This window comes from Photinus pyralis, unplaced genomic scaffold (assembly GCF_008802855.1).
Source record: "Photinus pyralis isolate 1611_PpyrPB1 unplaced genomic scaffold, Ppyr1.3 Ppyr1.4_LG1, whole genome shotgun sequence".
NCBI lineage: Eukaryota > Metazoa > Arthropoda > Insecta > Coleoptera > Lampyridae > Photinus > Photinus pyralis.
Window position 1 is genome coordinate 68,916,499 of NW_022170249.1, and position 72,089 is coordinate 68,988,587.

The following is a 72,089-nucleotide window of genomic DNA, read 5'->3' on the forward strand; positions in this document are numbered from 1 at the left end:
CACAATTGAAACCTCGTTACTTTTAAATGTCTTGATACGGCGCCTATAAGACAGTTATTACTATGTTCGATTCGTGTAGCTTACAGTTTACGTAACATAAAAGTGAAAATTAATAGTCAAACTCTATTATTTAAATACTTAATTAAAGATTAGAATGTGTATTTGTTCAGTATTTAATTTTATCTGGCCTGAATGGATGGTGTCGTGAATTATAAATGAAGACATTTACGTTTCTCGTAGTTAAATCGTAGGAGGAGAACATTAAAATTTGTTTTAACTTGGGTAGTTAGTTTCAATAATTATAAGACCAACGGAAATACTTGAACATTTATAACTGTATAACTTCATTTATGTAAAAAATTAAAAACTTGTTAGAAATAATCGGCAGTCTATCATATCACACACGTTAATTGTAACTATTATCTGATCGTTAACGTTATGTTAGCACTGCAAAGTATACAAAATATGTCATTAAACCGCATTCACATTGCACGTTAACCTAACATGAATAATAGGTTCGTAAAGCTTAGCGCAAATTGTACACCACAGCCGTGATTGTATGTAATGCTTATCTAATTGTTGGTAGAATGCGGTATCCCGCCTACAGAACCATACTTCAGAGTTGCACCTCAAAATATCAAGCAAAGTATATGTCCGTTTTTCACGTTTCATCATAACAAACAATGTTCCTAAACTTTGAAATTAAAACTGTATTAGGATTTTTCCAATTTTTATTTTAGAAGAAAACTGAGAGAAATGGTTAGTTTACACTAGGGATGTAGTGAGTACCCGGTGACTGCGCCCGGTATGCAGCCTATCCGGACAATTTTTCGAAATGTGTACTCGGATGATGCTTTCTCATAGTTTTGATCAATACAAATAAATTTCCTAATAGCTTTTCTATTTCAGACAAGCCGTCTACTTAACGTTTATAAAAAATAATAAAAGAATTTTACAATTTTAGAGAATATTGATCATTACATTATCACAGAACCAAATTAATCTTGCATACTTTTTTTTAATTATATATTGATAATAAAACAAATGTAACTCTTTAAAATAAAAGGAATACTTTTGCTTTTGTCGTTGAAATGACAGGTTCTTATTTTGCGAAAGATGATTATATGAAGTGGAAAATTCCAGAGCCATTAAGCTAAAGTTGTCTAAATTATTTATCTAGCGTATTTACGTGAATGATACATGGTTGTATCTTTTCAAAGTTAAAGTTATTTTCATAGGATCCCCTATTTCGATAACCCGTGTTTTAGGTTATACCATATGTTTTAAGTTAAGTACCTATCTTTCTTTTACCTATACCGCCATCCGAAGCCCATTTATTAATGGGGTAAGTTTTAATTAGTTAGATTTTGGCATTGTAGTTTTTGAATCTATCTTTCATGTAACGACCATTAACCACTTCTATCGATGAAGTACCGTTCTCTGGAACTCATCTAACACTTGGTATTTAAGATCGGACGTTCTGCAATGCAACGTGTGAGCTGTCGGAGCAGCGGGCAAGGAAACTGTAATTGCTAGTGTCGTAAATTTTTGCTACCATCGTGAGGAATTGCAATTGATCACATGAAATATAGAAATCATCTTTTCTTTTGGAAAATGCGCTAAAAACATAATAGTCTAGAATAGCCATCGCTGTAGATATCTTGCCGCCCACTACAATTATTTTACCTACGTTATTGTTAATAAACGTATTTTCATTAATTCATTGCAATGCGATATGTTGAATGGTAATAATGAAAAGTGACGATGGTGATTGGAAAAAGTACGTAGGAAATGTAATTTCGGCAGTGACGGCAAGAGAAAAAGAAGCTGAAATAGTGCAACGATGTAAATGATTACAGATAAAGCAGAAACGAACTTCTACGTTCTTGAGCGAGTTGATTTTCGCCTTGAAATAAGTCAAATCAGCAGATTATTTAAATAACCAAATTCCCCAGGCCCCTTCTAACAACCATAACTAAATTTGAAGAAATTTGTAAGGTCGATTATAGAAAAATGTGAAATGTAAATGATAGAGACGGAAGTTTTGCAAAGGGAGAATGAGGTTATCAAATACGAAGATAATTCAAACGAAGTACTAGGAGAAAGTAACGAAGCACCTAATAATCCGCAGAAGTGTATGTGAATGTTATGTTAAATAATGAAAATTGCCCTTGTAACTCACATTATAGTTGCAAGTCGTTTTTGTATCATGATAACACTCGTTACACGCTCATCAAATAATATCCTGATATTTACAACAAATTTGAAAACAAGTGAAGAGTAACTAATAAAATGAGCAGATTAGAAATAAATTGCAAGCCGGCGGTTTTCCATTCAATTTAACTTCATTGGATGTTTATCTGATTAAGTTTGCTACACAAATCTCAGTTATAATTTACTCATGTAGTAAATTATCCCAAGTGTAGGAATTGTTTTATCCCTGAGAGAGCTCGGCACTGCACTGCAGGGAATTATTTCATTTCACCGTTACTATCTCATACGCTAGCAGAAATGAGGTAGGTACATACTCTAAAACCATCTACACAATATGCATTTGATTTGGATGTAATTACACCGAGGGTGTTTTGTACACTATTAAGCCGCCGTATTTCGTTTTAAATTAGAATCTTGTCACTTAGTGCAAGGTGCACGTTTGTTCTCCACTTACACGTGAATTGTAATCAAATATTTCTTGCAATAACGTAATTCAATTTTGAACTAAGAAGCGTTCTCGTATGTAATTCCAAGCGAAATGCTAATAGTCTTGCAAGTGGTACATACAACACTACTACGAATCGATATCTAATTTTTTGCTGGTACATACATAATTTTAATGTACAGAGTGAGTCAACGATTGCGCGGAGTATCTTAATGCCTTGAAGATAAGATTTTTCGATGGAGTGCTTTTGTATTATGATATGGTTCAATATTCTCCACATTTTAAAAATAGTTGGAATTATACAGGGTGTGCCCACAAAGTAGGGCGCCAAAATGGTACATTTTTTAAAATAGAACCCCCTGTATTTGAATGCATTTTTGAATTCTACATGTAATTGTACGTCTTTTTTATTATATGATTAATATCCGAAAAACTAGTAGTTTTAAAGGTAATTCGATTTGTAAGAAAAATTGGGCAAGCGTGAGCATATTGTCAAAATTATTACTTAAATTTTGATTCCAGGTTTTATATCTTTTATCCTGGTTCATTAAAGTCTTATTATGTAAATTCGAGAAATTTAGTTGCTATGTATTGTACTTATTACTATTTCCATAATTTCTTCTGGAATGGATCCCTGATTGAATTAGTGTTTGTTGTTTTTTAGTACTTTTAAAGTTCAAATTCACATGTCGCTAGTTGGCGACTTTAACAATTAATTATTAATATAGTTTTTTGTTAATTTGTTATATAACTCTTAATAACTAATACTGCTATATACGGAATTGATTTTAGATGTAGTTTACTAAAGTAAGTGTAATCCAATTTATGTCAGTGTAGAAAGCGGAGGAGTAATTACTCATTCGTCATTGCCGAGGTCTTTACACCTTTTTAATTAAGTCCCATGTGCTTTACTTGTCAAAAAATCTGTTATCTATCGATACAGAACACGCGAGTAACATGATACATGTAGTCGAATGACTGTAAATATTTTAAAAGGTGCCTGCAAATGAGACAGAAATTTCATTAGTTAAGTTCATTTATATGCCACTTTTGGTCATTATATTGTTAATCGAAGCACGCACAATTCAAGAGTTTAGGCTAATCGCTAAAGCACACTCGTTTAAAGCATACAAAGGCCGTGAATTACAAAATACTTGACTCAGTGTAGTACATATGCACTGTCCACAGGAGCATAGAAGTAGAAGGCTAGCTTTGGCGAAATATTTCATAATTGTAATTTATTACTTAATTCATTTAGGGACCAATAAACTTTTAAGTTGACACCATGAGTTTTTTTGTTTAAATCGAAAACACGCAGGGTCGCTATGAATGTTATATGTATGTGCTTCTGATTTGAAATTCTGATACAGGTAATACAATACGGTTTGAATAACATTCTCTATTTACGAAAGCCCGTCTACTTCCGAACGACGAACTGTGTGTAGTGTTAGTGTCCATTTACATTTTGGAAATCGCCCTAGATAGTTTAGTGAAATGCATTTTTTATATAAATAGAACATACGCTAGATCCAAATACAGTGCGTTGGGCATACAAATTCAATTGTGATGTCCATTGCTACCTGTAAATGAACAATGAGGCCTAGTAAACAAACAACGGACACAAACATTTTCCCCAATAATAAATTAAAAATCGTTACGGAGAGTAATTTCTTGTTCTTCTGGTTCGGCCGCTAAGAATCAGCATGTGTTATTCTTTCGCAATTGAGAATGTTCTTTGGCGATGTTAGAAACTTGGATGTAAGTCAAATACCTTCTTTTTTTTAAAAAAAGACTTCTCGTATGTTGATTAATTTGATACACTATACAGGGTGGTGACTTGCCTAACGCATCATAGGGATTTCAATGTAAAATTCATTACATGCGATTATTGGCTCCCCAAATTATTTTAGAGCAAAAATGTATTAAGGTTTTTTGTAGAAAAAAATTTTTTACGTCAATCAACCGTATTAGTTTTCAATTTTTTGCATAATAAAGATGGAAAATTGGAAAAATAAAACCCCCATCTTTTTCAATAATCTGTGATGCCATGGAATTTTATAATACAAAAACCACGCCAATATCCGTCATGCCATGGAATGTCTGCTATGAAACAAATCAAATTCTATCACAAACTATTATATTTAGAACAGCGAATTCAACATAAAGAAATACCAAATTACTAAAAACGGTTTCCTAATATAACAATTTGCAATAAATGTTCGAATAAGTCACCATTAACTGCAAGACAGTAACCAAGTCGATCATAAAATCCATTTCGATCTGCTGCTAGTTGATAACTGGATATCTTTTTGTTTTAGAAAATTCCATGGCATCGCAGATTATTGAAAAAGATGCGGGTTTTATTTTTCCAATTTTCCGTCTTTATATGAAAAAAATTGAAAAATAATACGGTTGAATGGCGTAAAAAAATTTTTTCCACAAAAAACTAATACATTTTTGCTCTAAAATAATTTGGGGAGCCAATAATCGCATGTTATGAATTTTACATTGAAATCCCTATGATGCGTTACGCAAGTCACCACCCTGTATAGACAAGCGGTTTTATGGATTTGATTAAATTCCGTCTTTCCTGTCAAAAGGTTGTAGTAGTGTGTTTGCATAGCTAACTGTCAGTTAATATCAAACTCACATCAGAAATAAATGGTACGGCAGATATATCGGTTAATTTACTGTTAAATTTGGCTTTATACTTATCCAAGTAGTCGGAATGAAATCTACAAATTCGGCAGTCTAGTAATGCCCTTTTTCCCTTGGGATTTTCGAGTTATACGTTCGCGTTGATATTTCCGTAAACTGCATGATATTGTCGGTTTTAATGCTGGATTTCGTACACCTTTAGAAAATTAATAACGATTAATTAACGGACCTAACACGTAATAAGATTGATTCTCTCTTCTTGTCTGGCAAGAAAGCTTTTGGCGGCGGCTGTAAACAACAATTAAGTATTCCTACGGGAACGGTTGCAAACGGCGGACTAACTGTAGCGTTATTTATGGTAGCGGGAGCTGAAAATCAACTCTCGATATTAAATCAATTACCTTCAGCTTCTATCTTCAACTCCTACATACCTTCGGAGCGGCAAGCTTCGTAACGAAGCGCCCAACCTGAAACGCTTCTTGATATCGGGTGTGTTCATCTACAGAGTGATCATTAAAACTGGTAATTTCCAGAAGGAAACCGGGTGCTTCATTACACACTCCCCTTTCTTTCATGAACTTAAGACAACGTTAACGGCTACCGCATAACAATAAATCTTTTATTCCCCGGTAACCCGATTTATTTTCTTGAGATTTTAACGTACCACATTAAATATTACTGGAACTCTCTATGGTTGCCGTAACGGAAAATGTGTTGTTCCCGTGTAGCTCGAGAGACTCTACGACACTGTCACTCACTGGACATTGGTACATCCACCCCACAACGGGAGCAGAATAGCCGTATGTAAAAGATCATATAAAGTGAACCACTGCCATGGTTCCTAAGATCCTGATACCTGAGACGCTTATATCAATTAAAGGACCATGTAAGTGGAAAGGTGTTCTTGTGCTCTTAAGGAAACGCTCGCATTTCGGTATGCACTCATCTGGGGCGAAATCCGAGCAAGGGTTACATGGGTCAAAGCGATTTCCAGAATTCGGGTCGGAGAGAGGGACCGCAGGCGGACGGGTGGTATCCGGGACAAACATACGTACTCGGCTAGGTGGAAGGCCATGAGAAAACCACCACCGAATCTTTCCACACCTTTAAAAAGAAAATGGCGCCCGCATACGGATTGTGGGGAGGACAAAAACCGCCTAAGGATCACTTTCTGCGAGTAAAAGCGTGGAATGTGAGGAGTTAAGGTAGGGTAGATTAGAAAACTTACAAAGGGAGACGGTTATGCTAGACTTACATATTGCAAGGTTAAGGAAAATTAAATGGAAAGAACAGGTGATTTTTAGTCAGGAGTAGTACATTGAGACACAGGGAACGGTCACACAGGAGTAGGGTTTGTGTTAAACAAGAAGTTGGGTCGTAGAATTAAAAGCTGCACGATAGTAGTAATAGAAAACAAATCCTGCGACTTCTGTGCACGTTGGGTATAATTTTATTTTCACTCTAAAGACCACAGTTGCAATATAATTTAACTCCTTAGGGTGGTCGCTTAATATGAAGACAATGTGAACATATAACACATTTTACAGCGGATTATAAAATCAAGTGATGGAAAGTTTTAAAATGATTGATTTGAAACATGCATTTGTGTTCAAGAAAATACAGGGGAAACAAATTTTAATTTGATTCACAACAGGTAGAATGTCACGGTGTACATATGATCCTAGGAAGTTCAAAGATAATCCTCGAATGTAATAGGATGTGTGGCTTCGAAAAACGTATAGCCTCAAGAGTATTGTTTTGGCACAAATCCAAATACTGTACGTAAAAGAATTTCAAGTTGACAAACACTGCCTTAATTAAGATCAAGTGGATTCCTTTTCCAACAAATTCTTTTAATTCGGGAGAATTGTATCTGACTACCCTTGTGAACATAACGTTCTTATTTAATTAAAGGACATTAATTACTGAAGGACGAATTTGTTATTTTAAGAAAACACCTATTGGCATTTTTAGCGTATTTTACAGTAAGTCGAATATGAAGACGTAAAAGACGGTAAAGGTCTCTTTAATAATTTATGAACGAGGACCGTAGGTATAAGTTTTGTGGGATCTAAAATTTATAGTCAGTTATAGATATTGCAGTCTATACGAGCAGCAGCTTTCCTAAGCTGTTAACAAGGCACATGTCAAATTTGTCTCTTCGGGGATGGAGAGCGTAATTTTCAACATCAAAGACATGCGGTTTTAGCATATAAATGAAAAATTTGTAGTTAGTCTACGTTTTCATTTTTGTGGTAACTTTATGCATTACAGTGTCATGCAAATATTATTTCAATTACTATTCTTCGTTAGACTAAACTTAAGGCAGAGGATCAAAATTATCATGTTGACATTAACCTATGTTTCTAATTCTATTAACTAACAAGTGTATTAAGAAACCAGTTGTTATCACACGGGTCCAGGATTAGAAAACGATCTCATCTCATCGACAGAATGAGTGCGTACATATTGCATAACTTTACAAATCAAATAAAACTGGCGGTGCAGCTGATAAGTTGGTGTCCATCAAAAGTAGAAAACAATACGAAATATGCGCATGCATACAAAACATTTATAAACTGGGGTATCCATTGTAACAGTTTTAAACGCGTTGATTGCATATTAAAAGACTCATATACTACTGGACGAGATCAAATTCCCATAATTAGAGATTGCGCTAGTGTATTTGCAGAGTCATTATTTTATATATTTAATACGTCGCTTAACAAGAACACTTTGCCTGGCATATGGAAAATCGCCAATATCTGAAAAGTGGACATGCCAGTGACGTCACCAATTATAGGGCCATTAGTATCTTAAATAATTTTGGTAAAATTATCTTGTTGCAAGAATTTATCCTTCTGTAAAGTAAGCTTGTATAATCACTCAAACTATTGCATCTATTTAATAAAGTGGTATGATCTGCATATAAGTAAAAAAAAAATATAACAAATTTTATGTCGTGCAACTGTTGATGCATCCCTTGGTGAGACGGTGCCGATGCTGGGTTGTGGCTGTCAAATTGAATGGCGTCAAAATAAACGAATTTTTCTCGTGTTTTATTTTCGGAACATGGTGTTGAACGGGCGACTAATTAGCTGTAATTTTAGTTATTCAATACAGGCACGGATTCTTATAAAGGCTACCGGATGCAGGTATAAGAATTACAGGAAGCTTTCTATTCAACTTAAATGTCAGGTCTTTACTGGACCCTGACACAAGTGCATATACCCCAGACCCTAGTTTACTTAAACTCGCAGAAAACCCAACCCAAGATAGAATGAAAGCTATACAAAGTTAATTAACGAATCCTTTTCAGCACCCTCTGTCGGTTTGGGAGAATACTATTTAAAATATTGACCATTTTAAGAAAAGGAATAAAATATTTTCACTAATGACAACGCGGATACCTACGAGTCCATTATGTTGTATCCTATTCATAGACCAAATAATGAACATTACCATTTAAATAGTTAAAATTATGGGTATAATTAAAATGCAGAAATTTATTTTTTTCGTTTTTTATTTTTCAAAAATACATTACAAAATTAGAATGTTCACATTCTATAAAATTAAACTTAACATTAGAATCTAAGTGTACTTTCAACAACGTTCAAACGGTTTTTAGCATGTGGATGAATTTGTAAAATACAACGTATAATGTTATATTATACATACACTCTACATTTTTTAAACATCTACATTGCAGCTTGTGGCACATTTTGGTCATTGAATCTGACTGCTGGTGTCTGCCCTCTGCACTTTGTAAACGTGACATGTACAGACTTGTCTTGGTTTATTTTTATACGCCATTTAGATGTCCATTTTTGTATTTGGTTTAGGTTTAGTTGAAGCATCATTGCAGCAGTGTTCGGATCCTTATGTTTTGCCAGTATCGCTTTATCGTCGGCGAATGTTGCTGTGCATGTTTGCTGATCGGTAGGTAACTCAGACGTGAAGAGGAGATACAATGTTGGTCCAAGGACGCTACCTTGGGGTACTCCTGCTTTTATCGGATACAATGCTGTGACATCCTGTCCATATTTCACTCTAAAGTATCTTTCTTTCAGGTACGATTCTAAGATGATATACAGCGTGTAGGTATGGGAGTTCTTTCTTGAGCTTGTATATGAGTTCCTCACGCCATACTCGATCAAACGCCTGGCTCACGTCCAGGAATACCGCCGATTCTCCATTATGCCTTTAAGTTCGAGACTTATATCAGTGTATTTGCGGTGTGTTTGTGCATGTGTTTTAATCAAGTTGTTAGTGTTGGGAATACTATTATACATAGAATTTTATGTTTTTATCTATAAGTCTGGTCTATTATTGTGGATAATTTTGTCTATGAGTAGTGTCATCTCCCAATATAATTTATGTATGTTGTTTTCAAGTATTATCTGTGGAGTGTATTTGTAGTATGGTGTCTTATCTGTTATGAGATTATGTTTAAGAGCTAATTTTTTATGTATGATTTTAGCTACCTGATCGTGCCGATGTTTCTATTCTGTTTGTTCAAGTCGTGTGCATGCCGATATTTATGTTTGAATGTTTCTGATGTTTGTGACAATAATCATATATTAGTGTTTTGTATGTAAGTGTGCATTTTTTATAGTTGCGTGTGTTAATGACCTGGTCTTGTATTGCTAACATAAAGTATATTAGTTTCGTGTAGCTTAAGAAGTGTGTAAAATTTGCCTGCATATGTTACTGTTTTGTGTAGGATTGAAGTGTATAATTTGTTATAAAAGTATTGTTGTAAATTGTGTATTTGTGTTTGGTACAATAGTTTTATTTCTGTTTCTACCTCCTTGCGTACAAGGAATGTAAAGTCGTGTAGTAGAGGAGTGAGGGAGATGTATATGGTGTTTCGTTAATAGTGTACGGGTGTTTTGCTATATTTGTCCAACGTATAATACCAAAAGAGTACTGGTGTCGCATAAGTGTTAATAGCTTTGATTGTATTTCTACCGTGTAATGCGTATTCTTTGTAGGTATTGTGTGATAAGTGTTTGTTTTATAGTTGTATGTTTAAAGTAGTTAGAGCGCCTAGGTAAAAGTAACAAGAAGTTGGTGAAAATTATTCTCTGAGAGACGCACTTTCCAATGGTCAAAAGAAAAAAGTGTTCCTATGTGTCGTTTCTGAGATATTTGACAGTAAAAACAGGGTATTTTAACATGGGCTCTTATGGACAGACTCAGTTTTTCTGAGCTAGCGAAGATTTTTGTATCAAGACTTAAATGAGATGGGTCTCATTAGAAGCGAAATTTTGTGACTAATCTAAATATGCACGGAAAAGTACATGTTCATGATGAAATAAGGAAGATATTTACCGCCGGAGCGGCGTCTGCTCTGACGCGGCGGCACGCTATGCAGCACGCGTTTAAATCTGATGACTTTTCCACTAGGTCTAGTATATAACTGAGCTAGGACAATCTTTTCTTCACAAAAGGCATGGTGTCTTTCAGAAAGAACACGAAAACCAGCGATATTTATAAAGGCCTGCACACGTCTTGTTGACACACTGATCGGATCGAGATCAAGAAGCGGCTGGCGATCTCTGGCGCCGACATCGAAAAACCAAATCCACTACACCGACTTCACGTAAAACGCCAAATTATTTAGTTTCCCGGCTTTTACATACGTCTCGCATACGTTTTGATTCAAAATAAATATATTCGTTTAGGATTTACCGCTTACACTGTGAATTTAGTCGCGGTGGGTCGTCAACATTTAGTGTGCAAAGGTTTGAAACAGGGTCGAAAAGTAGGGAGTCTAGTCAAGTTGACTACTGTATATACCTTTTTAAAAATCATGTATGACGTTTGCATTGTGCTGAGGTACAAAATACCACTCATACCGTATTTCTAATTATGTTTCCTTCATAAGAAAATTTTTTGAGGACGTTTACCGTAAGTAATAGGTAGGGCGAGTACATCACTTGACTTCAGCCGAACGCGCTCTAACTACTTTAATGTGTGTGTTTTGCTGAAAACCAAGATACTTACTCATTCTCGTCCATGGAATTTATAAAATTACCCTGTTCGAGCTCATAATATAAAAGTTATCTTTTACCAGCTGTGATGTGCTGTGTTTTACATTTGTCGAACCCAAAGTCCATTTTGTATGTTACGTGAAAATGTTTCCGTGATGTGTAGAAGTGTAGAAGTTTTATGCTTACGGAAGAGTATAATTTAAGATCATCCATGTAAAAGAGGTGTGTAATGTTGTGATGTATTTCGTAGTTATGTTTAATATTGTACCCAAAGTTAGTGGTGTTATAATAATATCTGGTTGGTAAGAGGGAGAGGGATTAATTATTGGAAGTTTTACAGGGACAAGGAAAAGCACACATCCGGCGGGAGGTTGAGAAGGGCGACATCTAACGGAGGAATTTTACAACACATACTACAGGATGTTTACAAATAAAATCTTGACGTTACCACAATTTTCTTACACCTGATTGGTTACCTGAGCAATGTCGTTGATATATATCGGGAAAAGTACTGGGCCAAGTATCGAACCCTGAGGCACGACTGTACTAATTTGCTTAAAGTTTGTTGCACAGTGTGGTGGCCCGGACGGTTTCCATAGCCTCGGGTAGCTTCAGTTGAAATAATTCGGGGAGTTGTAATTAATCGAAATAAACGGAAATACAGAATAAAACAATGTCATCTAAATCACACAAACTTTCTACACAGCCCTCGTAGTCGTGACGGACGGTCGGGGCTTCCCTCTAGCGGTAAAATTCAACACCCGGCCGATGCACGTGGCAGGTTCAAGCTGCAAGTGAAAGATTAATAAAGTAGTTCAAAACCACAGAGATACAGAGAGTACAATTTTTTCAGCCACTTCTGGAATTGTAGAACGTTAGTTGAGTCTGGCAGTAGCCTTATCACAGGTGAATCGGCAAGAGGTTATGAAGGATACTTTGGGTCCAACCAGAGACACTCCGATTTTAGATGTAGATGTAATTGATTGTTTTAGTAACCCGTCCGCTCGGGAGTTTACCGAGGAACGATTCCTGTGGTTCGTGTTATGCATATTTCCATGAAAGAATTTAAGAGTGCATACAGAGAAGGGGAAGCAATTGATCCGGTATTATTTTTAAGAAGTAAAAATGGCAGATTACTAGTTTGCTAATGTTATACTGTGGTTAACTAGGCATAAGACAAGATTTCATGAATTTAGCTCAATCAAAGCGATAATTATTACTGCACTTTGTCAAATAAATTATGACTGATTTTGTGTATCGTTCACTAACTTACAACTGATTTTTAACAAAACTTGTGTAATACGAATGCGTCATTATACCACAAATTTAGGATTAAAGCAAAATACTCTTAGTAAATCGCACTCCAAAGTAAGCTCTCGTTAACATTCAAACTAAATTATCCTCCATATAACAATGCCGCGTGTCCCACAATAAAGTTTTGATTAGGTATTGTTTTTAGGCCGCACTCGTAGCGAACTTGTAAAAGGTTGTAAAAGGGACAAGTCTTGCACGGCAAGCGAACTTTAATCGATACAGTTGATGATTCTAAAGCCTTTTAGGGATATAAAAAGTTTTAGTATGAAAGCGAAAAGATAAACGATCCCCGATACCGAAACAAATGAGCTATAAATTTAGTGTGATAGAACCTATAAATTCTTTCAATTTTCACTACATTTGTATACGAGCAATTGGCACTACAAGAATCTGATACCAGACCCTTGAGGTGTAGAATTTTCGTTGCAATACATTACTCACTCTACTTTTAGTTCGGATTGCACTTTATGCTCGACGCAAGTGAATTTTTCGAAATTCAATTACGCTTTGTGTTTTTCGACGGACGACCCACAATTCGTGAAACTTTTTGTATTAATTAGGTAGGTACTTTAATTTCACTGACAAGGAAACTTAAGTAGATGAAACCAAGTGGAAAATTTGCTGTAATGGTGCCTGTTTCCTTAAATAAACTGTTAAAATTTATAATATTGAGATTATTTCTGGAGAATAATTTTGCATTTATAATTGAGTGCACACTTAATAAAGTTCCTGTTTTATGAATTTTCTTTATTATAAATGAATTATTAATTAAACTTCCACTGTATTTGAATTCGCGGTATTTGCATTTTACATGGTTGTATAAAGAAAAAATTTAATATACAGTTTTTGCAGTTTTGGTTTTATTAAATGTTATTAATGCGTCTAAACTGTATATTTCTCGACTACATTTAAATAAAATGAAATGAGTAGGTACTTTTATACAAGATCGAGATACACATTTTACATATATTCTCGGTTCGACGAAGACCGATTAAGCTTGTGGTTCAAGTTTGATGTATGATTATAGTCTAGTGCGGAGGTTATAGGTTTCAACCTTGCATTTTGTGATAACTATATGAAACTTTCAGAGGATGTTCTAGACACCCTAAGGTTCAATTTCAGCTATGCCGCCACCCCCGCAACCCCGGACGGCACTTGCTATAGCGGGTTTCTTAAGCGCAAGGTAGCATTTCAATACCCGCCCATAAAATGGGTCAAAAATGTATGTCCAGGGTTTGTTTTGTACTTTCTTACATCTAGGAAGGTTGAAGGGAATTGTCAAACCCAGGGAGAATTTATGTAGGGTATTACACGTGGTTTACCTATTTTTAAGGCGCTTTTAACAAGTGCGGGTGGTAAAATCGTGACGGAGACTTCTTTTGGCTGCTCTATTGAGCATTTATACAGTTAACTATGCTCTAAAGTATTTATTGAGACATTACAATGCTGAAAGGAAAGTTAACGATAAGTATGGCACTAAAGTTATTGAGCCCTATCTTGAGAACACTCGCCTCCGCAGTCGCACAATTCGATGCAGGGCATGTCGGACTTGGCACAGCTGCATCTTTGTGTGCAACCTTTCTTACATACACATTTTAGTAAGATTACAAGAGCTTCTTTAACTGGAGCTGTCAAAGTCCAGAAAGTCTCCCAATCTTGATCTTCAGTCCAATTTCTCCAACCCCAATCACATGGATCCGAAAGTTGTGGTTGCGCCACGAGACTTTGTCCCCATACATGTCCTGCGAAAGTATGTAAATTAAGTTTGTTTGTTGAATATGGATTCAATTGTAAATTCAATCCATTCGCCTACTTACCGCCTTGGTACGCAGCACGGAGATAGTGCTGTTTCAAGGCGTCTGATGTGGGTGGAATAGAGTCGGATTTTCTTGGTAAATAATGCCCTTCAGCATTCATCCACGCCCACGGCAGCACTGTTTCTATTGTAAAGAGCTACCACATACTTTTCAATCGATGGTAAGGTCTCTTCAATTTGTCCACGTTTCAGAGCAAAATATCCTTCGGAGGCCTGAGAGCCCGCTTGCCATGCTTCGTATGCCGATTTCTTCCCCTTACCCGAAAACGAGGAGATCGTATCGCACCCAGAGAACGCTTGAAACATTGGTAACGTCTCTGCAGATGCTCGACGTGAAAGAAATGTTAAAACCATTGACTCTTAGCAAAAAGTTAAACAACTTACGCTTGTTTTCGGAATCCCTAAGGAAACTTTGCTACTGGAAAACATCACAAGTTCATAGCAGCTCAACTTCAACGATGAGTAAGTATGGTTACTGAAATTTAGTTTCGCCACTAGCAACTGATTAGATCAAGTCCTTGTCAATGTTTTTAACATTTCTTTCAGGTCGAACATCTGCATAGACGCTAACAATGTTTCATGCCTTCTCTGGGTGCGATACGGTCTCCTCGATTTCGGGTAAGGGGAAGAAATCGGTATACGAAGCATGGCAAGCGTGCTCTCAGGCGTTCGAAGGATTTCTTGCTCTGAAACGTGGCCAAATTGAAGATGCCTTACCATCGATTGAAAAGTATGTGGTCACTCTTTAGAATAGAAAAAGTGCTGCCATGGGCGTGGAGAATGTCGAAGGGCATTATTTATCAAGAAAATCCGACTCATTTCCACCCACATCAGACGCCTTGAAACAGGCGGTAAGTAGGCGAATGTATGAATTTACAATGGAATCCATATTCAACAAACTTAATCTACATACTTTCGCAGGACATGTATGGGGACAATGCCTCGTGGCGCAACAGCAACTTTCGGATCCATGTGATTGGGGTTGGAGAAACTCGAGTGAAGATCAAGATTGGGAGACTTTCTGGACTTTGACACCTCCAGTTCAAGAAGCTCTTGTAATCTTAGTAAAATGTGTATGTAAGAAAGGTTGCACACAAAGATGCAGCTGTACCAAGTCCCACATGCCCTGCATCGAATTATGCCACTGCGGAGGCGAGTGTTCTCAAGATAGGGTTCAATTATTTTAGTGCCATACTTTTAACTTACCTTTCAGCATTGTAATGTCTAAATAAATACTTTAGAGTAGTTAACTGTATAATACTCAATAGAGCAGCCAAAAGAAGTCTCCGTCACGATTTTACTGCCCGCACTGTTAACAGCGCCTTAAAAATAGGTAAACCACGTACAATACCCTACATAAATTCTTTCTGGGTATTTGACAATTCCCTTCAACCTTCCCAGATGTAAGAAAGTACAAAACAAACCCTGGACATACATTTTTGACCCATTTTATGGGCGGGTATTGAAATGCTAACTTGCGCTTAAGAAACCCGCTATAGCAAGTACCGTCCGGGGTTGCGGGGGTGGCGGCATATCTGAAATTGAACCGTAGGGTGTCTAGAACATCCTCTGAAAGTTTCATAAAGTTATCACAAAATGCAAGGTCGAACCCTGTTTTGGCTCTTAACCCCTGCAACTAGTCCAGTCAAATTACGGTTTGGGCTGGATGTTGTCACTTCACTCAACGACACCAAGCGTATCCTATGTAAAAAAAATCCGCTGAATCCGAAAATCATAGTCCCCCTGGCTGGAAACGCCCGGAACACATTGTTATAAACACAAAACGAAGAAAAAATGGGAAAATATCGTGTTTTTTCACATTTGACTTCGAATATCTCGTTAACTATTGCTCGGAGGGAAAAAATGAATAGAAATGAACTTGTTTAGAATAAAATTTTCTATAAGATACAGTTGAACCGGAACGCTCATTTTCAACTGTTATTGTTATTTATGGAAAAATGTAAAAAAGTAATCTCGAAAATTAACACTTTGTTATTACTAAATAAAATTCATTCGATCTTTTTGAAAATCCGTATTTAGTAACTTCTTTTGATAACAAAACAATATGACAAACCAGATCACCGTAGGTTTCATACTCATTGATTAATTAAATAAACAAGTAGAAAAAGGGATGCTTTGTCTTTCAAATTGGGGGACTACAAGAGCGTTCCCAATTTTTTTATACATAGTGGAACCGTGTAAAACAATCTTTTCCAATAATTGTCCCGATCATTTTTGCAAATCAACGGACTGTGGAATTTTTTTAGTTAACTAACAAATCGAATAGCTTCCGAGATTTAACAAGAAAAGTAACTCTACAATCGGCCCTTGGCACTCGGATTAATAAAAATCATTCATTTTGGTGAAATAGAAGCATGAAAAAAGTTCACGCTGTAAAGAATCGATCGGTGCGACCCGATTTGCAAAATCATTTTTGGTTGTTTCGAAAACTGGCTTCAAAGTCAAAAGCTGATTTCTCGTGAACTATTAATCGGATTTGGATGTATTTTTTTTAATGTACGGCTTTGCGAGCGCTTTACATTCGCCTATTATAGAGTTATACTTTTTGTGTTATATTTCGGGAGTTAGTTAACTAAGAAAATTCTTCGGATTTTGAAAAAAAAATTGCACAGTCCGTCGATTTGCAGGAATCATCGGGACAATTATTGGAAAAGATTGTTTTAGGGTTATAATATGTATAAAAAAAATTGAGAACACTCTTGTACTCCCTCAGTTTGAAAGACAAAGCATCTCTTTTTCTACTTGTTTATTTCATTAATCAATGAGTATGAAACCTACGGTGACCTGGATTGTCATATTGTTTTGTTATCAAAAGTAGTTACTACATACGGATTTTCAAAAAGATCGAATGAATTTTACTTAGTGATAACAAATTGTTAATTTTAGAGATTACTGTTTTTACATTTTTCTCTAAAAAACAATAACAGTTGAAAATGCGCGTTCCGGACTGTATCTTATAGAAAATTTTATTCTAAACAAGTTCATTTCTATTCATTTTTTCCCTCAAAGCAATAGTTAACGAGATATTGGCAGTCAAATGTGAGAAAACACGACATTTTCCCTTTTTTATTCGTTTTTTGTTTATAACAATATGTTCCAGGCGTTTCCGGCCGGGGAGACTATGATTTTCCGATTCAATGGATTTTGTTTACATAGAATACGCTTGGTTTCATTCACTGAAATGACAACATCCAGTTTATACTACTTTTAGAGCTAATTTGACTGAACTAAATGCTAATAATTTAAAAAAAAAAATAGTTAACGATACATAGTTGTTTAGTGGATTTTGTCCTAATCATCCTGATCAACACAACAATCATTCGAAGTTCAGTTCAAAATTTCAGTTTCAAGCTAATTCTGATATTATGAGTTCAAGTCATCGTCATCATCATCATCATCATTATTGTTACTGGCCGCTTCTTCTGCAAAGAGAGATAAACAAATTAAAAATTATATAATTAAAAATATAACAAATTCAACAGTGGCAGTCTTGTTACAATACCTGGTTCCTGAAGTGATTCACTAACAAAACCTGAACCTGGACCTGGACACCATCGAACCAATAGGAATGGAACTGGTTTTCTTCAAACGTCCATCCATTGTTATTTTTCCAATTATGTTTAAAATTAGTTTTTTCTCCAACCACCTGAATAAGACGCTATTTTGTTATACTTTTTGGTCCAAAAAATGGGCGATTTGGGGAGTCGTCAGTATCACCATGGTAACTGTCCAAAAAGTAGGTACTTTTCGGACTAGTCCGCAAAAGTAATTTGACCAATCAAAAAATTACAAATAGTTGTCATTGACCTGTCATTCAGAACATGACTCGAGATGTCACTTTAACAAAAACCGTAAACATGTCTATTTTTATATTAATCAGCACTTGCACATCAACTTTCAACAAAATCGAAATAAATGTCAACTTTCTATAGGAAGCGCTGTCAAGACTTGTTTAGACGTGCAAGATTTTATTGCAGGAATGACTTGCCTTAAAGTTTTCGACTTGCTGGGCTGAGCTCTTCTATCACCGTTTACATTATGAGAGTTATTGGGAAGTGCTCTCCGACACAAATTTGTGATAGTTTTACTATCCCGTGTAAATTACGTTTTAGTGCGTGAAAGAAATAACTACCTACAAAATGTTGTTTTACATTAAAACATTTACAGATTTACAAATGGAATTGAAAATTACAGCTTCGGTAACATATGTTCGCAGTTAATATGTAGGAGTAGCAGTTCAAATTAAACTTTTTGAATCAAAGTGAACATTCCTTCAAACATAGGAAAAACTAAGACTTCACAGTACATACGAAAAGTAACTTCGCAATTCAATTCATGTACGATTAACTAATATGGGCAACTTCGCATAGTGCTTATATCCGCATGCTTTGGTTGTGAAGAAAATATGTTTCTAAGTAAACAGTTTCGCACCTTTAAGTAAGAGTAAGGAGATGTTCAGCATCCTAGACCTAATTCTATGCACTCCAATGCTTCCTGTACTTGTACCAGTAAATTTCGAAATTAATCGACCACTTAAAGAGAATCTTAGGTTAATAAACTGTACCCGTTTATGCTACTTACTTGATTGTACATCTTGTCGTATTTGATTAAGCAAAAATAAGATGTTTCGTGTTCATATTGAATTGTTCTAAGATATTTACTTCATGTTTACTTTCATAAGGAGGCTACTTAACCTAAAAAAATATTAATAGAGTGGCACCCAAAAGATGAAGCAGTGGTCGACAAACGACAACTACAAGAGCGTGCGCAAACACACTGGGTAAGTAAAAAAGTGGTTGGAGAAAAAATTTTATGTTTCATTCGTACGAAAAATGCGTTTCCGTGACTCGGAATGTTGGTGGACGACGCTGACGCGTCGTCCACCACCACCCTTCCTCGTCCCGGAAACGTGCATTTTTCGTACTTATGAAACAAATAACTATAATGGATGATGAAACTAATAAAGCATATACCACACAAGTTGATAACTTTGTATCCAATCATCAGAGTACACGCCAGACTTGAAATGTTCTTCTCTCTGCATCAGTAAGGTCGTGACCGCTTCATGCTGACTGAGTTCCCAGATAATCGCTACAAACTACTACGCCAAGATCGTCGTCACTTAATGCAGCATTTGTGTACCCAAGATATTCTGCGTTCATAATTGTTTCAAGTATAGGTTATGTACTGCGATTGTGGTTATGTTAAATGACCAACAACTCAAAAGTGTTTTCGCGCTCTGTTCAAATGACCGTGAATTTGTATTGACCAAATCATAACCAAGCTTGACCAGAATTGTTCGACTAGGTCAACTGTTGGGACTGATGCTTCTCCTTCCTTCAAGATTACAAAACTGATTTCCTTAATATATTAAAGCAGTTTTATGGAGAATCGTCCTTCGTCCTTGAAGTTTTCTAACAATTTATCTTCAATAACAGTTAAATGTTTTGGAGCTAGTAACTTTTTATCTTGATGGATCACAAATTTTATTTCTTTATTTAAATGCTTTATTCATCTTAGTCTCCAAATGGTGCAGTGCAAAATTCTCGCTCATTTCTTCGGAGTGTTCTACCTCCTCTTTGAATAACACTATATAATATCTATGGAGATACGTAAGAAAGAAACACCGACCCCTATTTATCACATTTTCTTGAATAAAATCACACACTTCGTTAAAACAGCTTGATGGTGGTGACGAAGATCATGCCAGGATGTTTGAGTTGTTTTTTATTTGAGGATATTTTCTAAAAAATACTCTAAATGACAGTTGTTATAATCATATATTTTTGAATCTGTAGCATTTTTAGCTTCTCTAAAAAGTCACTTTTATTGGATACATGTAAAGGCAGTCTGTTTAATTTATCTCTTTCACTTTTCTGTTCACAATATATGCAAGCCTGTTCCTTTTCATCCGTCCTTACATTGATTTCAAACGAAATACTTTGAGAGCGGTAATCTACGACACATTCTAACGGTACACTACGTTCTTCAGAATTGGATGGAGCCTGTTTGATTAACTCTGATACAGCAGCTGGTTCAGATATTACATCGGGTTCACGTACAATTATACGTCCAGAACTTGAAGTAGATGCTGTAGATGAATCATCAGAAATAGAAATATGGACCTGATGTAGATGTTGTAGATATATTCTTGGCAATTTTTTGTGATTTTTTTTCATAGTTTTTTGTGTAGTTCCTGGATTAGATATTATTTTTTTCAAAGTTGTGAATGATAGCCACTATCAAACAAATCAGTTGGTAAAACTACGGCATTAAATTTTAGGTTTTAAATTGTTGGAATTAAGTCGATATTATGATATGTGGAATAATGCTTATTGATTGTAATGAAACTCTACTTAAATAGCATTTTCCCACCACCCGCAGCCACGCACAACCTACATCGTTTTGGAATTTTCAGACTTCAATATCATGATCGACATATCGATTTTATGATCATTTAATCATAATATCGACTTAAATCGTTATTTTTTGTTATTTGCGACATTTTCAATTAACTACATGTGAAATTAGATCACTCACTAGTAGGCGGGGGACACTTTGTGACCCGAAGGTCCAATCTTCAAATGAGTATAACTCTTGTTTGATTTTATTTATTGTCGATTATTTCAAAAGAAATATTGACATCGTCATTTAAATCACAAACATTATGTATACATATAAATAAGGTTTGTATTAGAATTTAGATTTTAAAAAAGGTACAAATATCACATATAAAAATCAAATATCACAGTGGAGAGCACGCCGTAACAAATTCCTGAAATGAATAAAGGCTGTATTTGACTTAGAAACTCTTTTACATCATTTCTGAACTTTATAGTTTGCTGATTGTTAACTAAAGTGGCTGGTAGTAAATTATATAGAAACTCCCTGCGTAGTTAGGAGATTTTTTGTAGAACTCGTGCGTTGGCCTTTCAATGTGAACATTTATATTTGTACTTGTGTTTTGTGTATGAACCATGGGGTTCTTCAGAAGTGATTGTTTGATATTATGGGTGTGCACTAGTAGCTGTAAAATGTAGATGCTTGTCGCACTGTAAGGTTGTTTTAAACACTGTTTTAAAGGATTGACCGTAAGGAATATTGTACATTAGTCTTAAAATTCTTTTTTGTATGATAAGAACCCTGTTAACTTGAGATGATTGACCCCACACTATTATGTTATATTTGATGACCGAGTGCACATTCGCGTAATACACGACTTTAAGTTGTTGCTCATTATATGTGTTTTTTAGGTTTAGTAGCACAAAAACGCCTTGTTAAGTTTAATACATATTAGGTTAATGTGATCCACAAATGACATATGATTGTCGATAATTACACCTAGGATCTTGGAACTGATGTGGAAGTGCTTAGGTTTACCTTGTTGAACTTCAAAATAAAGTTATTGTTTTGCCGATGCTTCGTATGATGTTCAATAATAACAGTTTTATCGTTTTGAAGTTATTTAAAAAAAAACTGTTCTCATCAAGTATGTACACAACGAATTTCGTGACTCTCTCCATTTTCGTTGTACGACCAAGAATTGCAATGGAATTTTTTTGGAATTTTCAAAAACTAATTTCATATTCGTGATTTTCACGTTCAAAAACCCCCAAATACCAAATTTCGTCGAAATCAGAATTTTTTTCGCACCGCCATTAGGGGCGCCCTTTCGGAAAGAGCATACCCGAAAACCTATTCAAAGACGTGCCCCCAGTCTTTCTAACTCTTATCGTCACAGAAAAAAAAAAGAAGAAATGCAAATTTCACCACTCCCAAACGAAACACGTTGGACCCTCGGTTTATTTGGAAAAACTACTTGTTTTATCCCCTCTACTACCCAATTTTTTTTACATACTAATATGTAACACCCTGTATAGGGGGACATTAGTACGTGGGTGGAACATTAGTGGTGTATTAACAACGCACATACTTAAGATTCGTTGTCGAAGCATCTTGAAGGACTCAAGGCTACAACCTAAAAATATTTTCAACGAAATTACAATTGTTATACAGGGTGATTTATATCAAAGTTGCACTTTGTTAATAGAACCCCCTGTATATTATTGCATATTTCGGTTCCTTGGTGTATTTAAAATTAATAAAATTCAACTTTCCTTGGTGTATTTAAAATTAATAAAATTCAACTTTGTTACAAAATTAAACTTGACATCGCTATTTAATTCGTGATTGATTACCTGAGTTACGGCTTTACAATACTTTACAAACAACTCCCAAAAAAAAATTATGAAAAAATGGCGCTGATAATGAAAGTAGAAGTATCCCATAAAATAATTATTACCATCTTACCTTTAATGAATAAATGGCCAGCATAGGAAGAGAGCTCTGCCCAGGCGCTTCCGGCAATTATTCTAAAACAGAAAAAGACAGAAGGAACCCGAGATAATCCACTCGGTCATTGAAATGATGGGTGCTTGAGGAGTCAAAATACCGACCATTGCATTAATGAACGTGTTACAATCGATGAAGGTACATTTTTGAAATCAGAAAAAAAATTCTCTATGAAATGACACAAAAAGTAAAAATTACGAGCAAGGTCGGTAGAACACAATCAAACATATTGCATAATTAGGTGCTAATTAAGTGCCCTATCCCCGAATTAAATGCTCCTTTTTTTTTAAATTATTACATGTTCTGCCAGGTTCATATTAAGTACTCGGCAGAGCACTACCTTCAAAAACCCAAGAAAATGAAAAGTCAACTAACTATAATTAGGTGCTAATTAAGTGCCCTATCCCCGAATTAAATGCTCCTTTTTTTTTAAATTATTACATGTTCTGCCAGGTTCATATGAACTCAGCAGAGCACTACCTTAAAAACCCAAGAAAATGAAAAGTGAACTAACTATAATTAGATGCTAATTAAGTGTCCTATTCCCGAATTAAATACTCCTTTTTTTTAAATTATGAACCTGGCAGAAAGGAGCATTTAATTCGGGGATAGGGCACTTAATTATAGTTAGATCACTTTTCATTTTCTTGGTTTTTTGAGGTTAAGAATACTTAAATCCTGTGGGTTGCGGCTGGGACAAAATTGTTAATTTTGGTAACACGCTGCCTGGTTTTAGGTAAGGGGCTGTTAGGTTTGTAGGGAGATTTTTTTGTTTATGCAATGTTATTTTAGTTTTCTTGTTCACGGCCGGCAATGAAATCAGTTTTGGGTTTTTTGGCATTGTAGTTTTACTCACCCACCCTAAGCTCTGGTACACACTTAATTAAACATGTTTTTGATTATTGTAGTTTTAATCATTACGTACATTTTAATATGTGCTCGTTACACGCATCTGTCCTCATGAGAACGATTGTCGGTTCCAGAGAGTAGTTATTGGTGCAATGCTAGCCGTTTTGGGATTGGTATTTGGCGGTGAAGTTAAATGTTCGAGATTGTAATATCTTGGGATCGGTAATTTCAATAAACATGATCATAAGCATAAATTACATCTTTATTTGGACGTGCTCAACCTTGAGAACAGCGAAATCATTCGATGAAGTACAAATAGTGAGGGAAATGGAAAACCCCCAATCGAACGTAATATTACAAAGATAAAACACGATATTATATACTTTTGGCTTTTTTAATAATTGCTTAAATTAATATTGTACGAATAGAAATATAAATGGCCAAATAAGCTTTCGAGAACAGCATAAATGCATTTGAAACGCAAATTTCCATTTATTACAGGTTGGTAGTTTAATTTTATTATCACAGTTTTCTTATTTCAAAATCCGTCTACTCTATTATTACAGAGTTACGTCTCTGCTATCCGTATCAAAACTATCATAACTATTTGAATCAGTTTTATTGGTGAGTTTACTGCTCCTCATAGACATATATCGTCCACTTGAATCTTGAAACTCGTTATCATCAAAATCGTTGCAACCTTTAGGTGTTCTACTGCGAATTACCACAACAATGATGACGGCTAATAATATAAGTACTCCGACGACTCCCGCTAACATCCCTAATAAAGTTGTTATGGACGGCAGTAATAATAGATTGGCTGAAAATGTTGGTGTATTAATAATTGTAAAATACTCATAGAGGTAAAACCTCACCAGCTTGGTCATTATTAAGAGTAAAAGTGGGAAGACGCGTCACGAGGCTTTTCCCATCTTTATTCAATACGTATAAGTCAATATCAAATCCGATGCCCGATTCCAATTCCCCAACCACAAATGTGGGATGCTTAGACGTGACATTGCGAACTAATTTACCTGTCTGTGCGTCGTACACCTCCATAATAAATTCTCCACGTATTCCTCTATTGAATTCATCAATACATTCTACGTGCAGGGAACTTTCGGTTTGTTTTGTTACTTTACAATTCGACGGTGCTTCCGGCAAATCTGAAACTTGGAATCGATAAAGGGCCATAAAAATAGGATTGAAAGTGATTTACCGATTGGTAAAAGATGAAAAATACAAGCATCCTCGGTTTCTCCTATACTGTTCTTTCCGTTGCAGATTAAAGTTGGAAAATCATCATCAGATGAAGGAGTATAATATATAGTACTGACGGTACCTTCTGAAGTAATGAAATTTTCTGGAAGATTTACTATATTGCCGTCGTTGTATTTAAATTTCCACGTAAATTCCACGTCTGGCGGATTAGCTTCCAGCTCGCATCGAATTTCTACGCGGTTTTGCACGGAGGTTCGGTAAATTGTAGTTTGACCCGGTCGACATACTGCAGCATCTGCATTTTAAAACCCTAGATTAGTGTTAGTTTAAAACTACATTTCGTTCAGGCACTGGCCCTTCGATAATTCCAGTAATGCCGCCTGACACGTTCACCGCCTACAATTTTGAATGGCGTCTCTCTTCCTTTCGGAACGTTGCTAGGATTAAAATGTTTCATTCCTTTTGATGCCGTCACAAAAGCAACATTTGAATTATTTCCTTCGGTATAGTAAAGAGTTGCTTTCAAGTGCCCTATATATTCACCTTTGCTGGCAATAGAAAAGTATTTCTACACAGCAATATCTGTAGCAATACATGATTGACAACGCGCATTTTACCCGTAGGTTTTTGACAGGGTGAGATGGAGACGAGAGATTTTGTCTTACAGGAGCTATTATTACATGCATTTTTTACCAGAATTTCAGATCGATACCACAAGGTAGACGAACAAGGCGGACAAGGTGTACATAATAGTTATTTATATAACAAGAGCGCGAAGTTCAATTTCGCGCATTGAGACTGAAGGTATTTTGACGAGGCGAAGCCGAGTTAAAATATCAGTCAAATGCCCGAAATAACTTCGCGCTAACGTTATATACAATATTTTTTTTCTACAACTGTCAAAAAAACCTGTCATTTTCTGACGGATTTCGAAACGCGAAGTACTAGATTTTTAAACGGTTAATTAATAAGTAAGGTTGCTCTTGACAACGTGCGCGAAATCGTCAACAGTGAAAAAAAGTATTTCGCGCACGTGACAAAGTTGAACTTAAACAGCAAATTTAATTAACAATCGGTTCAGTTGTAGAAAAAATATTGTATATAACGCTAGCGCGAAGTTATTTCGCGCATTTGACTGATATTTTAACTCGACTTCGCCTCGTCAAAATACCTTCAGTCTCAATGCGCGAAATTGAACTTCGCGCTCTTGTTATATAAATAACTATTCTACAACTGAACCGATTGTTAATTAAATTTGCTGTTTAAGTTCAACTTTGTCACGTGCGCGAAATGCTTTTTTTCACTGTTGACGATTTCGCGCACGTTGTCAAGGGCAACCTTACTTATTAATTAACCGTTTAAAAATCTAATACTTCGCGTTTCGAAATTCGTCAGAAAATGATAGGTTTTTTGACAGTTGTAGAAAAAAGCTATTTTTTTCATTAAGAAAAATAACTTTTCACAACTTTCTAACTTGACCACTAGGTCGCTATGAATTTATTTAGGCCGTCCTTTGATCAACACGACTAACAAGACGTTACCCTTTTTTCAGGACTTTATTCTGACCACGTCGATTGAATCTCTTTGAATGCATTAAACTCCTTTTAGCTCGACTGCCAAAACGCGAATCTATCTGAACCGTCTTCTGAACTCGGTTACTCAAACACATGTCGGCTTATTTGTTATGGAGCTTTATTTAATTTGGTGAGTTGCAAAAGTAACAGAACACGACTAATTTTCAGTGTGTAATTCGAAACCATAGTCAGACAGCGAGGCGCCAAATACGATTTTGAACAAGTGACCCATTGATAAATAAATGTGGGAGGATGACGAACCCTCACTGTTATTATTCTACAATCGACAGGCGTTCTACCCGGTCTCACACTCCATTTTATTTGAAGAGGTGGAATTATACGGGATTCGTGGAGTATGTTTGTCATTACTAAAATGTTTTGTTGCGGATAGAGAGCAAGTGGTTTTATGCAATGATACCCCAAGTAGTCCCAAACAAGTGGTAAGTGGAGTTCCCCAAGGTTCTATCCTACGTCCGGTTTTGTTCCTATTATTATTGAGGATTCGCTTTCAATGTCATCGGACGTCAATGGCACTATCTTTGCGGGGTAAAATTTCATTTTAAGGCCAGCGAATGACAATAATCTCAGTTTGTGTGTTCATTTGCAAGGTCATCTATAAGGTCGGTTTTGGACTAGTCACTTGCCACCTATGTCACCTCCAGGAGTGGGGTGAGCGACCTTTTGTCGATAGCCTTGAACTACTTTTCAAAAGCGCCTAAGCAACTCTTAAACTTCACCTTGACTTGATTCGTAAGGTCACCGCCAGGAGATAGCAACTTTTGAGTTTTACCACTCCCAAAAATTACCAAAACTTGTAATTGATTACCTGAAAATTCTTTGAAAATCAAATATGATACCAAACACCTGACTTGATTCGTGAAGAACCGAATGGTGCGTGGACTTACTTTCCGCTTGACATTTGAACATAGGGAGAGGTGTTATTAGGGACAAACTATCTATCGAACAAGGCTTTGACTCTTTTTCCGAGGTTTTCACGAGGCAACCGAAAAGAGTGACCGACCGAATCGACATCTGAGTTTCACTTTCCCATTCATTGCCAGGTGCCGATCGACCGTTGAACTTCATCTTAGTTTACTTTTTAAGGTCATTTCCCTGAAAAGCCACGTAGCAGGTGATCTTTGAACTAGTCTAAAACAGAGACCATATAGATGACCTTGAAAATCAAATGTGACGCCGCAAAGAATGGAGGTCATGGAACATTGCTAACCTTGAAAGTGAAATATGGCACATCTGATGTCACAAAAAAAATTGATCTCCGATTTTCCTTGAAAATGAAATGACACCACATAAAAGGGATCATTGACCTCTAATGACCTTGAAAGTAGAATATTACACCGCAATAATCAGACCAATGACCTTGTAAATAAAATAAGTTGACAAAAATAAGGCCATTGACCTTCCATGACCTTGTGAGTGAAACGTGGCTCCGCAATCGTTAACCTTTGGTAATCTTGAAAGTGAAACATGACAATAAAAATTGGGTCGTTGATCTCCGATGACCTTGAAAGTCAATGTCTTTCCACCTTCACCTACTTTCCATGTTCACTGCAATACGCCATTTTTACTACCTCTACAAGAACCCGACAGTAACGACGACACGAGCGAACCAACCAAAATTCATACACCGATCCAAATCTTATAATAAAATCAAAGTAACCGTCACAGTATCACTTTTATTTAATTAAAACTAGAAAGCCAGCAGGCCTGGTGTAATAATGTCCGAAGGAAGAACAAATGCAATGCATTTGGCCGTTTCCCAACAAAATTTAGGCGTAAATCAAAACTTGGGGAAAATTTGCCCCAATTTAGACACACTGCATCTGTTCTATTAACCGAGATCCCCATGTTGGCGCTCCAAAAACGGGCACCCTGTGTAATATTTGTAAAACAAATTCCCAAACGGAACGTTGCGCATTCCCATGGTTCTGAACATGTTAAAAAAATTAGAATTTTAATGGTACACTTTTTTGGATTTTTACCTTTTTTAATATTAGTAAAAGCTCATTATTCATTAAGTTAAATTAAAATTCTGTGTAATCGTTTGAAAAATAGACAGAACAACAGAATAGAATGTGATAAAAAGAAGATTCACGAGATACTAAAATTGGTATACGGGATAGTAAAATTCGAACACGTCAAATAAACATACATTTTATAAAATGCGATACTTTTTTTTATTGTCATGGCATAAAACAACAAAATGTATCTATTAAATATTATTGATACGTATAAATTTAGATGACTTCAATTCGAACGTATTCTTACGTGACCAACTACGTAGGTGACGTAACTCTTTTATTAAATATTACCTTTATTTAAAAAAAATGTATTGCATACATTTTTCAACTCGTGTTGTTGCCACTTTAAGGGACTTCAGCTGAACAGCAACTTTAAACCTCGAAACTTTCGTATTTAAACGATTTTCCCTACTTATATTGACTCGATTTGGTAACTACTCATAAATCCATATAACGAAATAAACCAATACGACGGACTCCCCGCTGACACGCAAATTTGCACGTATAAAAAATTTCCTAGAATTATCTCCAAACAATTACCTACCTTTATCTTTTCTAAAATAAACGAAAATCAAATCAAATTAAAACTGTCACAAACGCATTAACGAACACATTTTGTGTTAAATCGGAAAGCATCCGAACGAAATTGATTAGCAAGAATTTTGATGACAAACCCGAATTCATTTCAACTGCCTTGATCCAAACAACGTCCCAAACGGACATTTTTTACACAGCAATATTTTTGACGAAGATTTGAAAAGCATTAAAAAATACCAAGCGCGGAACTCTAATCCATTGATTGTCGCCGAGTATTTGTGTGAAGATGGACTTCTATTCTAACTCAAAAACCATAATAGTCAAACTGGTATCATAAATATTGTAACGGGTCGCGTTATTTGTATTTTTTATGTACAGGGTGGTTCAAATACGTGGCACACCATACGGATCTCCGCAACGGTGAGAGATACGGTGTAGGTTAAATGGGGGCAAAGTTTTCCAATTTTGGGACTAAAAAATCGCATTTAAAGTTTTTGAAAAATCTTTGAAAAAAGCTGAGATATCACTGAAAAACTGAAAATTTTTGTTTTCACTTTCCCTAGTTTAAACGGTTGGAAATGGACGGTTCCCGTTGACACCTTCTATGGGTACTTTTTTCGGAGAAACGGAATCTGTTATCAGAACTTCCATAGTACGCTAGATGTAGAAGCTACTGGCTAAAGTTCTACATTCCTTTCTCAACAAAACATCCACGGGTAGCTAGATCTTGCTTAATCAAGATGGCTGTGATGGCGATGCATTCAAATGAATTTGTTTTTGTCCACTGTCTCATTCCGTAAAAATCCAATGTAGGGATTAGCAGTCCTCTAATCACTTTCCGAAGGGAAGCTTTTATATCTAAAGCACACGATCACCTGCTGAAGGCATTTCCTGTTGTCGGAGAAATTAGAAGGCAGACCCTCAACCAATTGAAAGCCTTTCCCGCGCAACAAGGTACTGTAGTCTATTATTTGATGTCCGGCATTCATGAAGTTTATTTACGAGTGCTGTCTGATAGGCAGCAATAACATTCATTCTAAGTGAGACTCACTTGTTTGTAAAGATTGTGTAAGAACGAAATAACTTTCTCTAAATTTTGGTGTTTTAGTTTCCGCATTTTTTGTTTTACGTAGTAGTTGTGCCATTTAAATTAGTTCAGTTGCTTATGAGCGTTTTTCGGTCTTGAATTGTGTCATACATAATTCTATCGAAGTATTTTGGAGGCTCCTGCAACTAAAAAATATACCACCCACAAATATCCACTAGAATCCGCGTCCAACAAATTGGTGCTTCATTGCTGCATGCTAAAGTATCCAGTAAAGAAAGAGTGACTTACACGCACGTATTCAATATTATGTTGACTCTGTAAGATCAAGTACCATTGCAATACAACAGCAATTCCTCTAGTCTCTGACAAGCAGGAATTGTCGAAGAAATATACTTGTTTAAACCAGGTAACAAAGTTCGCGTATCGTAGACAGAACCGTACATCTCCAACATTTCGTTGAAAACACTCTTACTACTACTTTTTAGAGCCTCTTTGAAGAATTGCTTCATTCTTATGAATTATATGGCATTAAATTCGGCAACAAGGTTTTATTTAAGCAAAACGCTCGTATCCAACCGAAATACCCCATTTTCATAAAATTTTTATCAATCTATATAAAATATTTAGAAGAGGTAGTAAAAGAAAAGTCTACCATATCGTAAACAATTGAATACCCGTGAAGGACAGCTTGGTTTCCACAAGAAATAATAAAGTAATAAAATTTGTCCTATGTACTTACACTTAACATCCAAACGTAAGACGTTGCTTTCCCCGATTCCCTCTAAATTCGTTCCAACGCATGTGAAATTACCGCTGTTAGATCGGCTTAAATTTTTTATTAGCAAACTTTGGTTTGTTATTATGGTGCCCATTTCTGGATTATTGTATATTGCTTTGTCCTGAAAAGAAAATTAAATTCTTTTATTTTGTAACATTGTTTAGATTTACATTGTATTTCCAGTTGACTGTGTAGACCCAGGGGTTGGCGGTTATGCCACAGTGCAACATCACATCCATGCCTTCACGTATGTCGCTTCGATTTACTGCCGAGTCGAACGCCAGAGTGCTCAGCGGTACATCTACGAGGAGGGTGTTAAAGAGGCTTTAACTTGTGGCATATTTACAATGAATTTTTAGTTTCCAACTGTCTTCCACTGTAGCATTGAAAATGGGATGCACCCCGTTACACGTGATTATTTGATTATCTTGCTCCATTGATGGTTTAAACGTCAAAAAGCTGGTGCTTGAATAATTAACCGCGTTAGACTGAAACGTACAGAAATGAATTTACGGTGAATAACTGTAATTGCTTTGTACCGTGTCGCGCTTTAATTGTAGCTATATAAAACTCACCAGTTCTCTCGTGTTTACTAACTGCACGCTTTCTAACCACCAGGTTATTAAAGGGCGAGGACGGGATCCAATAACTTCGCAACTTATTTCATAAGTGTTTCCTGCTGAAAGTACTCTTTGCTTTCCCCATATTTTTGCCCACAAAGGACGAACTGTAAAGCACATCATTAGTGTGCGCCTATGTAGCTTTCTTTTTTTATATAAATGTAAAAAATTGATATAAAAACACAAATGCAGGCGCTGGGGTTGATTTGATACCCTTAACGTATTTCTAAACCACTCGCGTACCGTTTCCGAGGTTTATCCGAACTCTTGGTTATCGAAGGATCTACAATCTTTTTCCTCTTATTGCTTATTCTGTCGGTTATTACAAATTCCAACCCTTCCAAGATCGGATTTATTGCAATAACGTTGTTCGCCTCGTAAAATCGTTCTGATTTGTTTCGTCTTGTCTACTGGCAGCTGCGAAACTGATTTTATGTACCCTTATTTCCTCATTTGATATTCATAGCTCGAGATCGAGTCATACAATATGCAAAATGCTTCGGTTAATGCTTCATGAACTCACTGATGCCCCGGTATTATTTTTTGTATTATATAAATCAACTGAAGAAGTACTCGTCGGAGTGAATTAAAAAATGAATTTAGAACGACTGAAGATAATTATAAAGTTTTATTTGTAAATATACAGGCTGAAGAATGACGCGGATGTGCCCGCAGTTGTACCGAATTAAAAAGAACCCGCTCCCAACTTTTACTATTATAAAAAAGAATTAAGAAAATTCCCTAATATAAAGGTTTCTCTTGACTTTCTGTGTGTTGGTTTTACGTCCATCTCCTAAAGAATATTTTATTATGCTTTGAAATTTAAACGAACTCCAAAGCCCTAAAGGAAAATTTCATCATCAAAAGTTTGAATGTTTTGCTGTGAAAATATATTTAACTTTTATTACTACTTCACTTTTAATCAAGCATTTTTAACGTTAATTAGGTTTAAATCGAAGCTCGAGTTACGTTTCATTAACGACGGCCGGTCTTCGGGTAAATACAAGATGCAGTGTACTGAGAGAGTATGTTAAATTTTCGTGCAACTAATCCAGGAAAATTCCGCTACAATGAGTTTATTTCACAATTTTGCTGTATTTGTACCGGTGGAAAATTAGAGTGGGGTGTTATTCAGAATAGCCAGATTTAATCCGCTGATGGTCTCCTAAAAATGAAGATAGGAAAATTGGGATATGCAAATTTTTACTAATACCCATACAGAAGCGATACACCAGAGGTGTTTCAACGTTTATATTTTACCTTTGAATCCTACATAATCTCACTTCATATATAAATATCAAGATAAATTTATCCCCTTTCGAAAATTTAATAAATAAATTACTAGCGACATAAATATTGCTGTTGGAGACATTGACATTTTATCTTCGCGCAACCATTTTCCAAGTTTCGCAATAGAATGACATGTGCATAGTAGTTCTCAAACTACAATAATTTCAGCATCATAAACCTAAAGAGCTATGTCGATCTTAGAATAGTGAAACGAGATTTGAGACATCCTTTAATGTAAAGCTGAAATCCAAACTAATTCTACTAAACAGGCGTTGCCAATGCTCTTATTACCTTGGTTTATTAATTATCAGTGAATTAAGGTTCTTAAAACAAAAATAATTTTAGCTTTTCATTGGCGATGTTGAATAAATTTATGCAAGCATTATTTTTTTTATCTAAACTAGGTAGCCTTATGTCTTTTTACCGTAACGAAATACAATGTGAGTTATTTTAAAGTATTGTTGTGTTAATTTACATAGTCTAATTTTTTGTTTAAATAGTCGCATTCTATTCTTGGAAAATTAAGGGATAAGGGACAATTGTTAGAACTGCATTAGGTGTTTGTAGAATTTGTAATTTTAAGATTATCTGGCGTTACGATAATAGTTGTGCTTATCGCTTAAAGGTGAAGTTAATTTTGTGGACAGATGTTGCAGATGCGCACTTTGGATAAGAGAATTTTGTGTATTTTAACTAAAAGAATAAGGAAGTGTTTTAACGGCCGCCGTGGCTTTTTGCCTTTCGTAGTTCGCTCACTTTACTCACATATTAACAAAAAGGAATAGCATAGAGCGAAATTGTTGAATTTAGTAAAACTAGTTTAAGGAGTCATGGGTTTTTCGTTTAAATTGGACGATGGTAGAAGACCAATCCCATTTTTCTGCCCATCGTGTACGATTTTTAAGAGAATATTATAAAAACAAAGAAGGAGAACTCTGCAAACCTGTTTTCTTAGACGAAAGGTGGATTTTGAATCGGGGTTCGCATAAGAAAGACTGGCACAAGGTTTATAGTACTACATGCAGGTAATGAACATCGCTTTGTTCCTGATGCACGACTTTTATTTTCTACAAAATCGCAAAGTGCCGGCTATCAAGGCGATATGTGTCCAGAGTTATTTACAAAATGGTTCGAAGACAGTTTAATTCCAAACTTAAGCTATGGACAACGTCAGTTATCATTCAAAACTTATTAAAAAAATTACAAATACATCCTCCAACAAAGACACAACATTCTCTATCAACCTACCATGTTTAAAAATGAATTATTGCAATTAGTTGCGGATAATGCGAAATCAAAGGTGTACGAAATCGACCAAATAGCCAACAAATACGGCAACGGGGTGTTACGGCTTCCTCCATACCATCTCCAATTTAACCCCATCGAACTGGTATGGGGAAACTGCAAAGAACATTACAATGAAAATGTGGGGCGAAATAATGCAAAGTTTAATGGCAATCATTTAAACCCATTTGGATGGAAACATTGTAAATAATTGATAGCGAATACTGGCGGAAATGCATCAAACACGTCGAAAAGTTCATGGTGGAGTGATGAGATATTGAAAAACGATTTTAGGTTGTCCGGCCATTAGTCATATTTGTTTCTGACTCAACTTCAGAGAGCGATACCGAGACGGATACTGAATAACTAGGATATCTTGTTTACTTACGCAATAAGTGCAGACATAATTATAATGTCCATGAACCTAGCAGAGCAAGGTCAGCAGAACACAATCAAACATATTGCATAATTAGGTGCTAATTAAGTGCCCTATTCCCGAATTAAATGCTCTTTTTTTTTTAAATAATTACATGTTCTGCCAGGTTCATCTATGAACTCAGCAGAGCACTACCTCAAAAAAACAAGAAAATGAAAAGTGAACTAACTATAATTACGTGCCCTATCCCCGAATTAAATGCTCCTTTTTTTTTAAATTATTACATGTTCTGCCAGGTTCATTATGAACTCAGCAGAGCACTACCTTTAAAACCCAAGAAAATGAAAAGTGAACTAACTATAATTAGGTGCTAATTAAGTGCCCTATCCCCGAATAAAGTAAGTAAAGTGTTCTATTCCCGAATTAAATGCTCCTTTTTTTTAAATTATGATCGTGGCAGAACATGTAATAATTTAAAAAAAAAGGAGCATTTAATTCGGGAATAGGGAACTTAATTAGCACCTAATTATGCAATATGTTTGATTGTGTTCTGCTGACCATGCTCTGCTAGGTTCATGGACATCAAATTATAACATTTCTTCGACTTTCATAATTCACTAACATACCTCAAATTATTATTGTTCTTATATGAAAATAATAATAATTTCCTTTAGTTATGAAACTGGGTTTGACATCTACGTTCTTTTAAAATTTCAATTCTTCCTGGAATTGTACTATTTTTTTAAATTTTGCAACTCAATCTGTTAGTTTCTTTCCTTAATAAACTTAAATTTTGATTCCACCAAGGGACACTTTTTGTATAAAAATTCTTTTTAGGAATATATTAAATTGACAAGTTTCTACTATTTTGTCATTTAAAATTTTGGCACATTCTTCCGCATTCAAATTACTATTACAATTTAATGATAATTTTAAATTTTGCAAACTTAACGTTAGTGTATTTTCAAAATTTTCCCAGTCAGCTTTTTTAGTACAAAATTTGAATATTTCAGGAGGTTCTATTTCTAAATTATTTTCTAAGTTCCATGTTAAAAGTTTGTGGTCCGATAAAGTTTCAACGTCTTCAATTTTCCAATTAACACATAAATCAAAAATACATTCCCAGACAGCAGTAACATCTATGTTACTGCTACCATTGTTTCCAACAAAAGTAGGATTTTTATCATTATTCAATATCTCATAATTAATCAGTTAAAATTTCAGCTAATTTTTCTCCTTTGTTATTTTCTATATCACTGCACCATAGACTAGACTAGCGTTAAAATCTCGTGCTATAATTATCTTATTATTTCTAATTTTGTTTAGTACATTTTGAAACAATTCTACATAAATTTCATCAGTATTATTATCAGGAGGAAGATAAACAGAAACAATGTATAATTTTGAGAGTCCCTTAAAATTTATTTCTATTGTGATAATTGTTCTATTAAAATTGCTGTAACTTCTAAATTTTGATATACAATGCAAGATTTAAATTTTTGTTGTGCTTCCAAAGATGATGCATTAATAACACTAAATTTTGATGAAAATCCGATCATTTCATTTTTGCACACATGTGGTTCTTGAATTATACATACATTACTATTATTTTTACCCATTAAATAAACCAAATTATTTGTAACCGCTTTACTTTCACCTACTAATTGTCCAAATGTAATTAATATTTTTTCAGCCATAATTTATTCTAGTTCCTAAACCTTTTAATTGGTTGTCCATTGAAGTACAAAATGTACTAAAGACTTCATGATCCATATGTAAAATACTTATTTCTACTAATATTGAATTTGTCACACATAGGACAGCAAGGAGTAGTCGCTTCCTGTGACCTTTCTTTCCACATCTTCCGCACATTTCTGCAGTTTCCTTGCAATGTTTAGACATATGACCGAATCCCCAACATTTATAGCATGTTAATATAGACAAATGATCTTCAACAATGTGCGTACTCCTACCCAAAACAAATTTCTTTACCCATGATTAATTTTCTAAAATCTGGTCGAACCTCAAAAATAATATCAATAAAAGGATTAGAATCCTTTCCTCCCCTTCTGAATTTCTCTGATCTTATATTTAAAATTTTCTGCACCACCAACTTTATTGACAATATCCCTATTACACGTAATTAATTTGTCCATTATGTCTTCTTATTAAAATTTTTATCAACTCTTTTTATTATTACTCTTGCAAAGCTCTTTTTTGCAGTATTCCTTCTGCATTATTAGAGATTGCTTTAGTTAGTTTATTAGCATCTTCTTTACCCTTACATTCAATAATCACTTCTCATTTTGTTTGCCTGATTTGTGAACACCATATTCGGATTAACTTTTTCTTTAAGTAATTTATGTGTGGATTGTACAGTTTTAAATTCTGATGTAATCGGTACATATGAGATAATAAACGGCAATAGAAGGCTGAAGTACCAATTTTCATTTACCTTTTCTTACGGTGCTTACGGGTAATGCATTAACTCACATTTCATGAACATTAAATGTAAGTGCATATTAAGAATAATGCACTTTTTCCAAAAAGGAAAATGAGAACATAAAGTAAATGGATTTTCATTACTACTCCCATCATAACATTTGTATTAGATTTCGGAGAGTCGATGAAATCAATCTGCGAGTTAATTACATCTCCTTTGTGGCGAATAAACATTAATTTTATCAAAAATCCACTTTTATCAGTAATATTATCTCTTGACGTTCCTCATAAAGAAACGAAATAAAATAAATACAAAGAATTTTGGGTTATAACTGGTCATGTTAGTAATGGCTTTAATATTTTTAGCCAATAAGACACAATAGAATTTTCGCCTCTTTCATTATTTCAAAGCCCGCCAGAAGGTGATTACTGGCATCTCTTTGTTTTAGTAGCGAGCGTCGTGTACTTACGGTAAATGTCCAGAGTTACAGCGGCAGTCAGCGGGGGAACATTATTATTATTAGATGCTTGGCAGGTGTATACGGCATGGACATCCGTTCTATCTAAATGATTCAAATAAAGTGTATTTTTCACTCTCTTTCGAGTGGCAATTTCAGATACGTCATCCAGTATTGCGTTTTCCTTCCACCAAGTCACGTTCGGTTTCGGACGCCCGCCTAAAGCTATACATGTAACGTTAACCGAATCTCCCTCTGAATACGGCCCAAGTACGTAGTTATCGATATATCCCCCACTAACATCGTCCATTAATATTATTTTTTCGGGCGAAACTGCAATTGGATAAATCGGCAATAAAATCAATAGCTCGCGTGACACTTTACCTGTTATTTCCACATTAATTTCAATGTTCAACGTAGGTCCTTTTTTAAAGTCAACCCTGCAGTGGTAAATCCCAGCATCAGTTTCTTTTAAATTTGTAATAACCAATTTGGCCGGTTCGTCCTGGTAACGGAACGATCCACGTGATGCTAATATTTTATGATCTGACCAGTGCTCTCCATTTTCAATTTCTTTATCCCGTACATCATATCTAATTGAAAAAAATTAATAAATACTTAGGATATAAATTTACTCACGTGTATATCGGGGTCGGGTTATTTTTATCAATTTCTTTATACCAAATGACGGTTTGTACTTCATCTTCAAATTGATTAAGCGATACATTGCAGGGGATGTTTCCAACTCCACCCTTTACAAATTGTAACGTTAATGCGGCCTGTTCTGCAATAAAAACAATTACAAGTTTTTTACCTGTAAGTTATGAAATCGATTTAATTTCATTAACAGCAAATGGGTCATTTGTCCGGTAATTACCAGTTGAAAACGTAAAGTAGAACATAATACGAAACTGTCAGTTACCATTTCATGTATTTTGTACGTACAAAATGAAATTATACTGTTGTTTTTATGGTCAGTTTCAGAATTACCGCAGCAAGCTGATGTAATGTTTAAACTAATTTAGAGATAATAAATATTAGTACCTATATTTTATAATTCAGGACGGAAATTCAGATATTTATCTTTAATTTATTAAAAAAAAACACATTTTCGTACAGATACTGCTATATACATTATATGGTTTGGTTACTTTTGATAAAGTTCCCTTTAAAATATTTGCTCTGTTGAAATCGTATCTAATACGTACTCTGTTGTATCATTATAATTTTCCATTTCGTTTGCTAACTTAGTAACTGAGTTACGCAAATGTAAGACACTATGTGCATGACATCGATTACGATAGTAGAACGAAGACACCTTGTTGATTGATCGTAAACTGGAAAAAAACCAGTTCTATAAACTGTAACTCACTGTGGCTGTAATATTTTTTCTAGAAGGAAACACAAATCTTTTGTGGTAGATAAATCGAAGGAAAACGCATTCTTTTAATCCATATGAAGCCTTTTTCCGTGATGATCAAGTTAGAAAAATTGCGGTTACTGATAAAAGACTGTGATGCCGCTAAATTTCATGCGTATAAAGGGCAAAAAGAAACTATTCTATTCTATTCGCAAGGGAGCCCGACCGGGCAGCACTTGGGCACATCAGAGGCGAGAGGCCCATTGTGCCTACCCCCTTTCTTTCGCAACTGAATTCAGAGCCCGTTCCTCCCAATGAAGGATAGGACCCTGTTTAGCCTAAGTTGCTTCACCCTCCCCGGTTCCAGATAGCTGTCTCCAAGGAGTTGATGTCTGACTGACTATTTGGGCTACGGAGATTCTTCTGTTTAGTTGCATACCGCCGCCGCGCCCTTTAGTTATGTCTGTTCCAGGTGTGGTTTCAAGTCACTATTGTTCGCAATCTCACCCTCTTTCTATCATACATGAGCCTAGAAGTGCTATTTGAGTCTAAAAAATTCTTATGCTCCTTAAACGTCGTGTCACTAGTCCGTCCCTATCATCATCCCCTACGCTGGAACACTCCTATTCGTTAGGTAAGGTAAACTATCCTTGCAAACCTGTGGACCAATTTTAAAAATTACAAGACATGAAAAATATTGTTTGAAAGCACAAATCAAGCGTGCCACGTAACTTTTATCTAACCGCATGCGCGAAAACTCAATTGTCTTGGGCGTCGTGCCTATCTGGCCAGGTGTCGCTCCTCTACTTCCATATACTAAAAGTTTTAAAAAAATCCTCAGTTCCCTGAACTTACGGGTAAAAGTTATCAATATAATCCCGAAAAATGTTGTTAATTTTTGTACTAGGTAATTGTGGAGATGAAACAAGGACCTCAAAGAGGAGGTGAAGTTCAAAGGTCACCTGCCACGTGGATGTTACCTTGGAAAATAGTCCACGGTACAAGGGCATTTGTTTTCACAGTCATAGAGATCAGTGACCCTATTTTGTGTTATAGTTCAATTTCAAAATTACAAAAAATCAACGACTCCATTTTTTACAGTACCACATTTTTTACTTTTAGGTCATTAAAAGCCAATTACTCCTTTTTTGTAATTTAATTTTATTGTCAAAGTCATCAAAGCGGCCTCATTTTTGCTGTATCTTATTTCATCTTCAAGGTCAATGGACCATTTTTCAGAGGTAATTTCATTTTCAAGGTTATCAAAATCCAACGACTTCGAATTTTCAAGGTCATCGCAGGTCAATCACCTTATTTTATTATATTTCAAGTTTGCCACATTTTACTCCAAAGCTGATTGATCCCATTTTGGTCAATGTAATTTTGTTTTCAAGGTCATCAATTCTGTTGTATCTTATTTCGTTTTCAATGTCAATGGCCCTATTCTTGTGGTGCCATATTGCATTTTGAAGGTCATCAGAGGTCAATGACCCAATGTTTGTGGTGTCGTTTCATTTTCAAGGTCAGGGGATTTCAAGGTGATTATAGGTCAACGACCCTATTTTTTTGTCATTTCATTTTAAAGATTATTAGAGGTCAGTGACCTCAATTTTTGAGGTCAAACTTTACTTTCTAGACCATTCAATGTTAATGACCCTTTTTTGGAGTGCCTTATTTAATTTTCAAGCTAATCCAAAGGTAATTTTTAACCTTTATTGACCTTCAGTGGGCCCTTTAAGAAGCTGCAGAGCAGTTTACTATCAAGTATGGTTTACGGATTACTTTTAATCGACTTTTATTGTCGGCGTAGTGTCCCTTGTCGGCGATATGGACCATAAAAAAGTCGGAAAAAATGAGTGGTATCGATTCACAACAGGGAAGGAAACATTAAAGAGAAAATACGGTAAATAAAGACGGGAGAAGAAACGTGGAAGGTTATGGAGAAGAATAACGCAAATACGTGGGGGGGAAAGAGGCCGGTAATAAATTACATTGCAGTAAATTAAAAAAAAGAAATTGAACAAATATATAATTCATGATGGGAACAAAGACGAAACGGAGAAAAGGAAAGAGTTGTAGGATAGGGAGTGTACGAATGAAAAAAATTATGCAGAACAGTGATGGGAAAAGAAAGATACGAAATACATGTAATGAAGAAAGACGAACAGACAGAAACAATATGAAGAAGACATTAAGGGAATCCAAACAGGATTTCTGGAACTAGATAGGAGATACGAGATTGGAAGAAACATTACGAAGATGTTACAAGGAAAAGAGAAGAAAGAGGGAGGATATGAAAAAGAAAAGGAGAAAGGAGAGATGGCGTCAGAGAAGGAACGCCTGCCAAATGAGACATAGATATGTATACGTCACAGCTACGGAACGAGTAATACAGTCCGTAAAATGAGTATCGAATTAGCACTTATATTAATACCGGGAGACAACGAGAAGTTTAACGCGCGTTGTCCGATTTTGTCTAGTTGAAAAAGGAAACAGTGAAGTATAGCGAAGCTCTCTTCTTTTTAGAAAACAGCCACCGACAAATTGTTCATCTTATTCATCAAATCAGTTTGTTTGTAATCTAATTCTGTGTGATGAACCTAAGTGAAGTTGAGATGCTGTCGGCGTTTTTGTTGGGATAAGTGCGTCTAGTATGGTAAATGTTGTACGACCAGATTGTTTGGATTATTACTTATTAAGCAAGATAACTAAGTAATTTTAAAATTTCTACTTCTATTTTTTGACCGGCTGCGCGCGGGGTCGTATGTCCAAACAAGTTTGTAAGCTTGTTTTTTTTTGCAAGGAAGTATCCCCTCCCCTCACACTCTGACATCACACATGGTACGTTGTGATTGGCTGCGTAGTTTTATGGATGGAAATTTGAATTAGTGGATGAGGGCAATTTTGTGACGATGTCGCGGTTAGTTTGAATTTATGGGTGAAATTTGAATTTTTGAATTTGCGGATGTGGCGATAGGTTTGAATTTGTGCGGGAGATTAGAATTTCCGGGTAAATTCGAAAATAAATGATCAAATAATATTCCATCATTTATGTTTGAAATTGTTATATTATAAAGTTTATTTTTACGACAAGCTACCAATTACAAGTGCGACCTAGAATAACAAGTATTCCTACAATAAAACTAATTAAATCTTTACAAAATGTACCTTTGTTGCTAAATATATACCATCTGGAGCGTTTCTAAGATTTTCTTCACATTTTCCGTCGCAGAAACGGTTGATTTTTTTAGCAAGGTCCTTCCAGAACTGCTGTTTAAAAATGCTCTTCAAACATTTGGAAACAACAACGTCGGGTTTTGTATTGAGCATTGCTCTCATCATCTAATATATTATTGGCACGTTGGGTAATTTCAGGTGGAGTATTTGGAAACTGTTGAAAATACAAAATATTCTTGTGTTGGTAACTATTGTAATGCTTATTTTATGTTGGTACTGCAACTTTCTGTTAATGTATTGCACTTCCATGCCAGCTTTGGTGCCGATAAAACTGTGAACTGTGAACACGGTGACAAGTGAATGGGAGGAATGGCTAGAGGCTATGAATGAAGAATTAGCTTCGTTGCGACAAAATGACACGTGGAATCTTGTAGATTTGGCACGACTTCAACAGCCAATCCAGAATCGATGGGTGTTTATAATTACACCAACCCAAGGGTTTACGCAGAAAGCCGGAGTCGATTATGGCGAAACATTTAGTCCGGTGGTCCGTTTTGACACTGTACGAACGATGCTTAGTGTTGCTTCGGCCGAAAGGATGCAGCTGAAGCAATTCGCCATTAAAACTGTATTCTTGTATGGAAATCTACAGGTGGGGATTTACATGAAGCAGCCTGATGGTTTCGACGATGGAATTGGTCGTGTGTGTAGACTGAAGCGCAGTCTATATGGACTAAAGCAAATTTATGTGGACGATGGACTATTGTCGGAACAAATGACAAGAACATAAACTGTTTTATTGATGAACTTAAGACAGTTCGAAATTACACTTTGTTCGGCAAATTATTTTGTAGGTGTACAGATCAAAAAACTCAATTGTGGTTCTTCTTCTAGAACAGAAGGTCTACACCAACAAGATTCTGCAGAGGTTCAATATGGATGAATCAAATTCTGTTACAACGCCATCCGAGGCAGCGATCATGGAGGATGACACACCAAGAGATGGGGTTCCGTATCGTGAGGCTAGGCAGTTTGATGTACCTTGCTGTAGCGACAAGACCCGACATAAGTTATGCGGTGCGCCTGGCATCGGAATCGTTAGAAAACCCCAAAGCTGCACATTGGAAAGCAGTGAAAAGGATTTTTTATTATACCTGAATCACAATCTCCGTTTTAAACACTCAAATGCGTGCGAAAAAGGGCCTTTAAAACACACGTGCTTTAAAGTTGCTAAGTAACGATACTTGTATGACTTTTGAAACTGTCATCTGGATGAAATAAAAACTCCTCTTAGGTCGCTTTCTGTAAATGCAGAACATTTCTTTGGCTTTTGTATCTATCCTTTGGTTGAAGCTTTCACAAACGCGCGTAATTTAGGGTATGCTTCCAAATCTGTTCCACTTTTTAATCGCAGCATTGCTTTAAAGTTTTGAATGAATGCACCAAAATATAGAAGATTTAAATACCTTTGACATTTCCTTCATATATGCCAGCATTATGGATGCATTTAAGACTGTATTCTTAACTTCCTATTCATCCATGGAAACAACTTTTCATATTCTTTATAATAGGCTTTACTGGAGTTGGATTTTACACCTACCAACGTTTGTTTAGATTTTACAACAATTGATTTAATGGGCGGTGTATTATCTTTTTCAACGGAAATCGTTTAATTCACAAAGACGATGATTTTTATAAGCAAACGTCAAGTGACATTTCCATGGCAATCGTGAAATTACGAACAACCAGCCCACTTAATTAGACATGTATTCGAGTATAACGTCAATATGACTTCATTGTACAGAGTGAGCAACAAAGATTGAAGCGTGCCGCTTCAGCTAAATTGGCAATGTGCCGCTCATAGCATATGCTGATTTGATACAAGATACGAAATACGAATAGACGCACGTCACTGTGACAGCGCAGAACGTCATTTTCGTATACAACTTCATACAAAGAAGGTAGTTTTGATATTAATAGGAACAAGCGGTGATGACGCACGCTTCAATCATTGTTGCTCACACTGTATTTCCTATTTTTAAATTATACTGCAGGTATAATAAAAAATACTATAAGATACACGTGTATAATTAGTCTTTAAAGCACTTGCAACGTTAAAGGCACTCCGCTTTGCGTCGTGCCCTTAAACTCGTTGCGCGTGCTTTAAAGACTTGATTATACACTTGTATCTTAATATACTATTTTTGTACATGCACGCATATAAGTATTCTGTAGACACTTAAGGGATATCCAAATCGCTACCTAAAAATAACGATCGATTATGGGATCATCTACCGAGCCACTAGCAAAAATCGCGGGTTTCAGGCTTATAGTGATTCCGATTATGCGGGAGACTGCAAGACAAGGCGTTCTCGAACCGGAGTTGCTTGTACCAACCAGGATGGTGCAATTTCCTGGTGTAGCAGAAAGCAACCCTGTGTGATATTGTCTATTATGGAGGCAGAATACATTGCGGCAAACGAGGCCGTCAAGGAAATTAATATGGCTGAAAAGACTGTTTTTTGGAATTAGCTGGGGAAAATTTTACTTCAACCCTTTTCGTTGACAACCTCAGTACTATTAAACTTTTAAAGAACCTGGAATTTTACAAAGGTCTAAGCATATAGACATTAAATTTCAGTTCATTCATGAAAAGTTTAGTGCAGGTGAAATGAACATTAAACACATAAGTCGTTATCTCGAGTAAAATACAAAAAGCTGAGATGCCTACTTGGGGTGTGTTTTCAATAACAATACAATATTTTGGGAGGAAGTGTTGGAAAGACAAAATATTCTTATGTTGGTAACTATTGCAATACTTATTTTATGTTGGTACTGCAACGTCTTGTTAATGTATTCCACTTCCGTGCCAGCTTTCGTGTAATGTAGATATATTTTTCTCAGTTCTGTAATCTTTTTTATTAAACTCTTTTCTTAGTGTCATTAAAAAACAATTAAAACAATAGAAACTATGTATATTCGAATCACCTGATTCATTCATTTTAATTAAACGCGAGTACAATTGGCAGGTCAACTTCGCCCTACACATTTTGACGTTGATTGAAAACAATTATTCAAGGCTAAACGTATTCTAACATGTAAAAGAGGGCAAGTAGTCTAGAATGTTGATTCCATAGTAAGTGTTAGAATGTTAACTTTTAGTTTTCGAAATTGAGTCGCTATATTTATTTAATATTGGTCGTGGACAAAAATTTTTTCGTGCTCCTTGATTTAAGGGAGCGTTCAATACAGTAGTATGGAAAGTGATGGAGTGAAAAATAGAATAAAGGAGTTATACGAAAGGAAATATGTATGATGAGGGTAACAGAGTAGAGCGAAGGGCTATCTACTCCGCCGAACATACAGACACATTCTTTTAGGAGAATACATACGTAAGAAGTCTCTATGTATCAAAGCATTAGAGAATGTATTCATCTTTAATAACAAAAGATTTTATGTCAAATAAATGAACTAAAACTCATTCGAAAGATTCCCGTTTCTGGGCTATTGGGTTAATTCACAAAAAAAAGTGAAATTAATACGTGTTCTCTCCATTTTGTTCTGTACAATGCCCATACTTTAATTTACCGCGTATGAAGTGACAGTAACACCACCGTCTTTAATGTTTCTTTCTTTTAGAATTCACTCCGTTATGTATTGCAAACGAGGAACCATATTTAAATCTAATATGCCTTATAAATGCTTTGGTTTAGATTTGAACTTAACAGTGAGCTCTGAAACGCAATTACATTGGGAATATTTAATTAACTTGGGCGTTAGAGGTCCTTACATCCCGAATCGGTGTAGAAATAACACTAAAAAATAAGAATTTGATGTTTTAAACTTATAGGAGCAGTCACAGTTTGACAGTTAGACATAAAATTTCCATCTCTTTTCTGTTTGTTTTTTGGTAAATAACAAGATAGATCATTTTTCTTTAAAAAGAAAGCACTTCAATACCGTTTTCATTTTGTCTATAATACATATATTTTGGGGTTGGTTGACCTTAGAAAATCAATTTCTAGTAGTACATACCACCCCATGTGCGTGTTAATAACTCGAGGGAAACGGGAAATGATTTTATTGTGGCTTACTAAATACTTCGTTAATTTCGTAAGAAGTTCCCGTTCGTGCGTAGAAGCCAATTAAGATGTATGAAACTGCGTTAATTTACATATAAAGTGGTAATTTTTCTACTTTGTAATAATTCGTTACTAATTCGTTGTTCTCTGTGCTTGTATTGATTTCGTGACATACAAGTGTTATGGGACAGAGAACATGAAATGTCAATTTACATCGGAAGTAATAAGTGTGTTCAGTGAAAATCAATAACGTTAAAATGCATTCGCCAGTTATAAACTTTTTATGGAACAGGAAGGAAGTATTTTATTAAGCTTGTTTAAACACTTGCGGCGTGGTTCAATTCATTAAGCAGTAATTAATTAAGTTCTTACAATTAATCGTAGCATGCCGATATTTAACTTTTTAACTTGAATTGTTTAAATAAACCAGGAACATTATCCTTTGATATACTATTCCTGGTTTAGGGGACAGTTAAACAGTGCGGCCGCGAGCTCAGTCCACCTACCCTTTCGGGCTTTAGGCTTAAAATGCACCTCTCGTACCCAGCGAAACTGCAGTCAAGGCGACTCATATACCATCGGTTCGCCTTCCAAAAATTAGCGGAAATTGAGATTTCGTGTTAGTATTCTCTTCATTTTCTGAACGTTTATCTTGGGCTTGGAGTAGTATTTATTTAATCAATTGACACCTTTGTATTTTTTTCTCGTTAAGTATTTACAAATTTGTGTATTCTCGTGTTGTTGTATCTTTGATCGTTAATAGGGTAAAACATCCGTCAATAGACTAATAGACATGTAGTTTAAAACTTTAATTAAAATTCAGTGTATAATTCAGGGGACGTCACTACATGTAATTAAAGTGTGAGTCTGAAGTCGCGCTAGTGTGCGGCTATTTTGACTCGTTTAACAGCCTGTATATAGTTCCTCTTCAAGGACCATTTGTGGGGACTCATTGAATATGTTTATCAGTTCTTTATAGTTTACTCGGTTTACTTTAAGCTCTTGTAGATCATTTACCCCTAATTCTCGAAGGCTACTCTCGGCTTTCAGCCTGACAGCCTGTCTGGTCCCGTGAATACATGTTCTTAGTACGTGTTGCTGAGAACTAAGTTCTCCACATGGGCATCGTCCGTCTTCTTTATTGACTGTTGGTGGTAAGGGTGTCAATGACATTGTCAGACGCATATTGACAAGTATGATAAGCCATCAACTGTCACTATAGTATAATTGGTTAGGTAGCAATAAACTTTCCTTTGAACAGTACAAAACCATTGCGAAATTGATTCTTGTATGTTAATACATTTTGAAACTGCACACTTCTTACCCTGCAATTTTATTTTAGTTGTTTTAAGAAGAAACCCTTCCACCCACCCATGATGTCTCCACCGTAATACGCACAGCTGCTGATCGAAATGGTGGTCAACATAAACGAAGACCACAAATTTCTACCCTAACCGAAGTCGAGCAACAATCAATCTGAAATTGAAAATTAATGCTGTTTAATAAATTTATTTTTTTGACTTGTAATATTCAATTAGGTAATAAATTCATATTTGAAATAGATTACGTAGTATTATATGGATCTAGATGTCATCATTGACCAGTGATTAGCCGTTCTGGCCACTGCTGGTATATGTATGAGTTTTATTTATTACAATCTATCGCATCGCATATGGAAACTTGCAGTAACACTTCTTGTTTAACCGGATTTGGTGGCAAATGCAAGGCCTATGTTTATTTAAGATTTTTGAAAAGAGGAATCAATTTGCTGTACAACAATAAATATGTATATGGTTGATATACAAAAAAATTGAAAAAAGGTGTTCGCCTTATCGCGAGTAACTTTAGCGCATGAACATACCTTATGTTTAAAATATGCGATATGTTTCCCTTTACTAAAAGAATCTTTCCTTAAAATTTCAAAAAAATCTCTTCATACTTAAGAAAAATACATTGCGCAGATCTGATTTCTACAACAAGCGATATGCTTGTCTTACTGGAACTAAATAAAATTAGTTGTTTTATTCAAATTCGTTTTTTGTTGTATCTTGTTGTGAATAATTGCAAGAAATACTTAGAACACGTTTTATAATTCACACATAAACATTTTACAATAAACGTCCTGATGGAATGACCCTTGTGCCCTGGACAAAAGGACAAATGCTAGTTTGGGATGCCACCTGCACTGACACGCTAGAACTATCCCATGTTAATTTGTCAAGTAAAACGAGTGGTGCAGTAGCTGAATCTGCGGCAGGTATGAAAATAAGGAAATATAGTTCAATTATAGAACAGAGCCATATTTTTATACCTTTCGCAGTGGAGACATTGGGACCTTGATATAGAGAAGCTCGTAATTTTGTGGAGTGCCTGGGAAAACGCATTACCAATATTACTGGAGAACTCCGAGCTACCACTTACTTGCGACAAAGAATAAGTTTTGCTATACAACGTGGCAATGTGGCAAGTGTAATGGGGACGAAATTTTTAGTTTTTCATTTCTTTAAATAAAATTGATTTCAAAAATTTTAATTCTTATACTTCTGTTAGTTTAATTTAATTTGTTTTTTTCTAATTAATTGTTGTATCAACACTGATTAGATTGCTTTTCAATGCGGAATAACATAAACCGTAAATTGCCCTAGCTAATTATTCATTTAAAAAAATCTTTGTACAGGCCCATAATAAGAATTTTCTTAACTAAACCCAAAAAAAGCCAAACAGCAAATAAACCGCAAAGTGGTATACATCATCGAATTCAGAATAAAAAGGGCTTAAGCATTTGATATCGGAATATCAGGGCCGTATTTAAAAAATCAAGTTGACGCCAGAAAAGCATAGTTCGTAAAATCCAAAAATACCGATTAAATTTGACGTTTTGCTTAGAAATTCGTCACTTCACAATTTGCCACCTACCAAAATCTCTCTTACTGATGCACTCGAGATTTTTAGTGGAAAATTGACGAGAAGTATTCCTTCTTACCAAAACAATTTTCAATTTTACGAAAGAGGAAAAAATTTAATCAGGCTATTTTTAAGCATGCGGGATATTACTGTTGATCAAATGTCTGACAGGCTAGCGTCCATGCTTTTGATTCCATGTCAACAAGTTTGGGCATCACTATGCTGCCCTGCTAAGGAAAAAGGCATTAAGTGTTTTTAAATGAAATGACCATTTTCTTACTATTGCATTAGATAGAGAATCGAAATTGGCATATTTTGATATTATATGTTACTATAGCTATTTTTAACAATTTTTGACTTGTTCTCATTTCATTGAATTGATACCATTTTTTCCGGATTTTCTTTTTAGTAGTCGGAAATGATTTTATAATATAACAATCGAATTTTAAACAAGTCTAGTGACACTAAAACGTCACCCATAAGTGTTTCAATAATGGAAAAATGGCTCGCAGTGGTTTCACCTATTTTAATTATAATTATAAGAATTTTGGAAACTTTGTACCTCCAAAACAATTACCTAGCTAGAACAAAACCAATCGTTGAAAATGAGGCTAACCATAACTCACATTGCTGGTGCGATCAAAATCCTTTTTTTAAATCAAGAAGTACCTACACATCCAAGGGTTCTGGAGTTTTTATGTGCTTTGTGCGTTGAAAAATAACAAGATTTTGTGTTTCCATCTGTATCAAGAAAATTTGCATGCAGAACGTTATTTGGAAATTTAGTATTGTTATTGAACAGCAACAGAAGATCCGCCTCTGCAGGGATATGTTGCTATGTCAACAAGACTGCACATAATGCAGGCATTATTTCCGAGTTTTCAGACGTCATTTTTCCAGGGAATTGAATCGGAAACCTCGGGCCTGTTCGATCCTCGGACCTTTCCCTTATAGGTTTCTTTTTGTGTGGTTATGTAAAAGACAGAGGAAGAGAAATTTGACGTAGAATCCGAAAATGCAATAAAAAATAGGAGTTGCCATTTAAAATAACGAAGCTACTTCCGGTATTTCCGGAAGTGCGACAATTTTGAAAGTACAACTTTTCAAAAACCTACCTATTTCACTTTCCCAAAAACGTTTAACTAAAGCTCCCAAAAATACACCCTGTATAGTTGGGTTAATTTATTCAACAAATATTGAGGCTGACATAATTAAGCTAAATTATTTGGAAGCAGGACATACATTTATGTCAGAAGATAGTTTTCATCATCAAGTTTCAAAGCCACTAAGAAAAAAGGGAAACATATATGACTTTGATGACTTTGTAGATGCGGTCGGGAACACCAATTCAAAATGTGACTTTTTAAACCCGTTCGATTTTTTCCTACCTTTTGACTTCCACTGCCAGGATTAACAAAGCTCAACCGAGGCCGTATTTGTATACCTCAAATACAAAGAATGAAAAGATACCTAACCCTTTGGTACAAACTAGTGAAAGAGGTGTAATCAAATTAAAAAAAAAGGAAGTAATATTAAAAACCCTTGTGCCTAAAAATAGGCACATCTTTAGGGACAAATTAGATTTAGTCGGTAGATGGAATTGATTACTAAAGTTGTTTGCAATATTGTTGTTTGTTTTCTACGAATAAAAATCAGTCTGTTTTGAAATAACTGTACAGTTTTAAGTCTCTTTATTGTGAAAAACCCTAAGAAATGTTTCAACTGCAGTTATCTCAGTTTTCGGTTATGTGCAATTACGTCTTTTCTTCTTAGGACGACAGTATGACAAATATATTGAATCTGATCGAAGCGTTTAGGCGAATATAGCAATACATAATTACAATTAATTATTGCGAATTCTGTTTTAAATGTTGACGATCTGTTCACGCCTATTACAAATTCTTGAAAAATATATAGGAATTCTGCCAATAATTTTTATACAAAAGTATATCATTATTTGAGCAATTCTGTTACCTATACTAATTCAAGCCAGTTAATAGAAAACAGCTATTTCAAAGCGCCAAATCTAGTAGTCATAAAGCATTACTTATATTACAGATTAATAGCTTTATATTATACCGGATCTATATTTGATTTAATGTATGCCGAATCTGAATGCTATTTGTGGTTAATTCCAATATTACATTATTGTATGAACATTAGTTAATCAGTGTCATTACATCAATAATTGCCTTCAAGCTAAATACTATAGGAAATCCTCATTATTGAACTTTCCTTTACTGGAAATCAAATTAATTATTTAGCCAACATCTTTTGTTATTACTCGGTTCTCTTTTACTCACTTTATTCTGTCATTAAATCGCATTGTTTGCACTGCTTGCTTTGCGTACAATACACACTAACTGCGCAAACAAAGAAGTTAATTGCAAGTGAATATTATTAATGCAGTGAATGAGTGAATTTATTAACCCACATCAAAAATGGAACTTCCTTTCGACTTATCGTTTAATAAATAAAGTAATAGGTAATTAATTTTGCCCTTACGTTGTGTTGTAAACGGAACAGATGTTAGGGAGCCACGGCTGAGTATTTAATAGCTTTAAATTAGTTTCCTAGTTTACGAGTGTCGGGAAATACCGCTCGGTTTTATAATTATCGTAAACAAAGCCTCCAATATTTCTAACAAATGAAATAAAATCGAGAAATTTAATTAAAGCGAAAACGTCAACGTCATGGTGACCGTGGAATGAACTTTGCAAACGGGAACAACTTCGAACAGGAGCGTGCAGGTAAAAACTTAATAAATCAACATTCGCACATAAATCAAAATTGCGCTGTGCAAACGAAAAGGTTTTTTATAACCGCGTAGAATTTCTTACCGAAAATTATTTTAATTGATTAATACGCATGTGTCTTTATTTTATGTTTGAACTTTCGCTTTAGTAAGGTGGAGAGTCAACATAATTTCAATTAGTTGGCAATCAATCCGTTCTAAATGGGGTTAAGCGTATCTCAAACTACTTGAGAACAACGAGGACTCCTTCGAATATGAATTACATTTAACTTCTAAAGCTAGTAAATTTGTAGTGTGACGAACAGGAACCATATACTAGCTAGAGAAGCATTATTCACTTATAGTATAAAACAGCCCCTTCTGTTCTTGCTTCTTTTGTACATTATAAGACTTACCTCCTTCCAATACCGACTCAGACAGCTTCACACTTATTACAATTTTGTATAAACAAGAAAGCAACCAATTAAAACTGAAAATGCGATACATCTCGGCAATTGCAGTCTTGATTAATTAAGTGACGTAGTTAGGTTAACAAACAACATTGCGTTTCACACTAACGTTTTTCGTTACATAATTTGCATCATTTAAACCCCACTGCAACTGTTTAAGTTAATTAACTACTTGCCCAATAAATTGACGTTTTAGCATAAATGCGTACGTGGCCCAAAAAAGTGCCCCGGGATGTTATGAATTAGAAAAGCAACCCATTCATTTTTAAACAAAATGGGTCAGTTTTCTGATGGAAGAAATTATGTTAATTTAATTTCTATCGGGTAAGGTTAAAGGTGAAACGTAAAAAAGCGGCTCTTAATATCGAAAAAGGTTTTCTAAAAGAAGAATGTTTTCCGAACACTACTTTCATCCCTGAAAAATTAGTGATCATACAGTATACGCCCGAAATCGCACACCGGCGTGACAGGAAGCGGACACCATAGCCTATTACCAGAGTAGAATAGGGGCACCATGCGCCATATTGGACTTCGTTACGTCACAAGGCAATGTCCTTGGGATTTTGCAAGGTCATGGGGTTGGGATTTCTCAAGGTCGTGGCTGTGGGATTTCCCAGGTTGTGATCTTGAATTTTGTTATGGTCTTGGATTCTGGTTCAAGGCAATGGCAAAATTGCACGTTTCATATTGGAGAAGTAGGGACGTTTGGCGCGTTCCGCTGTGATTGGCCATTTATTTGAAAATTATAATAAATTGCATTGAAATGCTAAAGAAATATGTGCTGCTAAGATCATCAAATGTTAAGCATGACAGATTTTTGATCAAAGATTCAAATTAGAAAGTCCTGTCGGTATGAATACTTTCCAAAATTTTCCGAAAATGATTGCCCAGTTTTTAAACTTGCTAAATCCCTATTTGTACACCGGCCATTGCTTTCGGCGTTCGTCGACTACTCTCCTTATTGATTCTGGGGCCGATTTGGTGAGAATAAAACATCATGGCGGTGGAAGTATAATACAATCGCTGAAGGCTATATGGAGAATTTCATAACTAATTTCCCTTGCGGCTCGGCCGATTACGGGTAGGTAGATTTCTTTCTCCCATTTTGTTTCAATATGGCGGAATTGGCTGATTCACGAACTTGGCCGAGATATTTATGAGTTACATCAACCCTCAAAGTTTGGTCGAAATTACGAAAGTTAGAGTGTTTCTTGGAAGTGATATATAAACCTATAAACATGCTGGTATCAGTATAATAGGTATCCTTGGAAAGACTTTTATAGAAAATACGCAAATTAATGCTACCCAGAAAACTATGTTGTCAGATGGAGTTAATATCACCCATTGTTTATATAAGTTATATAAGTAGTTTAGTTTGAATGACGTTACCTTAAACATTTGAGACGGAATATACGTTAAACCTTTATTTTACATGGAACGCACGATGCCAATCATCTCTTATTGTTTCTTGTAGGGAGATATTCAAAGGCAAGCTGGTGACAATTCCACAGCTCAGCTGGAAAACGGACATGTCGCGTTCTGTTCCTATTTATAATGTAGTTGTCTCCAAAATACATAAGCAAGTCTACAAAAAGAAAAGGAGAGGCAATTAGTAGTTTTCCTGCCATGGTAACGTATGGGAAACAGCGCCTTCATAACCTTACCGACACGGCGCGGTTACGCCACAGAACCCTATATTATTATATAATTTTTAAAAGAGAATTGCTTGTATAATTTCATTGAGTAAGTAATTACAGGAAGAAGTAACGCTTATGGACTTTTGCGTATTACTGTAATGTTGGTTGCATACCGTAAAGTTGTTTATGTCTTACTAACCTATCATAGCACATTTTATATCTGTGATACGCGGGCATAAAGTACCACTTTATGCCCTAGGGCATAAAGTATCACCATAGTAACTCATTTATACTTAATGACAAAACAAACAAATATTTGCAGATCATTGAAAATTAGAAACGTCAATTATTAATTGTCAATACCTACTAAATCACAAGATTGGCCTTATTTCGTATAGTTTCTGGAACTTCTTGCTCATTCACGATGAATTGAATTATTTAAAATTACGTTTGACGTTTGGATGGTTTCAATCACATTAACAAATTCGAACCACGCATACTCGATCAAACATAATGAATTATTCTGTAAACGAATTTTGACGAAGAAAACTATTTGTAAAACATAAAATTGTGTATGTACCACGGGCATAAACTGATGTTTATACTCTCGGGCGACTAAAAAGCTCTCGGGCCATAGGCCTTCGAGCTTTTTAACTCGTCGCCCTCGAGAATATAAACATCACTATTATGCCCTTAATACATAAATAACTATTATAGTCCAGGAAACGAAACTTAAAATAGCATAAAACCATGCAATTTTTTTGCATATATGAAAATTTGGGATTAAGGGCAACTTACCCTCCACTTCAAAATCTATATTATGCCGATGGGGCTCTTCATTTTTCAGGGGTGAAAACTACCCCTACCCATAAAACTTCATATTAAAGCTTAAGGCGAGTAAAATTTGGTTCAGATGAGTTGAGTAATGATTGTTAAGAGGCCTTGGAACATTATTTCATAATTTTTTAACCCTTATAGTATATTAAGTATGGAGAACGGTAAGGGATTTTTACCGTTCGAAGACAATTGTTTGGAGGAGGAGCGAAGCGACGACTCCAATTATTGTCTGAGAACGGTAACCCCGAGGGTAACCCTTAACGTTCGACGTGCTTATAACATTTTTTGCGCGATCGAAATTAAAATTATGCAACCAATTATAAATATGCACTAAGAAATTAACGAGCAGAATAAATTGAAATGATCGAAGTGGTATGGTGTACATCACTAGGTAACCAGTTTATTTGTCAAAATTGAAGTTAATAATTTCATAAAAATGTGCATGTGTCTGATGTAGTTTACTAGCTTTGCACTTCCTTTATGACTTTATGAGCGTCTTGCCATAGGAAACAACAGCACAAATTGTACGTTTAAAGTACCTAACAATAATTAAAGATTAAATGTAATGTAAGACTGTTGATTTTTAAAAAGGCGTCGGTAAGTATTTTTGCTGTTCTGTTTTTAGATCGGTAAGTAATTTTGACGTCGTCGTAATCATAGCAACTGGTAAATTCTACGTACTGTCATGGAAACACCCATGGTAAATAGCCAGAAATGACCGATCGCGCAAAAAAAATTAAACCTTATTGTGGGATAATTTAAAAAAAAAGTATTTACCCTCAAAAAATTGATAATTTACTATTGACAACAGTCAGTGTGTATTTGGAACGAAGTATGTTCACCCTTCTAATAGGTGGTGCATCAAACGTTGATATAAACAATAAACAGTTCGGAGAACCTCCTCCCATGTGTGAATGTGGTGAACGGATAACGGTCGTCCATATCGTATGTACGTGTCCAAATTTTGTCCAAACAAGAACAGCGCTGCAAATATCACCAGACCTACAGCAGAACTTGCGGGAGCGATGGCGGTATAATAAAAAAAAAAAGGCCAATGACCAAGATGTCGACGCCTTGGAAAGAAAAAATAAATAAATAAATAAATAAACAGTTCATAGAGAAGGGGTGTTTGTGCATTTGCGCGAAGGGAAAAGTTTCGAACCGCCGCGCACGCATAATCATACCATATTAATTATTATAAGTGGTGGTATTCTTTTTGAATCGCCCTGTATATGCTTAGATACTGTATATGTGTATGGAATGGAAGTCAGTGTCTATTTAACTCTCTAATGTGTAGTATACGAAATACATACCGGTCATGTCGATCATCGTGCTCCGATTTGTGCTTTCAGAATCAAACAAGGTAATGCTCGCATATGAATACATGTTTTAATCGTCTATATCTCATTTAATTTTTGTCTACAGAACATTTCCGGTAAGCAAAATGTTTGGAATTTAAAAAGCTACAGTTTTGTTTTGTTGAAGAGAAGGACGTTTTTCACAAAATTGCAGAAATTTGTTTTTCACTTTTAGCTTCAGTGATTTCAAAATTAAATATTCTAAACTAGTCACACTTCTAGAATGTATTAATAATACGTAATTAGAGAAAACTTGAAGAGGGGGAGGACTACTTTTAATTAGGGTAGTAATTAAAAGGTTATCACTGATTTTTTCCGTGAAAAAAGTAGGGATCTACCTTATTTTCATCATAACTCGCTAAATTTGTATGCTAAAGTTCTTTCTTAAAAAAGAGAAGAAACGTTTTTTTTTAAATACTTTAAAAAATATTCTACAAGTTTTTCTCAAAAAATGCATAGTTTTGTCGTTATTTGACTTTGAAACTCTCTAATTTAGCTTTTGAGGAACAAGAGCTAATCTTTTTGTGTTGGCCATACAACAATCATCAAAAAACCATTTTCTTGTTTTTTAAAAGCTACGATTTTGTTCTCCACAATTTTTTAAAAATAAAATGCACACTTTTCGAGTTTTTCGCGAATAACCAATTAAAAACATTGTTCTTTTCTATGAAAAACTCATACCTTCGGTCGCGAATAATTCGAAAAGTACTAACTGTACAAAAAAATGTATAGAACACTTTTTGGTTTAGCGTTAATTTTTTTATCTCTTCAACTTACAATAAAAAATATCCACCACCAAGATGGGGTGACAACCATCCCCAGGATGAAAACGCCCTTTGGCATGAAATAGATTTTGATCCTTAAGCTATTCCTTACCTTCTGTCAAAATTCTAAGTCTAAGTTAATCGATTTATTTTAAAAAATTGCCAGGACTAAACTTCATTTCCTGGGCTATTATTATATGTATGCACATTCTAATTTTACTGTTTACTTGAAACTTGTAAAAATTTGTGAAATTTTTTTACAAGTTTGAAGTAAATAGTGTAGTTCAAGGTCTCCTAAGAAAATTATGCATATAACGGTATTTTGGAAAATCTTAAATAAAATGGAAAGCATATCTATAGGGAATATAATAATTGATCGATGTAGAATTTTTTCGACATTTGAAAGTGCAAAAAAATAAAGCAGATTTCATTTGAAAAAATCAACTTTTTAAAGTTTGAAGTTATTAAACTTGGCCAATTATTTTAAAACACCCTGTAGAAGGGCGATCAAAATTTAACTCATTCGCATGTACCATCACGTCAATACTATTGATTTTGAAAGACTGTGAAATTGAAGTCGATGGAGCCATATGTACAGGGCGCTAAAGAAAAGCAGCCAAACTTCAAAAATTTTGAAAAATCTTAAATGACTTGAAAACCTTTGATGCTAGGTTTATATTGTCCTCCCAACAGTACACAGAGAGTTGCAACGTTTCATTTGCACAAATTGCTGGTCTCGTATTACTAGTAGATTTACAAACGACAGACAATATTAAAAAAATACTCAAAACCTATTTTATTTTTAATTCAATCTTTTAATTTCTGGATCAGCAATTTTTCCAAAGAACAAACATTCCCCTTATTTGATGGTTTTGTCGGTCTGCGTACCTGCTCCTCGTCTACCTCAAGAATGAAAAGAGACAGCGATGTCAAAACTTCGCCGATCGTTTTATATTTATATTTCAGTGGTATTGAATATGAGCCGGATTAAAAGTCTGCTTTCCGTATGCCAGTCTCAAAATATTCCACTGCTGAAATCGTATGCATTTCTTCGTATCTTGTTACATTATATCCAAGTAAATCCTTACGTTATAGAATAGAACCTCAAATAACAAGCAATGTCACCTAAAATTTATTTATGTACCTCAAATAATAACGACCTGTCACATTTTACAGAATTCGATTGATACACTTTTCCGGATTTCCGTGTACCTTGTTAAAATTATAATATAGAAATTTTATTTGCTTTGATCGAACAATGTTTAGATTATAAGATGCTTTTCGAGGTTTCTCTGCGTTCATTTGTTTAATAATTGTTAAATTTCTGTTTCTGGAGGAGAACGCAATCTCCGTTTTCTTAATATTTCTGTGGTAGTCGGCTATCTTCGGAGAAACTGTTGCTATCTTCACGGTGGTTCGTTTAGGAGCTGGCCTAATTTGAAAATCATTTGTAAAAAATACATTTCAGGCGGGGATAGCCTTCAGTTTTTTTACGATAGTTTAACAAGTTCTTATAATTTTAAAAAGACACTGTCAAGTCATTAACAGTATTTATCATTAGTCTAAAAAAATCAACTTCATTCATCCAACCGTAACAGAGTTATATCCGTAGCAATTTAGTGAAAAACCAAGAATGGTTTTTTACGGAGTTATCAAATGTTCGCGATTTTGTTTAATATTTTTTAAGAGTTATTATCAACGTTTTTATTTGGTGTATACCATATTTTCTCAAAAAACAAAACATTTAGAATTTGTACCGCCAAGGTGTGAGCCTTAATGAGTTTCTTTTTCCAATGAATGTAATAAAATCTGTAGAAGTTTTTTTTATTTATCAAAGCAACTTACTCTCCCAACCGCCCTCGTATTTAATAGGGCTCGTATTGCTGAACGTGAGGTTCTTAATTTAAATTAAGTTATATTGTCATGACACGAATATTACTTTTTGTGGACTTTTATGACTTCAATAAATTAAAGTTACATATCAGCCATTTTATACCGCGTAATTAAAAAGCTTCTCCGGCGAAAGTACAAACGTTTCATACAATCAATAAATTGTTAGCGTGCATTTCGAAATAAAAATTAATTTGTCAGTTTGACTTTTTATATCCTTAAATAAAGGTATACCAATGGGAATAGTTGCAGTAGGGAGTTTTTGGTAATAAAATAAAATTATTTCTTCAATTCAAATGTAAACTTCTACCTTATCTTGGGTTAATCAAGAGCTGCCTACTGCAGAGGCAATAGCTTGAGATAGAATCTTATCGAAGCTGTCGCTTTAAAATCATCTTGTAAACTTATTTAACTCCTCCTGCCACATGCAGATAACATTTAAGAAAACGAGTTGAGCGTGTATAATAAAATAGCACATATATTCCCACAAGGCAGGAATGAAAACACGGTGGTGGTTTCTAATTAAATTCGATCGGACGCATAAAAAGCAAGAGAACAGTCGCATTTTTTCGCTCAACGGTTTTGTAATTCCTTTTCCGGAACATGTTTCATTTTGTTATATTGAAATTGGCGTATATATTGAATATGGTGAAAAGTTACGAAATATAGAATATATTTGCATATTTTCCACTGCGGACTACCTTTATTCATACAAAAAAATATGTTTACGAGAAAATATTGTAGAATTATGGTAAACAGCAGTTGAATGCAATATTCATTTACCAAACATTAATCATTGAATTGTACTTCATAGTGTGTTGTGCGTGATATATCAAACTTAACCCATTTTTTTAGACATATACATAACCTAGAAATGCAGAGAATTTGCTTAGTTGTGAAAAACACACTAGGTAAACAATGGAGTCACGTGGTACGCGGGAAATATACCAAAATTGATATTAGAGACGTTTATGTAAACAGTTTGAGAGAAAATAATCTTAATCTATTCGGTAGTGTGCTAATGTAGTGCAAAAAAATAAATTGGACAATTGTACACTAATTTACCGCCGGTTTTCTTTAGATGTGCAAATGAAAATCGAAACGTTATTTTCGTGTCCTGACCTAGTGCAACGATGTGTTCTTCTAATTGAGTAATATTCATTTTCTATTAACTTTCTCCAATATTCGTCTTCAGATGACGCTAAAACAGATTTCCAGTGTACTAAATTAGTCCGCAATTTATCGGTTCTACAGAATTAATTTCGGAAATAATGTGGTTTATGGTTAAGGGGTAGATAATAGAATCCGTTTGTCTCTCACCAGAACTCCGAATGTGCTAATGTCTTCTTATAAGCACAGCTGCTTTGAACAGTGAAATTTAAGAAACTCTATTTGTTTCCATTCTCCAGAAACGATGTAGATATGCGAATTGTATGAGTTTTTAAACACATCAAAGGACAATTAATGTGGTTTTTATCGCCACCCACGCCTCTCGCTTGGATTAAGGCACTTGTGTACATAAGGTAATTTTTGACACACATTACGATCTCACAAATTAACCTGAACGAAATGGGAAAGCAGTATTTCATAACTAAATTTGTCGAGAGCATTTATATTTTGAAAAATTTATGTGAATTTTGTAGAAAAATATGTTGTCTGTCTTGCATATTGCACGCGGGCGATTTACGAAAGGTAGTTTACTCATTATTGAGAAATTAGAGGTACTTACTTTTAGCGTAATAAATACAAAAGGGGTGTGTGATAATATGCCCTAAATATAATTAAAACCGGACGTTGCAAAAAAACCAGATCAAGTCAAACGTTTAAATTTTTTTGCATTGACCCAAAGTAAAGGAGAGGTCCATTTCATTGAGCTGGAACGCGCTCTTCCAAACAGTAATCGGTGACCGATTACTTTTCAGTTACAAAAATGCTTGTATGTCGGGAGCTGCTCTTTTATTTTGTAACGTCCCGATGTCTCGTGGAATGTACTCTTGGTTTGGGTGACTAACTGAATGCGCTCTTAGTGTGTTAGGAGTAGTTGGTAGATACCATTGGGATTGAGAAATCACTTTTACTTTTGGCGTTGAAATGACAGGTTCTGATTTTTGCGAAAGATGTGTTCCAGACTCATCACGCTAAAATTGTTTAAATTAATTATTTAAGTGTCTTTACGTGAATGGGGAATAGCTATATCCTCTTGAGGTAAAGGTGTAAACCTCCTTTCCTTAAATCTGCTCTGTTGATTTCCTCTCTTCCTTCTATTCTTGCAACCGTCTTACAATGTCACCTTCCTTTTTGCGATCTAAATGCTTTTTTTTCGCTTACTGATTTCACTCTTCTCATTTTCTAAGTTTTTGTGTAAAGCATTTATTTACAGAGACACTTATGTTTCTCCTTCAGAGCCATCTTTTATCCTCTCTTCTAAACTACGCTATTCTTTTCCGCTGTCCGATTTCTTTTCCAGTTAATCCCTCTACCACCATCCCTATCCTTTCCATTCCCATGAATTTATTCCGCTGTTTATGCAACCGTCGTTCACCGGAACCGCCGAACAAACTATACCAAACAACCCTCAGGAACCAGTTAGGTACAGCTAAGCATTTACAATTTAATGTCTCAATTTATTTATTACCTTAAAAAAACTATAGTTCTCTATAATTGTTTTTCTCTCTTGTACGAACGAAACTTGAATACTGCTCTCTTATATGGTATCCGCTGTACGCTTATCAGACAGCTAACATTAAATCTGTGCAACTTAAACTACTAAAATACTTAACATTTAAAAGTGATGGAGTATATCCTGCTAGAGGCACCAATCATGCAAATCTTTTAAGCCGTTTTAATTGTCTATCACTTGAAAAAAGAAGAATCTGGTCGAGACTCTCATTTTTATTTAACCTATTACACAACAAAATTGATTGTCCGCAAATATTGGCACAGCTTAATTTTCATGTACCTACGCATAACACCAGAAATCAGCTAACCTTTTATACACCTAAACCACGATCTTCCATTTTTTCTCGTTCTCCAATTATGATCACAAGCAGAAACTTCAACACCATTTGCCAGATATGTGACATACACGCTGATACCCTCAAATTTATTCTGGAATTAATGTAACACTATGTCCTTCTGTTTTGTTATTTTCTTTTATGTATGTTAGGATCTATTTTATTAGTTTGGAACTTTTTTCTTTTTTTGTTTAATTATAGATTACACTGTACACTACTTTACTGTACTTTACTATTGTACTTTGTCCTGTAATTGGGCGATAAGCCTGTAGGGCAATAAATCAATAAATAAATAAATAAATAATACAAAAAAGAAACCATTTCAATCATTTTGCTCACAGTACATCAATTTTGTTGTATTCAATTAATTACAGCAAAGGTTATTTGTGCTCTAATTGTGTGAACGAGATCTCTTTTATTTTTTATTTATTAAATAAAAAAATGTTCTCGACAATATAGTCGATGGAAAATAGAGGCAAATAACAGATGATGAGGTAATAAAGCGTCACTCTTTGTCGTTTGGTAGCAAAGTGCAGATTCCCCGAAATTCCGAAACCTATTTTTGCTAGTGTTCTTGTGCGACCCAGCGACCTGCTACCGCCGGCAGCCCGAGCCCGGCATCGATCTTATAGGTGAAGAAAGGATGTTTTATTACCCTGGTATTTCAGAAACTGAACCCCATAAATTAAATATCTACATTTAGAATTAAAACGTGATGTGAGCGACGACATACCGCCTCTCAAAATTTACCGCCGGGGGCTAATAGTCCCATATATCCCCCCCCCCGCCCCCCCTAAATCCGGCACTGTAGTACGGCTTAAAACTAACCACAGAAAGTTGGCCTATACTTCAGATAAATGTTTTGTTTAACCTTTTAGCATTTTCGAACTCGCCCTACAACCGAGAGCATCCGGACGCCGTGGTGCTTGATTTTTCATCTTTCTCTTTCTTTTCCAGATTTCTTCGTCGTGTTTTTTTAGGTTGTGCCATATGTTTTAATTTAATTACTTATATCGCAATCCGAAACCCATTTATTAATGGGATACGTAAATTTGAATTAACTGGATTTGTGTCTGACTTTGCATAGTAGTTTTTGGATATATTTTTCTTTGTACGTTACGAGCATTGGGGTGGTCGTTTAAAAGAAATACCTCAATAGAAAGGGTATACCAAAAAACCTAGGTAAAGCCTCAAGTTCCACCATTCTATCTGTCATGGTTTCTGAGAAAAATATTAAAGAAGAAACGCAAATTTTGGACTTTTTAGGGGCGTAGCTACTAAACGGTCCAATTTTGACCTTCGGTTTATTCGGAAAAAAATTTATTTTGGTCTGCAGTACACACAGTTTTGCAATAGTTGTTACACCTTGTATAAAAATAAAGAATAATGCTTTATTATACGAAGGCTGTTTTCAGAGGATGATAGTATGCTGGAGGACTAATTTAGCAGGGGCTATATGGATGATAAACGGTACAGCGGAACCATGGTTTCTCAGTACCGCAGTCGAGCTTCCACTTCACTGCGCGATCAGGGCGGGCATAATCATAATCAAAGCGAAAAATTATTAAAGTTCAACAAATAGAAGTTGTGTACAATCTGGTGCCAGTCAGTGATAAAGTACAATAAATAGTATATAAGGTAATGAAGCCCCAGGAAGAAAATAGTTATTTACATAAGTCAGGAAAATGATACATTACTGGCGAGGAAATATTGAAGTGCGAGGCCCTTTGGGGCCGATTACTTTAATTTCCGAGTCAAGTAATGTCATTTTACTGACGAGTGTTGTATTAAATTTTACCCGAATTCGTATTTTAATATAACATTCAATTTGTATATAAAACTTTTGATTAATGACAATCTCAGTGATGACAGGAGTCATTATAGACATTAGAAATGTCAAAAATGCGGCCGGTAAAGTGACGATGCGGCCAGTACAGTGACAGGTGCGGCCAGTAAAGTGACAAGCGGCAGGAAAGGTCTAGGGAAACGTAATCTGCTCTGCCTCTGCCATGGAAACTGAAATTTCCTGACAGAACGTAGGCATGAAGGTTTCAGGACGATTTTGTAAATAGATTCAGACGATGTATAAAACAAGAAACAAGATATATTAGGGCGATGGGTCGAATTCCTGTTGTGCTTCCGCGATCCCTAAAACGGTTCTGAATTCATAAAAAATCGAAAAAATGGTTTCATTTAAAAATTAAAACAAATTTATATAACTGTAAGTAACAATAAATTTTTATAATCATGTACTGTTGTGTAAACAATGGCTCACGTTAGTTATCAAGAGTAAACTGAGGGGGGGGGGTTACGAGAATTGGTTTATTTCATTTGAATTTGTGTTTCTGTAGTGTTATTTTTGTTTTTAGAATTGTTTGTAATTGCGTGTTGTTTATTTAATTTTTTATTACATTCATTTGCGATTGTAATTAACGCACATGTTTTTATCGCTGTTAGAAGATATAACGGGTTATGCAGATCTTCAACGAGGTGCTCATTAGTTCAGCATAAGACGCACTCTATCAAGACGGGAGTTATCATGGCTAATTGTGATTGGCGCTTTATTTGTAAACCGTCTGAGCAGCCGCCGAGAACCTTTTTCATTTTATCAAGCTAATTCGAGTCATCGAGTGCAGTTTGTTTAAAAAATCAGTTCAGAGGCTGTCAGCGTTTGTGTGTGCAGTTAAGTGTGCCTTGTTTATCGCAAACCTTTGAACGATTTTTGTATTTATCGAACGGCCGCGTGCGGGGTAATTTGTTTAAACAAGTTTCCCTTTCTTTCAGGACTTTTGTTAAAATTTTCATTTCATTTGTATTTCGGAATAAATCTTTGTCAATATTAATTGTGTGTTTATTCGAACCCATTGTGCGACCCTGGTATTATTCAAGTCAGATTTTTCTTTTCGTATCCAAGATTTATTTCAGGTAAATTCCTTGGAATTGATCGAGGCCACCAAGTCTCCCAAATTATTAATGTACTTATTTAATGTAATATTGGGATTGTTGTTAGTGGCAGATGCCATAAGTGTAGATTTATATGACATTTTCCATTGGCGCCGTAACTTTGTCGGGCTTTCACTTTTTGATTTCAAATGCAAAAGGTTCTTACTTGGACCAAGACAAACCTGTATACCAAGACCTGTTCAAGACTTATTTTATTGTGCGTACAGATCAACGGACGGACAATTACAAGAATTCAAGAAGAATGTTTAATGTAAAAAAAAGGCAATTGTATTAAGGATCAGCTAATTTGATATGCTTAGGTATGGTTATTTCACCTAAAGATATCCCGGATTGCAAGTTCGCATCTTTGGTACAATTAAGCAATTTACTGTTTCCTTGTAATCGTGACGTGATCCTATAACTATGGTTTCAAAATCGATTTTCGTATGGTTTTGGGTAATTCCAGTCAGTGCCTTCTTTGAGGGCAATTTTCGTGACTTGACCAAAGTGCAAATCCTTTCAGTTACCAGGTTCGATTGACTGGCAGAATCTAACAACACCTTGATGGAGTGAGCGACTCCTGCGGCATCATAAACATTTATTATGGCTATGGGAAGTAATACTATAGTAGTTGTATTTCCTTTGCCCTAGAGAGAGGTACGATATAGAGGTTTCAGAGGTTGTGCCACTTGATTCGTTTGCTAATATGGTATTGGTAGTTGAGTTATTGGAGTCTGAGATTGCGCATCCGAGTAATGTTTAATAAACTTGCAAATTTATTAAACATTACTCGGATGCGTGTTATTGCTAACATGGCTTGAATCGCACTGACTCTTTTTTCATCGTAACAACTCGACAAGTTCGAGTACTAATGGCTAATGCTCGGATGTACGGCTCGTACAATTTGAAATTAAAAGAAATGTGGTCAAAAGTTAAAAGAACGTGTAACCGTGAAACTCAATAAGAAATTTTATGTTTGGAAAGAGTAACTTTCAACAGAAATGTTTTTGGCAACCATCATACGAAAAACTAAGGAAGTGACAGTTCAAACTCAATTACATTTTTAATACAAACCACAAAGATAAATATAGAATAATTAAAACTTCCGCTTGAGTTATGTGAACATAAAGTACACTTTTTTACACAGCCTTAATGCCATAAATAAGTAATACTTTACAATGTTATAAATTCAAATCCTCAAAAGTAGTAGTTAATCTGGGTTTACTGCAGTAATTTTCGTTTCCTTTAAACCAATAAAATTAAATGTGTTAAAAATTACCATAAAATAGACTTTATAAGGCGAGCGCGATTCCCTTCGTAATTGATTATTGAAAATGAGAACAGCTACAAGTGACAACCGACAATTATTCATAAAATTGAAAGATAATCGTTCTAATTTTAGGGCATGAAACTCAATTTGTATTGTCGTCTATTTTTGAACGCCTTTCTTTTCGGGAATCCATTGATTCGATTTATTGTTGAATTATTTATAAATTATCCTTGCGCGATTTGGTAAACCAGCGGACAATCGCTATGGAAAATGTCGAAAGGGTATTTCTAATTTATAGATGGCCTATTGATTGTCTTGTTTGTACACATAAAAGGGGGTGGGTAATAGCGTGAACAGCAGCTCTTAACACTTAATGACTGAACTCGCCAAGCGTAAAATTGGAACCTTTATTTGTATCATAGGGCAATGCACTTTTCAATTGTCGGACTGTTTTTCATTTTGAAGAGAAATTCACACTCCCAAATATAAATGCATGACATTACGTCCAGAGTTCAAGTATTCCATCGATAATCTACGCTGCTAAGTGGCCGCATTCCTGAATTGGTTATCGCTACATTAAGTGTTATACCTACCCTCCATTTAATCTCGTATCCACATGTACACAAGCCACTTATTCTTTCGATTAAATCCAGTCGCACAAGTGGATACTGAAAGGAAGCGGTTATGGAGCGTTACCTTAAGAAACTTGGACGGATGCAGGCGGGTCAGAAACTTCTAAATCAGTAATTTTTAACCAGATCTGTTGAACGAAATAATTATTCTAACGACGAGCATTTCTGGCGACAAAAGCTTTAATTAAACGGAACGCTTAGTTGACGTTCTTTAGGTTTCGAAATCAGCGAACGAACGCACTTCTCGTTATTTTCAACTTCGGGATTGTTTTTCTTCGATCCATATTGAATTTATTGAAAGAACTTTTGCGTCTGACAGTTGCTTTATTTTTTTTTATTCGCCTCACCTTCCTTTTAATTGATCTTATTAATGAATTAATTTAAGACGCGCCTCGGGCCCGAAAACTTGATTTAAATAAAAACCTTTAAAGCGATTATTAATAAATTGAAGCTAAGAACTTTTACCTTAACTTCTGCCAATCGATCAACGTCAAACGGCTACTTCTAAGGGCTGAATGTTTTTCAGCGATCTCACTTCTTCGATACAAATTTAATTCTTTGGGGAAAAGAATTTTTTCGCCGGCTAAAAGAAAACGTTTTTAAAATGTCAGCATCAATATACGCCTGAAACAAATTTATAATTTACGTTTTTATTGGTTTATTTATTATTTTTTATGTTCTGGGCGGATGTGTGGCAAACTTCGAAATCAAAGGTGCCGACAGGTAAAACAATTCGACACGGGAAAAAGACAGTAATAAACAACCCTTTTGTTTGATATAGAAATGCACTCGCCTAACTAATTTGTATTTTTACCCCAGACGCAATTCACAGAACTCCTCACTTGTTCAAATTTGTTTGGAACGAGCGATTTAATCAATTAACCATTTTAAGCCGTACAGAAAAACAACCATTCTATTTTGTGTGATATATGAATGCGTATTAGTTTTTTAACTGAAAATAGGAAAAAAATCTTTGATGACGTAGATGTTAGTATGGAATGACAGTTTTTTTGTCAATTTACTTAATCTGGAACATTCTTTGCCTTCATTCTATCAAACCGGAACAATACAGGATGATGTGACATCCCTTTTTATTATTTATCATCATGGGTTCTTAGATTGATCATTTTAGTCTTTCAATGTCATATCTGACTAAAACGTTAAAAAATACTGACACGTATAAATTAATCAAAACGATTTCTTTTTATCGTCTTCTACAACCAATCACTTTGTCCGATAGTAAATGAGTTATTAGGGTAAGTATGTAGTTCTATTTACTAAACGAGGTTTCTATTAAAAAAATTATAGCGTTTCGAATTTATTCTAATCCATCACGAAAATGTGGTATTGCGGTATACCTTTACTGAAATGCAATGTTAGCTGCATAACAAGAAGGCGTTGCAGGATCATTACATACATGCATGTATTTATCTCCTTTTCGTTTATTCAGTTTCATTTATGATCTACTCTCTCAAGAGTACAAGAATTTGGGTTCAGGGGCGCCATTTCACCTTAACGTTAAGGGGGTCCAGCGCTAAACTAAACAGGCCTATGGTATATTACGTGAAAGTTTTGACTGCCTATATCTACTGTAATTTTAAGTTTCAATATGCCTACTCCTTGTTGAACTTTTGTTGGTATTTCAGAAACATCAAAAAAATATTTTCACAGGACGTAATACTTTTAATTATTAATAAATATGTACTTTTGTTTTTGTTACTAAATTTAGGAAATAGCAATATTGGTCCATACAAAAAGTCCGAACATCTGGCAGTCGATTCGTTAATTGAGCGCGCAAAATTTGACACTAAAATCTCCTCGGTAGGTGCATCTTTACTGTAACTCATTTAATTAGTGCATGTTAAGTATACATACTCAAAAGGCCAAACGGAACCTCATGAACTCTTTACATTAATTGACTTTATGGTAATTACGCGTTTTTCGGCCACAAAGTCAGATGGGGGTTATCTCATTCTTGCAGCAACGCCGCCAAATGATAACAGGCAAAACAACACGCTTCGACACTGAAACACCCTAGCTTTTACTTATTATTACTATAAACAATTAACGGTGCTGAAACCAAAAAATATTAATTGTCCTTCATCTCCTCCAGGACCCTTCGGTGGTTACAAAAATAATTCCAAAATTCCAACAGGCGGACTACTTAATTACGGTATCTCCTTATTTCCATGGCATCGCGGAAAGTTCTCGAAATTACGGTTATCTATGTAACGAAGTCCAAACCAATTGTTACTATACAGGGTGGTCCTCGTAAACGGCAAACTCCATTCCGGGTGCTTCGTTACACGCCCCTCTTTCTTCGGAAAGAAAACAGTGTAACCCTTTTCGGCACGATATCCTAGAACAACGGTAACAGAGACAAACATTGAAATTTCTCGTCCTTTTTAAATAAATTTCTCATTTCGGTTGCCCTCCCAGGGCAAAATGTCTCGGGATTCAGGGATTCTAATAGCACATCGTACACACCTACAGTAAAATTCTATATCGAAGATATTTGAATAGTTTAGTATATATAATTCCTGGGGGCAATAATACAAATTTTTAATTAGGTAAGTAGCCTCAACGATTAGACTAGTTACATTTCGTACGTATGAGATTTGCTCGCAAGAAACTCTAGATACGGTTCTTTTTGTATACTTTGCCTTCCGTATCGTCGTTGGGAAAATTAACGCTGCTACATGTTAACGTGGCAAATAAACTTAAATGGGTTAAAACTTTATGCGTCTCTAAATTTAGGGAGGATTACAGCGAAAGTTTAAAACGAAAGTAGAGTAGCCTAAACAAATAGTTAGCCGAATTTAATTATGTGTAGAATTTATATTTGCTTGAAATACTGTAAAGAGTAATATACGTAAATGGTTTTTGTCCGTAGAATAGAATGTAGGTAGTAACTACAACTATACATTAGTATAATACCTTAGTGTATTACTGTTGTGGTAACACGAACACTATTAAGAGTATTTCCCTTTCGCTGGTGGAATTTTACGAGCCCCATTTGAAATCGTTTACACATTTTTATTTAACAATTATTTTGTTATTACAATACTAGGTTTACCTCGTCCTTTTTTAGATATATACACTTCTATATGGAATCGTGGCATCATTTGTATTTTTTTTTAATGAATATGGCGCAACAACTGCTGCGGTCTTTCGGCGCCTTGCATAGGTACTATATTTTCTTGTATATTTGCAGACTTTAGAAACTGTAATACATTCTTAACAGTGTTGCTGTTCCTCAAATTACCTTCCATGTTATTTTTTATTGAATCTATTTCACGCAGAGGGGCATATAGGGGACAAGTACATACAAAATGTTCGACGGTTAAAGGCTGATTGTCACTATACATAACGTTTCCATACCATATCCATTCCATAACCATTCCGTAAATTATTATACCTATGATATTGACTTGAGTGCATTATGTCGCATGTTGTAGTATGGCGCAGGTTGGGTCTTGGAAAGCAGCCTTGGGTGATGGTCCACGAGGTTTATGGTGATGACCCAAGTATGTGATGCCTGAGAGGGCGCCCCCTTTGCCAATTTGCTCGACCCGAAGAGAAATGGCTCTGAACCAAGGCGTTTATGCGCGAGTGGAGCAAGTGGACATGGGCCGACGTCTGAGTGCGGGGGGGTATGTTCCGCCCCTAGGTAGGCTACACCCCCCGCACTCCCTACACTAAAGCGTACTGCCCAAGCGGGGCCAGCGAGCAGCACGCTTAAAGAGGGACCGAAGTCTCTGAGGCCTCCGTGATGATAGGAGGCAAGTTTGGGGCTGCGGGTGGGGCAGCCAACCCAGAAGGGGCTTCAAAATCTACGGTGTCCATTAGTACAGACGATGCCATAGAGTATAGCCCAAAGGATAGGCCAGCAGTCTGTAGCTGGACTCCTTTAATGAGCCTTAGGGCCATGCGATTGCCTTCCGCCAATTCAGGGCCTACGAGCGCGGTGGCCATTATGACTGCTTGATCAGCATCATAAGTCATAATGGTGCAAGGCTGGAATGTCGCCAGGCCCTGTAAATATATGGGACCAGGCAGCGGTGCAGGCGCGGATTGGACGGGGGATACCCCCCTAGCCCAAGACAATGAAGTTTGGGATAGGAGGATAGGCATGAGTACTGGCCTGAGGTATTGCGCAATGACATTTGCGCCAAACACCCCATAGTTACTAGGACATATGGAGCGCCTGAGGAGGCACGAGCCGCGTATTCTGATGACCCAAACACCGACCACCAGCCCTGCTGCTTGTTGGGTCCATTCATACGCAGCTCGTGGCTAAAATCGGCCTTGGGCGATGGGGCACACAAGCCCCACTCACGTGGCCGAACAGCCAAGATGTTGTCGACAATCAGGGGGTTCCACGATGCAGGGGAGATGTTCTGGGCAAGGGCGTGAAGGGTGCCCACGGCATTTGGATCGGACCCGCGGGGACCAACCCATGTCTGCCCGCAAGCTAACCCAACCTCTATGTTCACTCCAATGTACCACGTGAAACAGGACGCAACCACCCGGCGCAGCAATGGCTCTGTGGTAGTGGAGGGTGGGACGTAGTCTAATAAGTGTAGGACGTTGGCCATAATGGGAGACATTGCGTCTCCAGCCATCCAGGATGTTAAATAGGATGTCCTAATCTGGTACGTGTATAAGATGGTGGTAGTGAAGGTACCGGTTAATGCAGTGTACACACCCCATCAAGCGTACTCTGGTGTTGGGTGACATGGTGGACCATAAGGCCCATTCTGGACAGGCGTCCTGTGGGGAGAATGTTCAAGAAGCGCAGGAGATAATTATAATCCATTGGCTTAGGTAGTATAGGGGGCAGGGTCCTCAAGCTGCTAGTTACGAGGCGCATCGGAGCGTTGGCAGCGGCTGGCTGATAGGCTGCCAAGGAAATGTTTTCCATAACCCAATATAATGTCCTCTGGAGGGAAGGCAATTCATTGCGGGCTAGGGCCAGCTTTTGGGCGAAGGCGTGAAGTCTGGCAGGCAGGAGGGCTGCAGCATTTGGTATGGCAGGTGGCGCCCCATGGTATAGCCATATGGTTAGGCATAGGTAGCCGGGACACCGGCACCGCCCAAGGCCAAAGTGAACCTCCTGCCGGCCTTAGCAAGCCACGTCAGGACTTGTATATCTTGGTCATCATAGTCGTCACGGTGAAGTAAAACTATGTGGCCTTGGCTAATTGGCGTAATTAGGTTCATATAATCGAGGTTCGGGTCATCAAGGTTCAAAAAGGTTGGGTCGCCCCCCACAGGGAAAGGGACCTGGGCCGTGACTGCCCCCAGCGCCTCATTCACTTCCTGTAGGTGGGCATACCAAATCAACTTGGCGTAGAGGGCAAAATTTTCATACCCTCCCGCGCTTTGGGTTATGGCACCCGAGATATTACGCAAGGCTGCCACAGCCTGCGTCTGAAGTTTGGGTTGTAAGACGCTTGAAATGGCTTTTTCTGAGAGCACCCTGCCATTATAGAATTTCTCCACTTCAGTCATGGGAAGTTCTGAACATTCCCAAGATTTACCGAAGACGAAGGTGTAGTCTTCTACAACGTGCAGCGTCCACATATAGCGGATGTAGTTAGGTGTCCCCATAACCACAGGGGGACGTGTGGCAATCAGAGCGTCGTCATAGCCGACACCTTCCACAGAGAAGTCCCCAACACG

At 35.8% G+C, this 72,089-nt stretch overlaps 1 protein-coding gene across 1 annotated transcript; it reads right to left on the minus strand.

The window, feature by feature from the left end:
• Nucleotides 1–23,908: 23,908 nt before the first annotated feature.
• Nucleotides 23,909–52,150, minus strand: LOC116169612 (nephrin-like). The gene is made up of 11 exons (XM_031485758.1): nucleotides 52,006–52,150; nucleotides 37,972–38,116; nucleotides 37,717–37,925; nucleotides 37,345–37,665; nucleotides 31,438–31,589; nucleotides 31,209–31,350; nucleotides 31,033–31,163; nucleotides 30,824–30,983; nucleotides 24,885–25,181; nucleotides 24,541–24,831; nucleotides 23,909–24,485 (listed from the first exon to the last, which is right to left on the minus strand). Exons 1-11 carry the CDS (start codon nucleotides 52,094–52,096, stop codon nucleotides 24,226–24,228), a joined length of 2,199 nt encoding a protein of 732 aa, XP_031341618.1. The 5' UTR covers nucleotides 52,097–52,150; the 3' UTR covers nucleotides 23,909–24,225.
• Between the last annotated feature and the right edge of the window lie 19,939 nt (nucleotides 52,151–72,089).

Bases quoted from the DNA above. Each gene is read 5' to 3' on its own strand.
- LOC116169612 (XM_031485758.1), bottom strand. From the start codon at position 52,096: ATGTATCGCATTTTCAGTTTTAATTGGTTGCTTTCTTGTTTATACAAA. The intron at 37,666-37,716 runs GTAAAGTGTCAC...ATCCAATTGCAG, and splicing joins AATTAATGTGGAAATAACAG to TTTCGCCCGAAAAAATAATA. The intron at 24,832-24,884 runs GTAAATCACTTT...TCCAAGTTTCAG, and splicing joins TTTTCATCTTTTACCAATCG to ATTTGCCGGAAGCACCGTCG.